This window comes from Brienomyrus brachyistius, unplaced genomic scaffold (genome assembly GCF_023856365.1).
Source record: "Brienomyrus brachyistius isolate T26 unplaced genomic scaffold, BBRACH_0.4 scaffold63, whole genome shotgun sequence".
Lineage (NCBI taxonomy): Eukaryota > Metazoa > Chordata > Actinopteri > Osteoglossiformes > Mormyridae > Brienomyrus > Brienomyrus brachyistius.
Window position 1 is genome coordinate 330,614 of NW_026042338.1, and position 72,089 is coordinate 402,702.

General features: G+C 42.3%; 2 protein-coding genes across 2 annotated transcripts; one reads left to right on the forward strand and one right to left on the reverse strand.

Annotated features, from left to right (window-relative positions):
• Positions 1 to 9,117: 9,117 nt before the first annotated feature.
• LOC125725233 (G-protein coupled receptor family C group 5 member B-like) lies at positions 9,118 to 10,784 on the reverse strand. Its single transcript, XM_049002001.1, has 2 exons — positions 9,478 to 10,784; positions 9,118 to 9,178 (listed from the first exon to the last, which is right to left on the reverse strand). Exon 1 carries the CDS (start codon positions 10,430 to 10,432, stop codon positions 9,521 to 9,523), a length of 912 nt encoding a protein of 303 aa, XP_048857958.1. The 5' UTR covers positions 10,433 to 10,784; the 3' UTR covers positions 9,118 to 9,178; positions 9,478 to 9,520.
• A 46,124-nt stretch (positions 10,785 to 56,908) lies between these two features.
• LOC125725256 (uncharacterized) lies at positions 56,909 to 59,174 on the forward strand. The gene is made up of 4 exons (XM_049002024.1): positions 56,909 to 57,023; positions 57,248 to 57,403; positions 57,780 to 57,872; positions 58,851 to 59,174. The coding sequence occupies exons 1-4, from the start codon at positions 56,922 to 56,924 to the stop codon at positions 59,172 to 59,174; spliced, it is 675 nt and encodes a 224-aa protein (XP_048857981.1). The 5' UTR covers positions 56,909 to 56,921.
• The last annotated feature ends 12,915 nt before the right edge of the window (positions 59,175 to 72,089 follow it).

Consider the following 72,089-nt stretch of genomic DNA (forward strand, 5'->3'; position numbering starts at 1 on the left):
CATAGGACTGATTGAAAATAAGCAGACACAGCTGGGTACAATCCGGGAAACACACGTGGGTAAGCAGGGGGCGTGGCACACAGGAGGAGCCGACGAGCAGGGCATGACAACCACAGCAGTCACATGGACTAATGTTTCAAAACATTTTGGAAACCTGGGCTGAGGAATGAGTTTAGAAATGCTGCTGTATGAATTATTAAACCATTTGACCGGTTGGATAAATGTTAAAATGTTTTCTCAAAATATAAAAAGAGATAATCTTCTGTTTTGCGTCTCATTACAAGCAATCTTGTTTTTTGTTTTTATGTCACTCTAGTATTTGATATCTAATTTTCAGTCTTCTGGCAATATAATCTGGTGAATGGGGAAAGACTTCCAGCAGGGGCTCCGGTTTCCTCCCACAGTCCAAAAGTGCGCAGGGTAGGTTAATTGGCAAATCTGAGTTGTGAGTGTTTGCGCCGTGCAGAGTGTTGACTCCTGCCCAGGGTTGGTTCCTGCCTACGCCTGTTGTTCCAAGGACAGGCTCCGGTCCCCCCCGCGACCTCAGTTTGGCTTGCTGTCTCCCCGCTTGGTTTTCTTTGGTTTACGTCTTCACTAGCCCCCTCGTTGCTTTGACTTGTGTGTAAGTTATGTATGTCTGATTGTATTGCTGCATAGGGAGTGACTGCTGTTTTGTTTTGCAAGTGTGTGTTGGACTCTGTTTATTTGGTTAGGGAGTGAGGTGGAGTGTTTGTCTTTTGGTTTCCTTTTCTTTTGCACTTAGGTGAGATTAGCTGTGGGTCGCACTTGATAGTTGGGGATTTTGTTTGTTATTTTGGCTGTGGTCACTCCCAAAGTCTTTTGCACCGGGTTATTTGTTCAGTGTCATTATACATGAAAAAAAATAAAAATACAAAAAATATCCCTTTGCCCACTGGTGTTCCCTTCTTGCCCTCACCCTGTTTGTCCCTTTATCCCATTCCCCTTTCCCGTGAATACTGTTACACTCCAACCCTAGACAGGATATCATAACAGCATCTAACCTATTGTTTTAAAAGAGATGAGGGATATTATTCGTCGACCTTTTACTTTGCTATTTCAGAAATCCGTATCTGCCGGTGTGGTACCTTCTGACTGGAAGTATACACTGTAATAAAAGGCAATTTTTTTTCACAGTTTTAAACCATTTTATATCAGCCATTTTGACTACGGTATAATTATTTTTTTCCTCTTATGTTAAATGACAGTAAAGGTTTATCAAAACTACATTGCATAAACATATTTTTACGCACAGTTTGTAAAATAAAAGAAACCCCTTCAGTGAAACTGGTCAATTTCTTTTCTGTATTTTTACAGAAATTAAACTTATGGTCATATGCAGGGGCAGCATGGTGATGCAGTGGTTAGCACTGTTGCCTCGCACCTCTGAGACCCGGGTTCGAGTCTCTGCCTGGGTCACATGTGTGTGGAGTTTGCATATTCTCCCCATGTCGTCGTGGGGTTTCCTCCGGGTACTCTGGTTTCCCCCCCACAGTCCAAAAACATGCTGAGGCTAATTGGAGTTGCTAAATTGCCCGTAGGTGTGCATGTGTGAGTGAATGGTGTGTGAGTGTGCCCTGCGATGGGCTGGCCCCCCATCCTGGGTTGTTCCCTGCCTCGTGCCCATTGCTTCCGGGATAGGCTCCGGACCCCCCGCGACCCAATAGGATAAGCGGTTTGGAAAATGGATAGATGGATGGATGGTCATATGCTTTATCTGTAAAATTTTAATGGTTTTATTGTACCAACATGTGTTTTAGTAAATCGAAGGCACAACAGCTGTTTTCAATAATTTTGCTTTCATTAACTTTAATTTTACATTCAGTGTACATAAAATGTACATTGTTTTACTGTCATAAACCAGATGACCACCATAATTGTACTGTGTTGTTGGATATATACGAAATGGTTTGCATAGATCTAAGGTTATAAACATTAAAAAAACTTAAAATTAGAAAATTTAGACCCTATATTATAGGGAATATGCGAGTCATCGAATTGATATTGTAACGAACCCAAACTACAGTAGCGTCAGAGGCTGTAAACGGAGAACAGATCACCACCAGACTGCAGCTACAATTACAAAGATAATTTTATTCAGTACAATTCATGCAGCGACCCATCGGGTCGGATCTGGATTCACAAAGAGTTCGGTCCCGCTTTCTCCCCGTAGCACACCACCCCTTTTTAAGCGTGTGTTATTAACCCACGCTACCGCACAGTAAATCCCGCACCACACAACATCCCCATTAGGGCACGGCTCACCAATAGCACTGCAATGCACAGTAATCCCCACACTTCGGGCACAGGCAAGTGTTACGGGACCAGGACCGCCTACTGTATATAGTCCTGTCCCGACCCTAAGCGGTTACACTGCGCATTTAAAACACACAGAACACTCACACAATAAAGACATAGTTAAAAAAGAACACCCCCCTCCCCCCGAGGATCAGGACTCTCCCCCGGGGAAGGAACAATCACACCGGTCCGTCACCTAGAACGTCCCACAGAAAGGGAATTTCCCTCCCCCCCCCAATCCGTCCCTATGAGGGTGCCGCTACTCCCGTCTATCAACCACCCCGTCTAAGCAGTGGTCATAGCCTCCTACCCCCACTGTCCTGACTGTCCTCGCCCTACCACACCGGGAACTGTCCCTACAGCCCACTCTCTGGCTTCACAGCCAGCAGCCCTAAACGGCATACGAGCGGCACCTCCCTCCCGGACCCCACCCGTACGGTGCCTACCAGACCAAATCTCCCTAACGCGCCTCCCACTCCCTCTCTTAACCCCAGATCCCTCACAACCCAGGTGTAGCCACTTAATTAACTATTACCTTCCACGCCCATCCCTCACCCCCCACACATCAAAATTACACTCCCCCACCCTTAGGGCAGACTCGTCCTTGAGTCACAACATTTCATAGTCCTTGGACCATGTTGGTGGCCTCCTCTGACGTCGCAGACGTGACTTCTGAACTGGAGCCCCTTCCCTCCGTTCTTGTTCCTTGGCCCCATGCATAGCAGCAGGCCCATCGCTGTGTGGCTCTGGAGGGACCTTACGGGCTCGGCTCCGCCAGGTTCAGGTAGGCTGGTCCCCTTCCCCCTGCTGCCCTGGTCCAATTGCACTTGCCTCTTCTGGCCGATTCGCTGCCATTGCCCACACTTCTAGTCCTGGCACCCCCCCTCCATCTCGCCACCCTTTTCTACTAAGGGCCGTGGTTGCGGATAGCCACCACCAGGGGGGGAATCTCTTAGCTCAGGCAGGGTACCAACAGGCATCACTTGGTGTCTGCCCTCCTGATTGGCAGCCTCTGTTACAGTAGAGAGAAATGGTTTAAGTCGATTAAAATGCACCACCACCTCACTTCCCCCTTCCACTGGTACCACTCGATACAATACCTCCGTTATCCTTTCCACCACCTTATATGGACGCTTAAACCTCCTCTGTAACTTTGGACATAACCCCCGTCTTCTAGCCTTCCTCCAAACCCATACCAGTTCCCCCTCTGAATAGTACTTGACTTGCGCTCTAAAGTCATACGCTTGCTTCTGCTTACCCGAAGCTCTTGCCTGATGACATTTCACTGCTCCCACCACTGTGGACAATATGTCCCCTAGTCTGGCCACATATTCCGTTACAAAGGAAAATCTTTCCCCCTCGTTGAGATTCAACATAACATCCACTGGCAACACTATCTCTTGCCCAAAAACAACCTTGTACGGTGTAACCCCAGTACTAGAGTGAATACTACTCCTGTAAGCCATCATCACACAAGGCAACAAAACATCCCAATTGGACTGATTTTCCTCCACAAAGAGAGACAACATTGCCAGCAATGTCCTGTTAAACCTCTCAATCATCCCATCTGACTGGGGGTGATAAGCTGATGTCTTAGTCTTTTGAATGTTCAACAATTGACACACCTCGTTGAATAGATTTGATTCAAAATTTCGGCCCTGATCTGTATGGATAGAGCGAGGGGCCCCAAAGCGACAGACCCACTGCTCCGCCAAGACCTGGGCCACAGTGGAAGCTTCCTGATTAGGAAGAGGGAATGCCTCAGTCCATTTTGAGAAATAATCCCCAATGACCACAATGTACATATTCATCCCTGGAGTTACCGGTAATGGCCCTAAAATGTCCAATGCTACCCGTTCATATGGCCTAGCAGTTACAACAGACTGCAGCGGGGCACCTCCCTGTTTCCCCACCACTTTCCGGGAACCACAATCCACACACTCCCGACACAAGTGCTTAACATCCCCAAACCATCCCAGCCAATAATAGCGATCTTTCACCTTTGCTTGCAACTTTTGTATTCCCAAATGACCCCTAGTGGTAGCATCATGCAACTGCCTCAAAATTTCTGGCACCAAAGACTTGTCGATAACAACCTGGACTTGGTTTGCTGCATCAGAATGCAAAGGTGGATATCGTACCAACCTAGAACCCTGCACCTGATCCCACACTGATGCATATTTCCACAACTCATTTGGAGGCTGACTACCTGCCCTCCCTCCCTTCCTTTATAGCAAAAATCTCCCGCAGCTCAGCATCTCCTTGCTGATCCTGCCCCAGCTCATCACACTCCTCCTGACATGCCACTGCCTCCTGACACACCTCTCTCACAGCACATATCACCTCTCCCCCTTTTTCCTGGGTAGCTGGCGGTGAGTCTGAGGTTACTGGCAGAAAAGCGGGCACTCTAGAGAGGGCATCCGCATTAGCGTGTCCCCGACCCGGCCGATGCACTCTCTTATATTGGAAGCTGGCCAGCTGCTCCACCCACCTAGCCAACTGCCCCTCTAAACCTTGGAAATTATGCAACCATCTTAAGGAGTTATGATCTGTCCCAAAGACGAACTCCTTCCCCAACAAGTAGTATTTAAAATGTTTTATGAAGGTAACCATACTTAACTCCTTCTTGGTTGTTGCATATTTCCTTTCTTGTTTAGTCAAAGCCCTACTAGCATATGCTATCACCTGTTCCCGTCCCCCTTCTACCTGGGACAATACTGCCCCAATACCTGCATCACTCGCATCTGTATCTAATATAAAGGTTTTATTAGGGTCGGGGTAAGACAGGACTGCTACAGACATCAAACTAAGTTTGAGCTGTTCAAATGCTGCCTGACAAGCTTCTGCCCATGTAAACCGTCTGCCTTTCTCGGTCAGCTGGAGCAGAGGACGAGCAAGTTCAGCAAAACCCCGAATAAACCTCCTACAATAAGAGGCAAGGCCCACAAAACTCCTCCCCTCTGTCTGATTTTTAGGCACCGGCCACTGGCGCACAGCTTCCACTTTAGCCGGATCAGCTTTCACACCCCTAGCCGATATTATATGACCCAAATACTGCACTTCTGTGGCAAACAAGTTACAGTTCGCCGGTTTAACCTTCAGATTAGCCTGACGCAATTTCGTTATAACCTCATCCACATGGTCCAGATGTTCTTGAAAGGTACGGCCAAATATTATTGTATCGTCTAAGTACACCAAACAAGTAGTCCACTGAAGACTCGCCAACTCTAAATCCATGAGATGCTGAAAAGTTCTCAGACTGTTACACAGGCCAAAACTCAGCACATTAAATTGGAAAAGGCCTGACGAGTGATAAACGCCGTCTTATGCTTATCTTTTGGATCCACCTCGACTTGCCAGTACCCACTGGCTAAATCCAATGTAGAAAACCAGCAAGCCTTGCTCAAACTACCCAACGCATCATCAATTCGGGGTAAGGGGTACGTGTCTTTACGGGTAACATCATTCAATTTGCGATAATCAACGCAAAACCGAAGGCCACCATCTCGCTTCCGTAGCAGAACCACCGGCGCTGCCCAAGGGCTATTCGAGGGCTGAATGATGTTATTCTCCAGCATCTGCTTTAAGTGACCAGATACTTCCTCCTGCAAATGGAGGGGGACACGGCGGGGAGGCAACTTTACCGGCTTCGCCTCACCAGTATCAATGTTATACAACATCAGGCGAGTTCTCCCCAAATCTCCCTCTCCGGCACTAAATACAGACAAATTCTTCTGCAACGCGGTATAAATACCAGTCATATCGGATGAGGCAAACCCCTTCTGGTGCAATCAAAATATGTTACAAGCCTATCGACTGTCCAGGGCACAACAGAATCCTCCTCATCCTCACCCAGGTCTACATTCTCTGCTTTCCGACTCACCTCAATACCCGTATGCAAGGTACCTACCCTCATCCCCCCATCATTATATTACACTGGCTAGATGCCGAATCCAAAGGCTCCAACATACCCTCAAAAGCAGCCCCACCTGTATTCTCCACCTTACCAGCAATGATTGCCTCACTTCGAGGGGGGGGGGGGGATTACAGTATCTTCTGGAACCATGACGACCCGAGGCTTGTCCACATCTGCTGGCACAAGGAGAGGTAATAATTGACCCATAACCCGACACTCCTTCCTACCAAAATCCAACACCACCCCATATTTACTTGGAAAGCTTTTCATCCCCTCTTGCATCTTAGACACCGTGGTACGAAGCGATTTTACCTCCTGCCTTAACTCCTCTACCACCCCCAACAACACCTCCATTTGTTCATCCCTTTCTAATTTATGCTCCACCACTCCCCTCACTTTAACGTCAGGTGGCAAAGAAGTCTGCTCCAAACTTCTCAGCAACTCCATTTCAGAAGCAAGGTCAATGACATCTTCCAGCGTATTAGGCTTGGCACTACACAGGCTAACCCGAAAATCACCGGTAGCAAAATGCGTAATAAACTGGTCTCTTGCCTACAGATCACAAATCCGACGATCAGCCGTGGGATAAGCCCTAGCGGCTAATCTCCGTAAGGCGTTACCAAATTCCCTTGCCGTCTCGCTATGCAGGCGGCGACGGGCGGTAAAACTAGCTCTATTCCAATCACTACTATCACCAGGTTCAAAACACCTTGCCATAGCCGCTTTTAACAACCCATAATTACTTTTAGCCTCACTCGGCATCCCACTATACATCTCTCTAGCACGGCCAGACAACAGCAAAGACATAAACTTAATTTTCAGAGACTCATCCCACCTGTTTACCTCAGGCGCCAGATAAAATTGTTCCGACCAGTCAGACCACTCACGCCCCACACCATTAAAAGTTTCCGGTATAAATATTGGGTGAGCAGGGGGGGCCACCGGGAGATTGAGAAAACACTCTCTACACGTATAACAGGACAATCAGCGCCCTCATAATTAGGAGATTGTACACTGTCCTCCGCCTCCGATATGTTAAAGCTAATTCTAGGTTTCTAAACGGAAAAACCACAAAGGAAAGAAATGATCCCACCAGTCAGACCTACAGTGTGAGGTGTAGAGCTGGGTGGCGTTCGATGCCATTGGCTTTAGATAAACTGAACTGTCAGCGCTGTCACTCTAGCTTCACCATCCCTTGTGGAACTGGAGTGCTGACATTTCAGGGACTCCCCATGCCTGCATTCCCACTTGCCTCTCCCTCCTACTTATGCTGCCATTGCCATATCTGCCGGAGCTTGCACTTTGCACTTCATATTGCACTCACCTAACTGTTAGCACTGCCTATAGTCTCCCCTATACTTTGACTAATTGCACATTTTATTTCCCCAACTCCTCCTGGGGTGTGCTGCCTGGAGACCTCAATCTATCAAGATTTTCAGCACACCCTGCTACATGTGACATGTACCCATGACGTCCTTGCATCCAGCTCGCGTTCTGCCTGTGCCATCTTCCATGTATGACCCGCTGCCTAATTACTTCTGGTTGCCTGGCGATTGGAAGGAGAGTCGGCACGGGCTTGTCATCACCTCCCTGCTCCCCGGTTGTGCCTCAAATCCTGTGATTTGGACAATGTGACTTGGCACTTAGCCATCTCTTCTATTCGACTCTCCCTGCCGGCCCCTGGAGGTTGGGCTCCCCCTTTGAGTCTGGTCCCTCCCAAGGTTTCTTCCTTCTAGAGAGTTTTTCCTTGCCACTGTCACCTATGTCTTACTCACTGGGGGCTTTGGGTGGGGATGCTGTAAAGCGCTTTGAGACAATGTATTGTTGGGATAACGCGTCATACAAAAATAAATTTGTTGTTTTTCTGTTTTAAAACCAAATGGGAAAACCGTAAAATCACCTTTTTTTGTTTCTTTTCTATGAGTAAAATCAGATCTAACAGATACCAGAGATGTAAGATACAGCCTAATGTGAACTTTATCTTAATTTTACAACATTAACAGTCCCAGTCATAAGCTTGGAAACACCCACCCTTAGAATGGTGTATTTTTGTAATATTTTCTACATTTTAGGATAAAATATGAAGCCTGATTTTTTGTTTTCTGCTTTTCGCTTTTTCCCCTTCTGACAGAAAAACCAAAAAACGCTGCTGTTTAGTTTTTCTGATTTCGTTTTGGACTGGAAAACCCAAGGACAAACGATACATGGACTTTTTGCATTTGTTTGGCTTTAATGTGTTTGATATAAACCTAGAGTTGAGAACCTACAGATGTGTGTGTTTGTATGAGTAATCCATCCATCCATCCATCCATCCATTTTCCAAACCGCTTATCCTACTGGGTTGCGGGGGGTCCGGAGCCTATCCCGGAAGCAATGGGCATGAGTCAAGGAACAACCCAGGATGTGGGACCAGCCCATCGCAGGGCACACTCACACACCATTCACTCACACATGCACACCAATGGGCAATTTACCAACTCCAATTAGCCTCAGCATGTTTTTGGGCTGTGGGGGGAAACCGGAGTACCCGGAGGAAACCCCACGACGACATGGGGAGAACATGCAAACTCCACACACATGTGACCCAGGCGGAGACTCGAACCTGGGTCCCAGAGGTGTGAGGCAACAGTGCTAACCACTGCAGGACCATGCTGCCTGTTGTATGAGTAATATAATGTAAAAATTTAATTCTATTTTATGTCCAGTACAAAAGGCAAGCATATCATACAGGTAAAACACCCACATTTAAAAAATGTTTTCATGAAAGTCTGTAACAGTAGAGTGAAGGAACTGACCAGTGGCTGGGCAACTGATATATGGTATGATGATGACCATTGAATGTTTCTCAACTTTTTAACCCTAAAAAAACACACCACTTCCAGAGATGATGATATATATATATTATTTATTTAAAATGTAATGTTTCCTGGGGGCTGGGGAGGACACCTGCAGGAGAGAGACAGATATTGATCATGTAAACATCCTTCAGCAGTGCAGTAGTCATACTTCACATTTTTTTTTGGGATTGTTGGGGGGGGGGGGGGGGCACATGCAGCCATGGTACCTAAGCTCTGCTCAAGTGAGATCTGAGTTACAGGGAAAGGTCAATAGGCCTTGTTTATATGCTGCTGTTCCACAGACTTCCAGTAGGGGCTCCATGTGAGGAAAGAGCGAGGGCTATGCTCTCTCTCAAGTACACACAGAGTCACAGAGTAGGTCAAAGAAGCGAAAACAAAGTACCATACCTGAGTTGTTGTCACTGAACACGAAGCCCTGGTTTGCTCCAAACTACAGGTGAGAAAGGCCCTCCTCTAAATTGGCCTCTCTCATGCGGGACGGGGGCCGTAAGGTGGCGTGGACCTCAGGAGCAGCGTGCAGCAGTATGAGCAGCCATGCCTGTGCCAGCAGCACCACTGCCTGTACCCGGTTGTCCCATGTTGGGGACAGGCCAAGCGCCGCGTTGCCATACAGGCAGAAGGTGATCCAGGCCACCCACAGCAGGACTGAGGCCAGGCAGGTGATGAGCAGCCACGTGGTCCTGCACCTCCACCGTGGCTGCTGCCTCCACAGACTGCAGGCCGCCCCCACCAGTGCTGCCAGGAGCAGGACCAGCACATAAGTGGTGGCCAGCGCAAAGTCCAGCGGCTGGTAATCACAGGCTGGCTGGCACGTGGACATCGTGGCTAGAAGGATCCACTCCGGATCCACCACGGCCAAGGCCACCGCCAGCCCCATCAGTTGACCTGTGCTGGGGCTATGAGCACCTTGTCCCAACCGGCGCAGTCGCAGACCCTGGAACACTAGGCAGCTATTGCAGATAGCAAGCAACACCCCCCTCAGGACACGCCGGGCGAAGCAGAGGCTCTCTTGGTGCTCAGCGATGTATCCCAGGCTGAGGCCACAGAGCCCAAATATGGCAGCGAGCAGCAGGAGTAGCGGCGCCACCCCGCTGCGCTCCTCAGCCTCTGTGATCTTCCGCAGGCGACACAGTACCACCAGGAGCAGGATCAGCGAGGCGAGGGCCGCCGCCGCTGCCGCCACCACCACCACCAAGCCCCACACCGCATCCAGCTCACACAAGGCCGTGTAGGGCCTTGTCAGGATGGAGCCGGATCCGCAAGGCGAAGCTTCGTCCCATGAAGAGCTGCCCCCCACCAGGGACAGGACGAGGAAGGTGAAGAGATTGATAGAGGGAGCCATCACTGGCAGGGAGAGAGAAAGGAATCATTTAATGGGTTGAAGAAGTATTAGTCCATTAAACGCAATGTAGCCTGCTGCTGTGCAGGACACATCACAGGCGACACGCTGAGCATGCTGACAACTGAGCAATGGACTTCTACAGTGTGAGACTACATGCACTTTCTTAAAAAGCAGTAATCAATGCCATGCCAACCAGCTGAACAACTTCACAAGCAAATCGGCACATTATATAGGCCACCATAGTTATAAAAATTAATTATTATTTAAAAATTCAGGGGTCTCAAACAAATTACTGTATCTGGCCGGCCGATATCAGAGAAAAATTAAAACCATGTAATGTCATTCCAGCGCAATTGACACCCGCCAGTCTGCACGTTTTGCGGTCGGTAGTTTAGCATCTCCCAGCGTTTTTTTTAGTTTAAGACCTTTGATCTAAGTGAAGTATACATTTTGAAGGGGAGGCCTTATCTTCACTGTCAATGTCTTTCAGCTTCACTTGCTCTTACAACACGTACGATGCACTCACGAATCGTTTGTGTTTGCTTCTCCCTTATCAAACAGATTATTTATAAGCGGTGCATCATGACGTAGTACTGCATTTTTTACGTAATGGAACGCTAACGTTCTAAATAGGGTGGGGGCATTAAGTGTCATCCTTTTTGTGTTTACTTTTGAAAAATTGAGATATAACCTTTAAAAAGCACGGATATAATGTAAGAAACTTTTTAAAAAATAAATACAAATAAAAACGAGCAAATGCATTCAATCTCATTTCTTGTAGCTAGTGCTGGAAACTTTGGTGGACACCAATAACGATATATTTTTGTCCAGTAATATTACCAATACCTAATGTTTGTCCAAACCCATGCAGCGCTCTAAGAAACATATCGTGGTGAAAGTACCACTCCTGACTATATATATACATTTATGAATGCATTTGACTGTGTGTGTGTGTGTGTGTGTGTGTGTGTGTGTGCGTGCAAACTGACAGACTGAGAAAATGAATTCAGAAGTTTTGTCTTGCTAAAAGTAAATTCTTTTTTAGAGAAAATTAGTCACAAACGAAAACAAAAGAAACTGATGGATTTTTCTCTCATTTCTTTTAAGAGAAGCAATAATAAAAGAAGACTTTTATTTTAATTTATATAAAGAATAACAATCTGCCATTCTTTGCGGTCCCTTTTGCCAAGTTTAATGCCCTTTCTTGTCAATGACCATCATGAGCCTGGTATCAGTTCACACACACACACACACACAAACACACACACTCACAAGCAGGCAGGACAACCTCCCAGATGCCACTCTGAGAAGTGTAATTGGATTGGATTGGATTGGAAAAGCCCTTTATTGCTGATGCAATATACCATGGCACCAGTCACAAGTACCGGTGAAGAGCAGGCCATCAACCGACCTTACATATACACAGACATCACAGTAGGGGGAAGACCGGCCGGGAGACAGGGGAAGTGAGAAGAATAGAAACAAGATAACATGGTGGGAGAGGAGGAGAATAAAAAAACACCCCCCAGATTGCACTCCAGTAGGGAGTACATTGTGGGAACCGAAAAAAACACCTCAGCAACATAAGCACATGGGCACTACACCTTACATAAAAATGACACGACTTGCAACGGGTAGGGGAAAGGGGGTGTGGAGGTGACCCAGCAGAGACAGACAGCCATCCGGTCCTGCTGCCATAGAGACGGCGCTGGTCACAGACCCGCCTGTTCACGCTGGGGGTATGAAGCGGCGAAGGCGTGGGATGGGGGGAGGGTAAGTCCTTGGGATTGGGGGAGAGGAATGCAAGAGAGTCTCACTGCCTTGTTCTTCTGGGGGAGTTGTTAGTTCCAGCAGCAGCCTTGGCCAAGGCCAGTGCTGATATGGGGGAGCCAAATACTTGATAGAATAAGGTTGTTTGGGTTTCCATGCGAGGAGCTGAAATTTCCAGCTCCTCTAATGTCCACGCTGATCTCCGCCATCCAATAATTTTTGCAAAGCTGTTAGCTTCTCCATGATGTTATCCAGTTTGCGATCCATTTGCACAGTCTGCACAGTCTGAGTGCTAACAGCTCTGCCCACTCCATCAATCATTCCGGCCAGCCTAGTGGGGCTTTGAGAGGCTGTCACCGTCTTCTTCAATCTTTGATAAACCAGGGCAATGCTTAAGCCAATCAGCATAATACCTGTAATCATGGTTCCGAATAAGTAGATGTCTTCAATGTCCTCCACGGAAAGAGCTGCCAGGCACACGACCCTCCACCGCTCCCATCCGTCCATCGTGTAGCCAGCTGCGTACGTTCCTGCAGGACAGTCAGGTTCCCCCGACCCTAGGCTTCTCGTCGAGAAGATGGTGTCAATTGCGTTGAGAGACCAGCTGATCAAATCCATAATTTTTCGTGGTTTGGAGAGCAGGGCTGAGAGAGTCTCTCAAGTATAAGACAGTAGACTAGACGAGACGAGAGGAGCGAAGCAGGGAAGATAAGGGGAGGGAGAGGGAGAGAAGTGCGACCGCCTCCGTTGAGAGCCAGAGAGAAAGTTTGTGTTTGTGATCGTGGTTAATGATGGGGATTAAATCAGGCGATGAAGACAGCCAGGTTACAATTTCATCACCTTCCAAGCTGGTTTTAAGGTGATGTCATGGTCTGTGCCTATTCTTGAAGTTTCAACTTGTGAGCCTTATGCATTGTATTAAGCTGATGTCTTTGTCAAAGTACGCATGAAAGAAAATAAGAGTATTTTACTGGGGAACGAGGATCATGACTACAGACTGTAGTGTGTCTGGCTGTAGTACCAACAGCAAGAAAATCCCAGATAGAAAACTTTAAACCCAAATCTAAGTTTGTTCTTAGGTCCTACAGGCTTGTTGGCTCAGGGTGTCGTGCTCTTAACATCATGGCTGAGCTCTGCATGTGATATGCATGTTCTGCTGCTTGTTTCCTTGTGCCTGTGTGTGTCTGTGTCTGTCAGTGAGTCCTATGATGCACTGACCTTCTTGGCAGAATATTCCCCTTCCTTACAGTATGTCCTATTGTGACTCCCCTATGATCCTGTACTGAATAGATTATAAAATGCATGGACATAATCAAATGCCACATCTTCCTTAACTATTCATTTAACATTTTTTAAATGATTTATTTTTCCACTTTTACGTTTAGTGGTCACTCCATAAGAGCTGTCCTTTAACGTGCTGCGCAGTGTCCCTGGATGCTTTGCAGTCCACTGCAAGGCTTGGTCTTGAGGAGTCAATTCATTATGAAATGACTCCCAGTCTGAGCTGTGAGCTAATGCACAATAACCAGAAGCCAGGTAGTGACTCTTGGTTGTTGTAGTTGTTCTCTTCTGACCAGGGAGGTGTTCCACTAAGCAGGATTTCTCAGTTAGCGGAGTTAACTTAAGCTAGAAGTCATGATTGTTCAATAGGAATGCTCCTTACCTTTTATTGGACAATTATGAGTGAGCCAGTGTCTTGTTTAATAAGAGAAAATCTGTATCCATCTTCTGAATTATTCTGAATTATTCTACTTCTAAACAAACAGTTATCCTCAGAGGCAGCATAACATCCTGGCAACTGCTCAATGCAGCATTGAAAAGCACTACAGAGAGTAATGAGCTCACAGATGTAATGAGCACAGAGCATCACCAGCACGCTGCTCTCAGCAGTTGAGGACATTAATTTTTCCCCACAGAATACTCTGCTTGTGTAGTGTTTGTACTTGGCCTGATACTGAAGGGGCATAAGTGATAATTAAGTGACATGATAATAAAGTGCATTGCTGGGTGTCTCTTTGCCAATCTCGCATGAAACAGTACTGTGATGCAAGACAGGGAGCTCGCACTCCCTCATTCAGAGAAGGGCACAGAGTGCGGCTGTGGAAACCAGCGCATGTGCAAAAAGGGCATTAGAAATTCTCTGCACCCATCGAGACCCATCCTGGCTGACGGGAAAGCATGGCATGCTGCCCATTTGGCCTCAGTACCCAGTGGACTTCCCAAATTTCCAGCCCTGCCAAAGACTGGTCCTGAAAGAACAGTTGAGCTTGGAATGGCCTAAGGAACTGGAAGCTGTGCAGCCAGGGCACACAAACCATCATCGGCTCAAAGACTATGGAACTTCACAGAATTAAACAAAGAAATGAAATGCATGTTCTGAGCGTGATTTTCTGGTTAGAAAGAGATACCTTAAAGGAAAAGAGAGATTCAGTGTAAAATATATAACAGTTGTTCATAGATCCTCTTACTGTGGTCCTCAGTGAATGGAACATTTCTAATTGTAATTGATTTTTGTTGGAAGCAAAACAGGCAGTTCATAGTGAAAAGGTTGTGCAGTTACAGGAAGGCACAAGCACAATGTGTTTTGTTGAACTTACATTATTGTTTTGTCTGGGGTGTAGTGACCTTAAAGGAAGAAATGTTACAGGTAAGGCGTGTGTCATGCCTGGCTCGTCCGCTCCTCGTGTGTGCCACGCCCCCTGATTACCCGCGTGTATTTCCCTGATCGTCTCCAGCTTTGTCTAGTTACTTTGATTAGTCCTGTGTATTTAAGTCCTGGTCTCCCCGGTTTCCCTTGTCCGTCATTGATGTTTGTAGGTGTGCTATGTTTTCCAGTCCTCGTTCGCCCATTAAATCCCTGGTTTTGCCCCGACTTCACCTGTCTGCCTGCTATTTCCACGCCTGCCCGCACGATCGCCGCTTCGCCCGACCGCGATCGTGACAGCGTGACTTTTATAGAATACAGTGCTGCTGCAGGAAGAAGAATACATAAGTAAAGGGGGGATGTTGCGTTCAGTTAGTAATTGTTCTGTTTTCCATATTACTGTATGTCACAAGAGGGTGCTGTAAGGCTGTTTGATTCGACTTCAATTCCTATTCCAAGAGTCAAGAATGGATAGTTGATCCCAGGCAGCAGTTTTCCAGATTATCAACTTCAAAAACTTAAATTTATGAGAGAAAAAAACTCTTTGTAAAATTAAGAAGTATATAATACTATGAATGACAAGGGGTCTTTATACTTTTCATTTAATTTTATTAAGTCAATCTTTTGCTGGCAAGTATACCTTCTAAATTATATACATAACAGTACAACTGCATTATTTGTGTTTTGTATACACACTTCATACAAAGCAAAAGGTTATGGCGGCTACTTCATTAATAGTGTTTCTTATTGATACTTTACAATTCCGTTCTATTGCCCAACTCCCAAAGGATCATACATTTTTATTAAAACATAGTAGTCTACGGAAATGTCAATACTAATCATACATTTCAGTGACATAACTAAATAGACATATGTTGACACACAGACACAGATAAAAACAATTAAACTCCCTCTATGTTAAAATGACATGTGACACACGTCCTCAATGTTAAAATCCATGAGTGTAAAAAATGACCATCGTTGCTAATGTTATATCTCAGGTCTCAGATTACTTCGTTAAGTGTTAATTAAACTGAAAAAAAATCACAGAAAAAGGCAAGCTTATTTGCTGACATTTAGTAACCGACAAGCTGATTAAGGAGGACTAAACCTGTACCTGGCTTTCCTGTCAGCTCCTTGGGGATGGCTAATCTTCAAATTTTATTACAAATACTACAACTTTATTTTGTGCCTTGCTTAAAGTAAAATATCTCCAGACTACTAAATACCGCGTTAATGGTGACATTTTTAAACTGATTCGCTTCTTTCGCCTCACTCTTCTCTATGTGACGGGTGGGCGTGGTTGATCTAGCCGGCTCCCGATTGGTGGGTATTCGGTAGCTCCTGTGTCATGTGACTGGTAGTAGCGTAGGCAGCACCGCCATAGATTTGAAACCCTGTGTGCCTCGTTGGGCGATACGCGATGTTGGCATGGTAATTGTGAAATAGAGGAAATAGAGGATTCATAGATATGACTTAGTGAACCGACTATTTTCGAAACTGCAACAACATGAGGAATGTTAAAACTAGAAAACAGGGAACCACATTTCACAGGTAAAAACATCTGCGGTACGGTCAAATAAGATACATAACATGTTTACTAGCCTGTGACACTGACGGGATACTAGCATTAGTTTTTGTTGAGAATACTATGAGCAGTACTACATAAATTTGGCGGGGGGGCAGTAGTGGTGGGCTTGTTTATTTATTCTACATAATTGTAAGATATAAATGCGTTAATTAGTAAAGAAGTTATGGCTAAAAGATCTTTCCATCTACACCCTGACATGTTGCTTGTTTATGTCTAATTACCGCTCCAAGATGGTGGCGCTGCTGACACGTTGTGGAAAAGCGAGGTGAGGCATCTAGGCTTTCAAATTCATGAGCACCACGATGTACTTCGTTTAAATGGGAGGTTGTTAGGTTGAAGAAACTGTTAGTAATCATTTGTTATCATTTCTGTATAATCAGCAATGAGTGTAAATATGTATATACATTATTTTGTTTTACTTTACCTTCATACTTTAGATTATATTAGTTTACACGTATCCTGAGCACGTGTTTAAGTAGTTGTCCACCTAAGTAAAACCAGAACTTCTTCTTACTCTCACAGTCTTTTCTTTGTTCTCACTCCAAGACCCCTGCCCCCCATTGACTATAAATAAAGGTGCCAAGGGGAACCACCCTTTGTAACACATTCCTTTGTAGCCTAGCATGCAGAGAGTGTGGTTACCCTTGTGCAAGTAAAACTCTAAGTGTGTTGTCTCGTAATTAATGGTGTGTACAGAGTTGGAGTGGAAAGCCTGTCGCTTTCTCCAACATATACTGTACTGTAGTTTGGTCCTGTGTGCAGAGTTGGAGTGGAAAGCCTGACGCTTTCTCCAACATATAATTTGGTCCTTCGAGCCGGATACGAGGACACCTGACGACATCGCCAGCACGCCGAGAGGAGCGACACTGAAGCCTGCCGGCAGCCACTCGGAGACGGGTGCAAGAAAGACCTGTGACGTGAATTCGTCATCAGGCCGGTGGTTAGAACTGCGCTCGACGTCTGGTGATGTCTGACGGACCTCGGTGGCGGAACACAGGCACACAGGACAGGTGAGACAACAAAGGTTATTCAGCGAAATAACCGGGTCAATTGACGTGGGTTAGGCTTAGCCGTAATTAAGCAGAAAAGGGGTTAGGCTTAGCCGTAATTAAGCAGAAAAGGGGTTAGGCTTAGCCGTAATTAAGCGAAATATGAACATGCATGTATTGTGTGAATGACTGGACTAAGACTGTTATAGAGGCTTAGAGTTGCTTCTGTCAGTCCATTTCTTATTTTGCCTGGTGGGAAAGAAGTACTGGTGATTGAAGGATCAAGGACGGGTTTCATCCCTGAAAACCGATACCGCTGCACGAACAGCGTGTAGTAGAAGGCCGTATTGGTGTCCTCCCATATATCTCGTACCAGTGAATTTCCACCCAGGACCTGTGTAGTGCGGAGACGGGAAAGAAAAAAAATGGGAAAGAATCAGAGTAAGAGGATTGAACTAGAGGGAGATGAGAAGTTTATGGAAGGATATAAACCAGGTTCAGGACAAATAAGTAATCAGAGGTGGAGAAAAAAACATGGGTTTGAAGGGAAACTCCACACTCCAGATATCTTAAAATTACAAGGAAATTTAAGACTAGAAATGTTACAAACCTTGAAGAAAGGAAAATTGGAGAAAAGGAAGAAAGAATATAAGTATTCAGATAATTGGTTGGAACAAAGTAAGTTAAGAGATATACGTAGAAAGCAGAAAAAGGATGATAGAAAGGATAAATTAACTGCAGCCGCTCTAGTCACTTTAGATGATGAGACGGTGGCCAAAATAAAACATAGAGAAAATAGACCACCAACACCACCACTATTGCCTGCCCCTATGCAACCCGTAGATAGAAGGGAAATAAAACAACCATCAGCTACGGGCACAATACCAAAGAAGCCATCAGCTCTTCCTTCTTCCCCCATTATAACTAGGAGTAGAGATCCTACGTTATACCCTGTGCGCGATCTAGCTACTGCTAAGGTTCGATGGCATCCGCGAAATGAAGGCATTGATATTGATAGTGAAGAGGAAGAAATAGAATTACAATGCCCCCTAGTGGAGGTGGCAAACCCTAATAGAGAGCCAGATGGAGGACCTGAAACAATGTTAGTCTATAGACCATGGACAGCTGAAGATAGAACGGCAGCATTAAAGGGAATACCTCCTGTTGATGAAGGGGTACCAGAATTTTGGACAGCAATATTGGAACTACAGAGCAGTTTCCACCTGAATGGTAGAGAAATGTTCCAATGTTTAAGACAGCTGTTCAATCATAAATGGGGAAGAGTAGCAGGAGACTTTACTGGTCATGGACCAGACAATCAACCACTTGCACATAATTCACAAGCTCTGCAACAGAGTATGCAGCAATTACATGGAAGGATAGAGACAGTGTTTATGAGATGAGCAGATTATGGCAGAATTGCACAATGCAAGCAAAAAGATGGAGAAGAGCCAGAGGATTTTATGGATAGGATGAGAGTGGTGTTTAGAGGGAATTCAGGAATTCCTTATAATGAGGAAAATGGAGGAGTTTATCAGCAACAGTTAAAACGTGCGTTCATCACAGGGCTAAAACCTGAACTGAAGAGATACATAGATAAACATTGGGTACATCAGAATACTGGTTCAGTACAGCAAGCCCTAGAATATGCCCAACACGCCCATACAGCACAAAAACAGAAATCAGACGCAGTGTTTGCTGCTAATGATACTGTTGCAATAATACATATGAATCCTCCGGGGAGGGGAGGGTTCAGAGGAAGGTCACGAGGCCGAGGAAGGGGGAGAGGTGCTTTTAGGAGCAATCAGCGAAATTTATTACAGCAAGATAACACTTGCTGGACATGCGGAAAACTTGGGCACTTAGCTAGGCAATGTAGAACCAAGTTTATAAACAACCCAAATTCCACAGAGAATCAATGACAATTAGCCTGTGAACTATCAAAAGAGCCAGATAAGCTGCAAAAACAGGATGAGACAGAAGAGATAGATTTGCAAGCAGTTTGCCAACTGCTAGCACTAAAACAACTTGAAGAACTGCCAAAACGAAGGCTTATTATAAATGGGAAAATATATGAATGCCTATGCGATACAGGAGCCTGTAGAACAGTGTTAACCACTAGCCCTCCAAGGGTCACCTTTTCTTCGTCCTCCATAAATATCCGAACTGCAGGAGGCCAAGCTGAAAGTCATCAATTGACAAATCCAGTTAGCATAAAAGATGAGGAAACAGAGTTAGAATGTCACGCCCAAGTGCTAATAAGCCCTTCATGTCCAGTCAATCTGTTAGGAAGGGATCTTATGATACAAATGGGTATTAGTGTGATTGCAACACCCACTGGCATGAAGGCTATAGTAGAAAAGCAAACTTTCGTGATACATGGCATGTCAGCTCCACAGTATTATTGGTCCCTAGATCTGGGGGGGACAGCACAGACACGTGAAATATTGAGAAAAACTAGAGAAAAGCAGTCCCCTAAACAAACCCAGTTCATGCCTGGTGATGCCTTACACGTCACTATGTGGTACAAAGGCACCCCAGGACCAGATTATGCCTATGACAAAACGTTTCATGCCCTTCAAGACACTTGTATCACCTTACAACATATATATGTTAACTCCACTACTGGCTTTTCTGCTGCTTCAGTCATCTTATCTAATAAACAACAGGCTGTGTTCAGAGGGGAAACACCACACGTATCTCTATCAAAACCACCTCAGATGCAGTGGAGGGACGTAGAGATGTTCTTACGAGATTCCATGCACAGTTACAATGACTACCAACCCGTACCTGGCTCCTTTTGGAGCTATGACAAAAAACACAATGTGTGGCGGTTTCCTTTGGGATGGAGAGTTCAAACCACTCTCACCACACACTTGCAGGACCCAACCAGACAAATTTTTCCAACCCTGGAGGAGGGATCATGTCCAGATCTAGATCGCCTCCCGGAAGGGTTGTGGTCGTCCTCCCCCACTGATGTAGGACTGGTAAAGGGGTTCCCACCTTACAAAGTAATTGTGAAATCAGAACACCGCCCGGTAGTTAGACAATACCCGTTAAAACCTGAAGCAGAGAAAGGTATAGCCCCTGTAGTGCAGGATATGTTGGCATCAGGAATATTGCGAGAGGCTCCTGAGGCCACTTGCAATACTCCTATATTCCCCGTCCAGAAGGGACATACAGGGAAATGGCGCATGGTGCAGGATTTAAGACCAGTAAATGAAATAGTACAACATGCTGCACCAGATGTGCCTAATCCACACCTTTTGTTAAATTCCTTGTCCCCTGACAAGAAGTATTTTTCAGTAGTGGATCTGAGTAATGCCTTTTTCTCAGTACCACTACATCCTGATTCACAACACTTATTTGGTTTCACTTATAAAGGACATAAATACACATACACTAGACTCCCTCAAGGGTTTTCAGAAAGTCCACATGTATATACAATGGCATTACGCTATTCAATGAGTTCCTGTAAAATATCATCCCATAGTCAAGTGCTATTGTATGTAGATGATATATTAATTGCTTCAGATACAAAACAGCATTGCAAAGAAGCCACACTGTTAGTGTTACAGCATTTGTATGATACAGGACATAAAGCATCAAAACAAAAATTACAGTATTGCAGAGAGGAAGTTATATATCTTGGACATAAACTCTCCCAACAAGGTCGATCATTATTAGAAACTAGAAAACAGGCAATACAAGAGGCACCAAAGCCAAAGACTAAACAGCAAATGATGTCCTTCTTAGGACTTTGCAATTATTGCAGGGAATGGTTACCTGATTATGCTGCACTCGTTCAACCTTTACAAACCCTGATTTATGGGAAGGACATGGCACTGAAAGATAAAATTCAGTGGACAAAAGAAGGAGAATTGGCATTCACAAACTTAAAAATGATGTTACAAACTAATGTGACACTTGCTCTGCCAGATTATCAACAACCATTTACCCTATGTGTTGATGCAAATCAAGGGTATATGAAGGCAGTATTAACACAGCCATTCGGCGCAAAAGAGAGGCCATTAGCGTTCTATTCTAAACGATTAGATGCAGTGGCAGCTGGTTTTCCGCAGTGTTTGCAGGCATGTGCAGCTGCTGCAGAAGCAGTGAAATTATCAGCAGAATTAGTGTTGTGTCACCCACTCACTTTGAAGGTGCCACATTCAGTTTCCTTAGTTTTACTGCAGACGCCACTGCCATTCCTCACACATGTTAGACATCTGACCCTAGTCTCACTCCTGCTTTCACAGTCAAACATCACGATACAGCGATGTGGTCCTCTCAACCCTAGCACCCTTCTTCCGACAGCGGAATATGGAGAGCCACATTCGTGCAAAGCAGTTGTGGAAGAACAAACCAAACCAAGAGCAGATATTTTACAGACCCCAATACCAGATTCAACGGTTGTTTTTGTAGATGGATCAGCATCAAAAAATGACATGGGGAAGAACAAGGTCGGATATGCTGTAGTTACATCTACTGAAGTGTTGGAGGCCAATGCACTCCCCCCTGCTTGTTCAGCACAAGCGGCTGAACTCTATGCTGTAATTAGGGCATGTGAGCTCTTCAAAAACAAGCCACTTACAATATACACTGATAGTCAATATGTGTTTGGAGCTGTTCATCACCATGCAAGAGTGTGGAAAAATAGAGGATTCAAGACATCGCATGGAACATCTTTAACTCATACGAACCTATTACTCAGGTTGTTAGATGTTGTGCAATTACCAAATTGCCTTGCGATATGCAAATGTAAGGCACACCAAACTGATGCTTCCGCAATAGCTAAAGGAAACAGTTTTGCGGACATGACGGCAAAAAGTGCTGCACAAAAACAACCTGCCTTAAATGTTACAGATGTCTTGTTGATAGATAGTGATGTACTATGTGATGCACAGACTCATGCACCTAAAACAGAAATACAGAGCTGGATTAAGAGAGGAGCAATACAACAAGGGAAAACTTATTATATGAATGACAAGCCCATCCTACCAAAAAATTTATACAAGACAGCTGCCTTAGTGAGCCATGGAAACACCCATGTCTCAACAGGAGGGATGGTACATATTATTCAACAATACTTTTATACTATAAATTTTTCTGATTATGCAAAACAATTTTGTCGAGCGTGCTTAATTTGCTGTAAACACAATGCACAAGGCAACATAAGGCCAAAACGTGGCCAGTTTCCCGCAGCTGAGTATCCATTTCAAATTGTACATATGGATTTCATTGAATTATCTTGGTCACAAGGGAAGAAGTACTGTCTAGTCATTATAGACACCTTTTCTAAGTGGGTAGAAATATACCCTGTAAAACACTGTGATGCAATGACCGTTGCAAAATGTTTGGTAGGCCATTATTTCCCTACCTATGGCATACCTCATATTATAAGATCGGACAATGGGACTCATTTTGTGAATCAAACCATGTCCCTTTGCTCACAAGCACTCGGGTTTACGATCAAAAATCATTGTGCTTATCACCCCCAGAGCGCAGGCTTGGTGGAAAGGACCAACGGCACCATTAAAAGAAGGCTCAGAAAGACAGTGGAAGAGACAAAAAGACCGTGGCCAGAATGTTTGTCTCTAGTAAAATTATGGATGAGAATAACTCCCACTCCTGCAGGATTGACACCATTTGAAATAGTGTATGGTAGACCGTTTCCCTTAGCAACCGAAATGAGTGATATAGGAAAAGCAGACAGAGAAAATACGTTAGCCGATTGGATGCGTAAACTACTAACATCACAACAAAAACATATCCCCAGTAGTCTGCCAGTAAATTCTGTTTCTGTTCAACAGGATAATCTGCAGCCAGGAGATTGGATCCTGGTCAAGGTCCTGTTGCGAAAGGATTGGAGCACGCCTCGGTGGGACGGACCCTATCAAGTCCTGCTCACAACACCAACAGCGGTGAAAATAGCAGAGCGACCTTCCTGGATACATAAGAGTCACTGTAAGCCCATCAAGCCCGTATCAGAGACCTCTGTACCTTCGGAGTAGCAGTGGAAGTCCGCTACAAAGGCGCAGCAATCAATAGGATACTGACGTCTCAACCCGGTGAAGAAAACAGCTGATCTGCACTCCATTTAGAATGACTCTGATTGGGTGGGGATGTGGTAAGGTAACTCTCGGTGTAATTCTCTTTATGGGAATTGTTGGTCTGCTTCTGCACTCACCAGAGCAGGTGTTTCGCCCACCTAGATGGACACATGACGGCTCCCACCTGAGACCTATCTCCACAAATGAGACCCATCCTTTCCTACAAAATTACTGGTATCGTTATGTTTATGATTCAGCAAAGAAAGACAATTTAACTAACTGTTATGTCTGTACACATATGTCCCTGGATCCCCATGCCAGTCCCTCATGGTTGGACTGGTTTCTCACTGGGTCCTGGTGGCAGTTACTGCTAAAGTTCTCTCTCCCCATTCTTGTTACATTATTATTTGTATGTTGTTGTTTCATTTGTATTATACCCTGCCTCCGTTCCATGATACAACATACTTTTAGTTCTGTTTTTCTGCTATACACTGCAGAAGAACGAATGGATTTACTAAACTTGTCTAGCCCTCTTAATAATGATGATGATGTGATCTGAATGACGGTTGTGCTGAAAGTGTTTTTGCAATTTGTACAATACTGATGCTTCTGATCATACTGTCATGATAAACAGGAGGGACTGTTAGGTTGAAGAAACTGTTAGTAATCATTTGTTATCATTTCTGTATAATCAGCAATGAGTGTAAATATGTATATACATTATTTTGTTTTACTTTACCTTCATACTTTAGATTATATTAGTTTACACGTATCCTGAGCACGTGTTTAAGTAGTTGTCCACCTGAGTAAAACCAGAACTTCTTCTTACTCTCACAGTCTTTTCTTTGTTCTCACTCCAAGACCCCTGCCCCCCATTGACTATAAATAAAGGTGCCAAGGGGAACCACCCTTTGTAACACATTCCTTTGTAGCCTAGCATGCAGAGAGTGTGGTTACCCTTGTGCAAGTAAAACTCTAAGTGTGTTGTCTCATAATTAATGGTGTGTACAGAGTTGGAGTGGAAAGCCTGTCGCTTTCTCCAACATATACTGTACTGTAGTTTGGTCCTGTGTGCAGAGTTGGAGTGGAAAGCCTGACGCTTTCTCCAACAGAGGTTCACCCCAAAACTATAAAAAGATATTTTAGAGGGGCCTTAATGTTATCTATTCATCAAAGTTGTGCTGGGAGTTGTTCAGGTTTGGAAATATCAGCCGTAGAAATGTCGGGCTTCTATCGAAGTACACTACTCGTATCTCTGCGCATTAGACACAAGCACGAGCTGCCTGGCGATATCTGCTGCGCAGTGATATTATTGGTGTGTGGAGTCGGGTAGAAGGAAATAGTTCGTATATTAAACTGCTCGCGACGAAGTCTGTGGATTTTCTTAACCTGTTCCTGATTTCTGGTAAGAGATATTGCTGTTGAATTTTTCAAATACGTTGTTCTGCCGCTTTAAGTAGTGAAAGCAAAATTGAATCTTATTATATTGCTTATTCATTAATAAGTAGCTATAACATGTATACTGCCCAATGTTTTGATTTAATAAATATTTAAAATTAATAAATATTTCAAAAACACTTCAACATTTAAAATAGTTCATGATTTTCAGGAGCGGTACAGTGGTTAGCACTGTTGCCTCACACCTCTGGGTTCCAGGTTTGAGTCTCCGCATGGGTCACATGTGTGCGGAGTTTGCATGTTATCCCCATGTCGTCGTGGGGTTTCCTCTGGGTACTTCGGTTTCCCCCCACATTCCAAAGACATGCTGAGGCTAATTGGACTTGCTAAATTGCCCGTAGGAGAGCATGTGTGAGTGAATGGTGTGTGAGTGTGCTCTGCGATAGGCTGGCCCCCCATCCTGGGTTGATTGATGGATGATTTTCTGGTCACACCGCCCCCTCAGAGCCCACCAATCAGTGACTGTCTCAGAGTGTGATGTAATACACAAAGTCCACACCACCCACTTTTCAATGAGCAGTAAAAATACACCAGCTTGTCTCAGCGGACAGCGGCTCTTATCAGATAAGGGGAAAAGGATGAGATATCAAAAGTAAAAATAAATATATCACATTTGGTTAACATCAAATGAACACAGCCCTGCAATAATATATTGGATTCTAGGATATCACCTATTAAAAGGGTGAATCTATTCTAGCAGACCATAAAAATCCAATTATGAACAGTGAAAATGGGCATAATAGGTCCCTACAAACGACAGGTTTCTGTCCATGGTGCTGAAAACCAGGATTGGCAGATTTCACATTACAGCGATTTCCCCACTATATCGCGGATTTTCCTCCGACGCCTCACAATTCTCTGCGTATCCCGTACATTGTTTGTGGTCCGATTGTTTTCGTTTTGTTCTAAGCCCTACGATGGAAGACGTTGACCATTCAGGAGAAGGTAAAACTTCTGGATGTGCTTCGGGAAGGAAAGCGTTATGCGGACGGCGTTCGCCATTATGGCTTGAATGAATCAACAGTACGCTACATGAAGAAGGATGAAAAGAATATGTAAGAGCCATATATGTTTTTATTTTTATATATTCCATTACATATATAGAGAGTATGTTGTGTGTGTGTGTATATATATATATTACATATTATTATATTTTTTTTAATTATTATTATTATTATTATTATTATTATGTCACTCCTATCCTTAGCCCGACAAACAGATATATGTGTTGTTTTAATGAATTTACATGTGTTTAAAGCATGTGGGAGGGGTATGTTAAGGCTTAAACTTAAAAAAAATGTATATGGTCTTTCTGTATCGTGGATTTTCACCTATCGCTGATGGGTCTGGAACGCATCTTCCGCGATAGGGGGAGGATCAAATTTACCTTTTTAACCTGATTTAACTTCAACCCTCTTATTTTGTTAACAGAGTGTGCGGGTGGAATACAAAGGATTACAGTGGGTAATACGTCATTTATATTGACCTTAATTATCACCCAAGTGACTCTGGACAATCAGCTCAATAATGCTTCCCAAACGTTTCTCTCTTTTTCACTAGTTACACTTCATTACACCGAAATCAAGGAAGAATCAAATGTACAAGCACATTATACAAAATATAAGATGCAAACACATAAAAAATATTTTGTAAAAACATTAAAAACAGATTAATATATATTGTGCAATTTGAAAATTTACATTTAGACCTCACTTAGAAAATGCAGGTGATGACCAGCCCAACCAGCAGTTCCGTCTGGTTGTACAGAATACCTACTCAATTAAATTTTGAGGTCATGACTAAACTAAATTTCAGCTCTGCCTTTAACATCAGCAGTTAGATGAAACTGATCATTCCAGAGGGAAATACAGTGAAGCCATGAAACATACTAGATGTAAATATATTAATTTTCACATACACTTGAGCTCAGTGAATTCAAGCGCGTCATTCACTATAAAAAAAAAAGAATCCACCAAGAAACGGTTTTAAGTTAATGGACTCTTCCTTCAATTTACAAATATTGTAAATTCAGTTTTCCACAGTTTCTTAAATGATAGTTTATTTTCATTTTTAATTCTTCATTCTGCCAATGCAGATTTGTTTGTTTAATAAATGGTGTTGTTCATAAAAGTACAACAAGTAATTTGAGAATATAGTGATTCACTACATTGATTATTTTTCATAACTCAATGACCCATAAACATACAGTTATCCATCTGAAGCTGGATTTAAACCAGCAAACTTTGGATTACAAGCCCAAATACTTGAGCTACTGAGCCACACTCTTACACTGACTCAGCTTAAGTTGCAGGGACACAGTGGACTTTCTGTTGGATGTCAGACAGAACGGCAAAGGACCCCTCACTAACAGGAACCTAAAACACACAAACACTTGGGAACACTTCAAATGCGTGATCTGACTCTGCAAGGGGAGAACATGTTCATGTGGAGTCTTGGCTTTTCACAATGTTTCATTCCTGCTTATAGCTAAGGTTTTTTTTAGCCGTTGTCACTCTAAGGTTGCCCATTAATGGTTTGGAATTGGGAATGTAAAGCTGTTTTGTTAGCATGTCTGCCTTACAATTCCTTTACTGTAAGTCAAGGCCTGCTGGAGCTCAATTCTGCTTCATGGCGCTTGTATTTACTCTTTATTTTTTATTACATTATGTGTGAGACTAACCCCTTTCTCTACCTCTCCATTCCTCCTGTCGAGCTCCATACAGAACTAGTGGAGAAAAGGGGTGCTTGGAGGGGAGACGGTATCTCTGGATGCCCACTTAAGAAATATCTGCGTTACCTTCCAATACACCTTCCAAACTTAAGTGGATTGAACATGGGTGCTGTTGAATTAATAAAAAAATGCACTGTATTAAAATTATTTTGTTTATATAACATAAAATTGAACTATAAACATGAAATTTAAATCTGTTTATATATTGACAAAATTCAGAATTTTGAACTTTCATTGAACAAAATTAAACCTAATATGGACAAATGGAAAGCATTGAAATTATCCTTATGGGGGGAAAGTTAATGTTACTAAAATGGTTGTGGTGCCTCAAGTTAATTATCTCTCTATGATGCTTCCATTTAATATTCTGGAAAGGATATTTGAACAGTACGAGAGTATAGTAAAAGATTTTTGTTGGGAAAGAATAAACCTAGGATTAAAATTACTTCGCCCAGAGACAAGGGAGGTCTAGGATTGCCAGATGTTAGATTATATAGCATGTCATTTGAAATAGCCGAACTCTACTATCACTGGAAGAATGTGAATTCTGATGTGGACTGGATAGCTATCGAGAGCGATTTGGCTTCACTATTTCAACCTCTGCACATTCTGTCACAATGGGGGGACAATATAAGAAACACAAACCCGATAATATCTTTTTCGAGGAATATATGGATCAAAATACATAAGAAGCTTAAAGTATCACATGACATGCAGCCATATTCCTCAATTTGGCACAATCCTGAAATACAAATAGGAAAAAGTATGGAAACAATGGCAATCCAAAGGGGTGAAAACTCTTTGGGATTTATTCGTAAATGGGATGTTTATGTCATAATCAGACGTAATGAGTAAGTATGATGTAGGAGGAGGAGGGAGTTTTTGGAAGTTTTTACAACTGAGGCATTGAGTCACAAGTGTTAAAATGCAGAAGATGAATGGTCAAGAATACTTTCTAGAGTGGGGAAATATTATAGGGAAGTAAAAGGTAAATTTATTCAGTATAAAATTATACACAGATAGTACTGGACACTAGTTAGACTAAATAGAACTGGAGTAATTAATACTGATCAGTGTTGGAATTTTAGAAGGCAGGTGGGGGTTTATTTACACATGCTGTGGCAGTGCTCTCAGGTATATCCATTTTGGGGTAGAGTTCTTGGTCTCCTGGACAAATGGCTAGGCTTTACTTTACCCCGCAAACCCGACTCTGTCTGCTAGGAGATAGAGTGGAATTGCCAAAGGTGAATAATAAACAGTTTAAGGCTGTGATGGTGGGACTCATAACTGCCATGAGGGTAATATTAAGGCATTTGAAATCCTCAACAATCCCCAATATAAAGGAATGGACCGATGAGATGATTAAGGCAGCTTCATATGAAAAAATGTTGGACAGACTAAATGGGAAACGAGGTATAATGAAAATGTGGGAATGTTTCTAGGGCCATGTTTTTGAAGGATAAATGGCTGGGAGGTTGAACTAGTGATTGGTCATATTGTTTTATAAATGTGAATGGCTGAAGTGTATTATATGAGAGTGCTGTAACTTTTTGGTTTGAAAAATAAGAAAAATTTGAATTACAAAATAAAATGCTCTTAGAAAGTAATTTCATGTAACCACTAGTCTTAAAATTAATTACATCCAACAGTACATTTTTTAGTGTAGGTAAGTAGATGGATCGATAAAATTAAATAATTATTACAAATCACAAATAACTATTACAGTCATGGCCAAAAATATTGGCACCCCTGCACTTGTGTCAAAAAACACACCCCTTCTCCTAGACAATTGTTGCAATTACAGATGCTTTGGCATTGTCATTAATTTCTCTTGTTGGCACTTGAAGAAAACAAAAAGAGGAAGAAGGAAAAACAGGAATGGGAGACATTCCACGCAAAAGGGCACCTGCCCTTCTCATATTGTCTCAAAAACCCAAAGCCAGTCAGAGTGGTCTGGGGGTGATTGTACACCCAAATAGGCCATTTGATCCATGTTGGTCTTAGTCTTTCTCATGATGGTGGGTAAATCTGGGGTGGCTCTTGTGGTTCTCATATGAGGTCTTTGGTGCACATTAAGTGAAGCAGATACAGGCCACCCATTGTGTACCTCTGTGCCATTTAAATGGGCTTGCAATCTGAAGAGGTGTGAGGTCACAGTGATTTAACACTGGTCCACTTTTTCTTATGGCCTTGAGCCAGGTCATGACAATATCTTGTGTAGCACTAATGACGTAATGGCATCTGCTCATGTTATCTCATAACTTGAAGCTGTTTGTGCAGCACAACCCACACGGCACCAACAAGACATTGAGAACAATCCCAGCAGCCCTCGGCTCTCTTACCCAATGCTGTTATAAGCGGACCAAACTTCTTTAAATTTCGCTTCCACAGTGGCTTTAGAAAAAAATAAGCAAATCACGCAATGCTATTGAAATTATTAAAATATAGAGATTAACAGTCAGATATGTTTTGTGATTTTAAATGAGGAAGTGATATACTTGATATAACATGAATGTATTTCTTATTTCTTTTTTTTTTGGGTTTTCTGTGGTGAGAAATGAAAGCTACAGGCATGTAAATATTGCTTCCTGTAGTAACTTGTAAAATGTTCCTCATTGTTAACAATCACATTACATGTGAAGGTGTCAGTCAGTGGAAACACATAGTGAGGCACGCTGGCCAGCCATTGTATTCATTCAGGACCAGCCCATCAAGTAAAGGTTTCAGCACCACGGACAGTGACCTGTGTTAAACTGACCTCAGGTTCCTACATTGGCTCTATGAAAGTTTCTGTAAATAATTAAATGCCACTGGCCCCCTACATGCGGAAATGTTTCCCCCTCCCCCAGACTTCTTCAGAGAGCTTTGGAGGACATTGTCTGCACGCTACCAGAGGCAACTAAGAATGTGCTTGAGTTGGGAGGAGGCAGTAGTCCCCATTTTTCCCTCCTGCTGTAGAGGGTCATCGGGAGGAGGTGGGTTTGCTGCTCTCTTTCGTGTCTCTTCAGCAGGTGGCTCTTAGAGATTTGTCTAAGAAAGGTCTGTACCAGGCTTGTGTTAAAGTGCTGCATTTTCGGGCACTGAGTGGACTGGCGGAATCTAGGTGGTCAGGTTTGTTGAGGCCTGGATCTTCCCCGCGGGGATGTTGGAGGTCCCTGTACAAGCCCCCCATTGAGAAGCACATGGTGGATCTTCAGTGGCAGATTGTGCACGGGCCAGTGGCCACAAACAGGTGATGCACATTGATCCCACAGGGTGGGAATTGGTTTTCTTAGCTAATCTGTTTCTTTAAAACAAAGAAATGGATTGTTTACTTGTGTCTTTTATTCTACATCATAGATAATGTGAACCTTCATATAAGTAAGAGGTAATATTTTGCTCAGTATCAGTTCAAGTTCAAATACTTCAGGTTTTTTATTTGACAAAACACATAAAATTGTCATGCAAAGTCATTGATTTATTTTTAAAACTATTGCACTGTGATACATTTAACATCATATTTTCAGTTCTGCCAAATCTCATATTGACATCTTAGTGGTTTTCTAACGGCTTGTGGTGTCACATGGTGGTCGAAAATGATATTACAGGCTTTTGTTGAAATTACCTTAAAATTCATCTGGAATGTATTGATTTATGCCATAATTAATGATGCAAATTAACACAGATGGGGCCATTTTGACCCCATTTTGATGTTTTGGAAGAGGTAGATGGTCCAGTTGGCTTAGAAGATGGTCCAGTCTGCTAAGAAACATAGCGCCAACAAGCCCATGGCCCCTTTTCATGTAAAACTTCTTACAGGAGGCTGTTTGTGCAGATTAGTGCCTTTGTTAGCCTCGGCTCCTGTAAATCATATAAGCACACCCACCACACCCCCAGGAGCATTCCGCGTGCCCCCACCGGCCAACCTGCTTCTCCCCCACAACCCACAGACCGTCTGTAGTTCTGAAATTTATCCACATGGCTGCTGACCAAGTCTAAGGTAAAATTTCATAAATGAAATTTTCAGTAAAATACAATTTTTTCCTCTAATCTGGGAGACAGTGCAGAATTATTGGAGTCGGTCCTAACTCTGTCTTGAATATGTACCCAGCAGGCACCTAGGACTCGTATCTCCCTCTGAGAATCTCTTCTAATGCGCTCAGCAGCAGAAATTCTCCATCCTAGATGAGCCTGCAAAGTTCTGTAGAAGTTAAATATACTTTAGTCAAATAAAGGATGAGACAATTTACTTAAAGCATGATACAGTTCATATTGCTCTTCAGGCTTCGTGATAAAATATTAAAATTATGGAGTACAAAGTTGTACATGCAAAGAAAACAATGCAGAGTGGCAGAGTGCCTGGCCCAGAGGGTCTAATGGAATTTATCTTAATGTCTTTATTCTATTTTACTTAAATTTTTATCATATTATTCATTGTATTGTTCTTTCGATTTTATTTCTATTTTATTATTGCTAATACACCGGATCTGAGTGCCTCATTTTGTTCCCTTCATGTAGAACACGTTTTGTAATGACAATAAAACATCCTTATCCTCATCTAAATCACACTGTCTAACTACTAACCTGTTTAAATAATATAATTGGATCTCAAAGGTTAATTTTCACTCAATTACCCCCTCAGCCCAACAGTACCACAAATACCCAACATGCACGTAAATTTTCTCCTAAGTTGTTTTCCCTGCCTGGAACAATACCACAGCAGTCACATGGACTAATGTTTCAAAACATTTTGGAAACCTTGCATTGAAACTTGAGGTCTTTAGAAGGGATCAGTCCTGGGTGGAAAAGTTGCCATCACAAAGGTTTTTGATTAAGGGATTCATGATGCCAGGTAGCCATCTTTCACAAGCTGGTGGGCTGTGCCACTGATGCCTTTGCTTGGGTTTTATATGTCTGTCCTGGTTTGTGTTCTTGCCTTCAGGTTCCCTGGTTTTGCTCTACATTCCTCGGTCCTCTGCTGTGGAGTCTACCTTCTGCTTCACCTCATTCTGGAGTCGCCCATCCAGTCAGCGGCCCATGTCCCCTGGTTCCCTGTTTCCAGAGGTTGGTCTGTTAGTCTCCGGGGCCAGGGGGCAGAAATCTGCCATGTTGGATGGGCGGCCCAGGTTGGGGTGCTCCATCATAGACTGGTACATGAAGGATTATAAATGGTTTTCAACCAGTATGTACCGAGTGTGCGTCGTGACGAAAAGAATGTCATGGGAACATTTAGGACTGACTGCAGTATTAGTTCAAAGCATGATTGTGTTTTTCTTAATTTTTATTGATTTATTTTTGAATTATTAATTTTTTAAAGTAACTTGATTCAGTTAAAAGGGGTTTGTCCATTTGCTTTAGCAGAAGTTTGTGTAAGTATGATGTTCACCTTCCCTTTTCATAGTCTAGTCTTTGCCAAGTTTTATGCTTATTTCCCCTGGTTAAGTTAATCTGACTTGTGTGTTTAGGAGGGTCATACAGGCTTTTTGTTTGTAATGGAAGCACAGGGTCTGTACTTGCAGCTTATTTGCCATGCTAATGGAAGCATTTTACCTTCCTCTCTAATCTCTTTTTTTCTTGGCTCTCACTGCAGTCTCCTCTATGCCAGGGTTTCTCAAGCCAGTCCTTGGACCCCACTGCAAAGATCCACAGTTTTGCTCTGTCCAAGCTCTCAGCACAGCAGTAAAAGGTGACTGTTTGGTTCATGCATGCAGGGATCTGGGACAGAGCAAAAACGTGGAGCTGTCTGGTGGGCTGAGGAATGAGTTTAGAAATGCTGCTGACCATTTGACCGGTTGGATAAATGTTAAAATGTTTTCTCAAAATATAAAAAGAGATAATCTTCTGTTTTGCGTCTCATTACAAGCAAACTTGTTTTTTGTTTTTATGTCACTCTAGTATTTGATATCTAATTTTCAGTCTTCTGGCAGTATAATCTGGTGAATGGGGAAAGACTTCCACCTGGGGCTCCGGTTTCCTCCCACAGTCCAAAAGTGTGCAGGGTAGGTTAATTGGCAAATCTGAGTTGTGAGTGTTTGCGCCCTGCAGAGTGTTGACTCCTGCCCAGGGTTGGTTCCTGCCTACGCCTGTTGTTCCAAGGACAGGCTCCGGTCCCCCCCGCGACCTCAGTTTGGCTTGCTGTCTCCCCGCTTGGTTTTCTTTGGTTTACGTCTTCACTAGCCCCCTCGTTGCTTTGACTTGTGTGTAAGTTATGTATGTGTGATTGTATTGCTGTGTAGGCAGTGACTGCTATTTTGTTTTTCAAGTGTGTGTTGGACTCTGTTTATTTGGTTAGGGAGTGAGGTGGAGTGTTTGTCTTTTGGTTTCCTTTTCTTTTGCACTTAGGTGAGATTAGCTGTGGGTTGCACTTGATAGTTGGGGATTTTGTTTGTTATTTTGGCTGTGGTCACTCCCAAAGTCTTTTGCACCGGGTTATTTGTTCAGTGTCAGTATTATACATGAAAAAAAAATGAAAATACAAAAAATATCCCTTTGTCCACTGGTGTTCCCTTGTTGCCCTCACCCCGTTTGTCCCTTTATCCCATTCCCCTTTCCCGTGAATACTGTTACACTCCAACCCTAGACAGGATATCAAAACAGCATCTTACCTATTGTTTTAAAAGAGATGAGGGATATTATTCATCGACCTTTATCTTTGCTATTTCAGAAATCCGTATCTGCCGGTGTGGTACCTTCTGACTGGAAGTATACACTGTAAAAAAAGGCAAATTCTGTCACAGTTTTTAACCATTTTATATCAGCCAATTTGACTGCAGTATAATTATTTGACATAATGTTAAATGACAGAAAGGTTTTATCAAAACTACATTGCATAAACATATTTTTACGCACAGTTTGTAAAATAACAGATAAACCCCTTCAGTGAAACTGGTCAATTTCTTTTCTGTATTTTTACAGAAATTAAACTTATGGTCATATGCTTTATCTGTAAAATTTTAATGGTTTTATTGTACCAACATGTGCCTTCGTTTTACTAAAATGCAACAGTTGTTTTCTATAATTTTGCTTTCATTAACTTTAATTTTACATTCAGTGTACATAAAATCTACATTGTTTTACTGTCATAAACCAGATATCCACCATAATTGTACTGTGTTGTTGCATATATTTGAAATGGTTTGCATAGAGCTAAGGTTATAAACATAAAAAATGACTTAAAATTAGAAAATATAGACCCTATATTATAGGGAATATGCGAGTCATCGAATTGATATCAAGTACAATTATTTTATTGTATAATTAGTTACAGAATGCCTAATTCGGAGAAGTAAGTAGATAAAGCAGTTGCCATAGCTCAGTTGACAGCGTCTATATCTGAACATGAACAATCAGGAGCGTTTATAGTGTACGCCTAGTGATTTATAAATTCACAAAAAGTTTAGTTTGTGTTGGACTGCACGCCGCCGGTCGAAACTCGCAAATTCTGTGCATGCGCAGAAGACAGTGGAAAGTTTTTTCTATATAAAGACATAAAAATTTGCAGTTTAGAACTGATGGGATAATCTGAAAAATAATACTAATACAAGCAACTACAGAAAAGTACCAAAGAACATCAAGGTATGTATATTTAGACTTTTCAAAACCTAGTGGTCTATGCTTTGCTTGACAGTGCTGCTGTCAGTTGATACCGTGTCCTAAAACTGCGTGTGCACAGATGACAAAGGAAGAGGCCATTGGAAATCGTAGAAGTTATCAATCTGATAATTCGACGAAGAATAAAAGTACAACTAAACTCATAGGTCAGATAGGGACCGGGGAAAATTGGTCAATGTAAGTGTTAAGTTATTCTTTATAACTACCGGCTGGTTGCATTGCTTTATTTTGCAGTCATATAGGTAATATGTGGCTGTGAATGAAAAAATTTGCCAACGTGTAATACTAGCGAATCATTTCTAATATTAACATGAACATCTAACACATTATTTAAATATTTCAATTTAAGAAAGTAAGACCTACCGTTATCCTGTTACGAAATATTTGTTTATAGCTGCAAATCATGCATTACGAAATTAAAAGCAACGTATGACTAAAATGAAAGACAATGTATGCCGCACAGTGTTGTGTATATTTTTGTTATATTTTCCTAAGTGTTTTGTCGAAATTAAATGATGAGAGACTTGAACTATATTTAAGAGGTCTGACATTTCTGAACACCAATACATATTATTTATATTTGTAGATTCAGCTGAGAACAGAGGAGATTAAAGCACAGACTCACTTACTTTTTAGAGATCATGGGAGATAGGGAAGGAACTGTTTGGCTCTTTTATTCAGTCTATTCTTAACCCAAGTGGACATCAACAAGTAGTGGAGGCTCTCCAGATATTAGGTGTTGAAGACCTTGAAGATATGAAGTATATACAATCAGGGACGGATTATGGGTTGTGTGGGCCCCTGGGCAAAACGTTCGCGAGCCCCCCCACCACCAGCACCACCACCACAACCACCACAACTATAGGGTCAGGGGCCCTGGTAGGCAGAGGATCAAAGAATGTAGGCCCTCTAAAATAGGCTACCGAAAATACATTGTTGATAAGCATTGCAAATTGTTTTGGGCTGGGGCCCCACGGGCCCCCTGCACCCCAAGGGCCCCTGGGCAGCGGCCCCGCTTGCCCGGTCCGTAATCCGTCCCTGCATACAATTAATGGATCTTCTTGGTGCCCTGAGGCCAGTTGAAGCAAGGAAGCTCATTGGTCGCATTACACCATGTAAGTACACCAATTTTTACCTGTCAGACTTTGCAGAGATGTTTGTACTTATTTCTAAACTGATTACCATGACTTGTTTTGTTAAATTCCAGGGAATTCAGATAGAGCAATGAAGAACACTGAAGGAGCACTCAGTGACACTGGACTGGACAGCACCAGAGGCGGTTTCAGGGGTCCACAAAGCCCCTTAAGTGACCAATGCTACTATGGTATGTTACATAAGTGTTTACTGCTGGTGTAGCATATTTGTTTTTAAATATTGGAATATTAACTGCATATTTCAGAGAGTAAAATCAACACTGTGAGTTTGAAGTGAAAACAGTTGGGCACACGAGTCCACTGTTATCTTGTGTTCGCCATAGAACAAAAGACAAAAATGTATTTATAAGTTTTATGTTTTTTTCCCCACAATAGATGTGTTATCTAGATTAACCCAGAAAGGAGCTCCAAGGTGGAGAAAAGACCAAAAAGTCGAGCAGTGAATCCGAATATTCTGTCTCTTATTTCAAGAATAGCTGACATTGAGTGGAGGAAGCAGCATAAGTTGCACTCAACATCACATGGTTCATCTCAGAACATTGGGGTTATGTATGTACTGTAAGGATGCACTGAGAATGTCATCCTAAACATTTATATGATGATTTACACTGTGTTTTGTCCCAGAGTAACTCTGCTGTCAAAACTCCTGTGTGTTCTCCTGTTTCAGGGGAAGCTTCAGATGACAAGACCCTATCCGGGGCTGCATCCAGGCAGATCCACACCACCTTCACAGTGCCCACCCTTTACAGCTGGAGAAATCATTTTATTTCAACCAGTTCCTGTGATTAACAACCTGTCAGAGGTCAAAGAAAGATTAGCTTTCAAAACAGGAAGATGAAGTATACAAATATAACATCCAAATTCAAAAGAGGATAGAAGTAACCCATCAAACTATAGGCAATTAGTTTATCTTGCATTACTAGAAAAGTAATGGAAGCTATAATCTGACCCAAAATGCTAGGCTACCCTTGGTGTGTATGTTGATCCTGCCATGTCCCACTCTCACAAGCGTGGGTAAGCAATTGAAAAGGCCAGTAGGATGTTGGGTTACATCTAGGTGTGTGGAGTTTAGGTCAAGGGAGGTGATTTTTAGATTATACATTTCCTTGGTAAGAGCCCACCTAGAATATTGTGTGCAGGTTTGGTCACCTTACCTTAAAAAGGACATTGCTGGCTTTGAAAGGGTTCAACGTAGGGCTACAAGAATGATTCCTGGTCTTAGAGGAATGTCTTATGAGGAGAAGTTAGCTGAGCTGAATCTATTCAGCCTTGAGCAAAGGAGACATGATCCAGGTATGTAAGATTCTAATAGGTTTATTTATTTTCCATTACTGCAATATGTCACAAATGATTATATAACAGAACAGATGAAATTCTACCTACATCTCACTTTCTCCCAGGGATTCACTATCCCAGTGAAATTCAATACAGTCAATATCTACTGCGATGATTGATATATTTTCTTTTTCATTGCATTTTTGATGGACACAGAGGACATAATTTGGCTGAGACAATATTTGCTTGAAATTTTTATTTTATAATAAATACAGTTTAAATACAGTCTTAAAAATCCATAATTGTCATGACAGCGAAAAAGACTGCAGGTCATTACAGAAGCCCAGGATGATGTTTTCGTCTATGGAGGTCTTTGGTGGCTGTCGCGACCAGTATCTCTGTCTAGGCCAGTGGTGGGTCTCATATCCAGGCAGGCAGAATGGGTCCTTATGCCTGTTGGACTCCCTGTGTTCCTGGGTAACAGGTTCCCTCCAAGATGACAGGTTAGACAGAACTGGGGCTTCTTCCTCCCTGTCATTTACGTTCTGTACCACATGTTGAGGCTGAGGCTGCACACTGAGATGAATTCGCATCCTCAAAACCAGTTTATTTTGCTGGCCTGTTGCACAGAAACATTTCTCTTTATTGTACATTGTAATATGATTACAGCAACTATTCTGCTGTTATTAAGTCAGTGAGAATCATTTTCATAGTGCCGACCAGTTTTTTAAACTCCAATTAACATCAGACTGTCTCCAACTCATGTTAAGAAAAGCTCTGAAATACACACATTTGAATACTGGCTGCTGATGATGTTCCACCCCAACATCCACATCTCCAGTGCTGGTGCCAGCCTGGACAGAGGGAGGTGTTGTGGGTGAAGACCCTTCATCTCCCCAATCAATCACCTCATCCCACTTATTCGAAGCTGCCCAGTACTTGTCATCCATCCAACAAAGGGAAGGGTGAGTGCACTTGATCTTCTGAACATTATAACTGATATTTTTTGTATCTTATCATTTCACATAATGTCAAACGTTTAAATACAGTTTTGGATGTTCTTAGAAATCCATATTGCTCCCCCTCACGAGAGAGTAAAAGACTGCAGGGCATTACAAAGGCCCAGGATGGTGTTTTCGTTTATAGACATCTTCATTGGCTGCCACAACCAGTATTTCTGTCCGGACCAGCGGTGGGTCTCATACTCAGGCACAGAGAATGGGTCCTTACACTCTGTGGGTCCCTTCTTCCCTGAGCAACTGGCTCCCTCCAAGCTGATGGTGTAGCTGTTGCCAGAAAATTGGTGGCTTATGCATATATTTAATATTTGTATTTCGTCCAGTAAATGTATTTTGTTTCATTTTGTTTCCAACATGTCATTATTTGCAATATTATTTGTAAAAGGTTTAATTTAGAGTGTTTCTGGTAACAGTGACTCCTACTGTTCAGCAGAAAGAGCCACATTTGTGTGATCAAATGACCAAGCATAATGAGCAACAGAAAGGAGGCGAGGTTAGCTAGCAGATTGCAAAAATAGCTAAGAAAAGAAAATAAAAAAGCATTGAAAGACAGAGATGTTATAATGCAGTAATGTCTCCTAATTCTGGTCAGAAGGAGCAATAGTATGATACTGCTTTGCCTTTTCTTGTTTTTATATGTATGTTTGTGATTTTGTGCTGCATTAAACGCAGTAGAAACATGCAGATCATTGACTTAAGACCCACAAATGATTAATGTATGGGTAATGGCGAAAGAATTTTCTAAAAATGGAGTTGTCATGGTAATATTCTTTTATTTCAGTTTTTCATAGTATTTGATTTGTCACAAGCTGATGGTGGTGCAGTGGTTAGCACTGTTGCCTCACACCTCTGGGACCCGGGTTCGAGTCTCCGCTTGGGTTGGGTTTGCATGTTCTCCTCATGTCATCGTGGGGTTTCCTCCGGGTACTCTGGTTTCCCCCCACAGTCCAACAACATGCTGAGGCTAATTGGACTTGCTAAATTGCCCATAGGAGTGTGTGAGTGTACCCTGTGATGGGCTGGCCCTCCTTCCAAAGTAGGCTCCAGACCCCCCGCGACCCAGTCAGATAAGCGGTTTGGAAAATGGATGGATGGATGAAATTTACAGCAATTCAATGTTTTATTACATTTTTTCTGGCCCCTGCTGCCTGAATTTCTCAGAATTTTTTTCAGAAATTCAGATTTTTTTTTTTAACTGTGTATTTCGCAGGATGTTCCTCAACAGATTGGTTCTGTGGACTGTGGGGGCGTGGTACACGGGAGGAGCGGACGAGCGCCCAAGACGATTGTAAGATAGACCACCTTGAATTGTTGGAGGTTTTGCAGTGAGTTGGAGGGATTTGACAAAAACATCCTTTTAGAAATGCGTGAGGAAGTAAGTTCTTTTCTTTTTGACAAGTAGTGTATCTGTCAGGTTTGCGATGCAACAGAGAAATTATTTTTTTTTTGTTTAATCATTGCATGCTATATAAATTATTATAAATAATAGCTTATTCTCCTTGTGATGTGTGTGTGCCTTAAAGTATTGAATAGAAGTAAAAGCACCTACAGTTTCCTCAGTAATGTATTTCATGAACTGATATTTTCCCAACAAAACCCATGTTTGCATTTAAGCCTCTGTCATGGTTTGTACATAATATTTGCAACAATTATGAAAATTTTGCAGAATATGTACTACAAGCCTCTCCAGTTGCAGCCACACCCATATCCAAACTCACATATAAGGTATATTTGTTTATGTGTGTTTCCAAGGTACCAGCATTCCTACAGAACCATGTTGCATAATATATCCACATATAGGGAATTTCAGCGTGAGCCCTGATGCATTATGCATACTGCTTTCAAATCTGTGATCAAAGCATTGACTGCAAAAAACATGGAGACCATAATGTTTCTAAAAGGTGAAAACTAAACATGTCAAGCGCCCCCTACTGGCTGGCTGCAGTACTATCATTAGCACCACCCATCCCAATGTGTTTCAGTGTTTCAGATTTTCCACATCACTTTCATATCTTACCATCTGTACAATAACAAAACATTTATTCTCAATGTATTATTAGTTATGTAATTAATGTCATCTAAAGATGAATGTCATTAATATTATTATTAGAATTAATTTGCATATTTTGAAAATCTATACTTTTCTTCAACACAACTTGCAGCTTCTATCCCAAGCACAATCCACATTTAAAAGCTTATTGACCCAATGATTCTGGTATCACTTACTTTTCAGTAATTTCAAGTAAACATTATCTGTGCTGTATTTGTATGATGAAACCAATCCTTGAGTCCAATATAAAATAACTGAAATAAACACACAGTCATTCAAACTTCAGCACTTTTTAATTTTGTTTTGTCTTTCAATAAAAGCTGCAACATCAAATCCGGCCAGTTCTGATCTGCTTGCCATTTTTGCCTAAAAGTAAATGCTGGTGTTATAAAAAACTATGTCATATAGCTATATTCCAGATTTATTACAGCCAAACACATCTCAGAGTTCAGAGAAACCTCTTCTTCTTACATTTAGGGAAGATGGTGGCGCAGGAGGTAGTGCTATCGTTTAGCAACCAGAGAGTTGCAGGTTTGAGCCCTGGTTTCTCGTGACCCCATCAAAGTGTCTTTGAGCAAGATACTGAACCCCAAATTGCTCCCGGCGTGCAGCTTGGAGCCTTGCATGGCAGCCTCCGCCACCGGTGTGTGGATGGGTGAATGTGAGGCATGAATTGTGAAGCGCTTTCAGTTCTCGTAAGAGTAGAAAAGCTCAGTATAAATGCCGTCCATTTACCATGTATGTTTTGGATTGCTGTGATGTTTTTGTGTGTAGTCAATCGCTCATGTGCCGCAGTAACATTTTCACAGGAATTTGGGAGGTTGAAGTGCTAATTCTATGGGGGTGTATTCAGTGGGAAAGGTGTGTATGTAGGGCATGTCCTCTCCCCCCCCCCTTCGTGGTGTTAGATATTCTGTTTCCCCCCCTGTGTGTTAAGTAGTGGGTTTGCTTTTGCGTGTTTAATAAAAGATTGTACTACACTGCTTGTCCTGGCGTATTGCCTGTGGTTTGAGGGGAGGTTAATCTGTGTGTGTGACCATGAGTGACGCGACATGTGTGCTACAGTATACATCCAGTATGTAACTGTATAAAGTAAAACTCACTGAGTAATATAAAATGCAAATGGATACTGTAATATGAAGCATTGCAGTAAGAGGACAATATTACAGTACAGGGCACATTGTTGGATTACATACCTGATGGCTCTATGAAATGTTTGAATGGTTGAGGACATGGTTGTTCTCCCATCATTCGGCCGACCAGCCTCAGCCATTGTAAGGCCATGATTGAGGACCTAATTATATATATACAGTACTGTGCAAAAGTCTTAGGCAGGCTAAGAAAATGATGTTTAGATTATCCTCGTGTTGGTGTAAAACTATGATATGATGCCTGTCAAAGTGTGTCAGCTTCGCCATTTCAGAACCAGTGCAGCCATGTATTTTTTGACTTGGCCACTAGCAGACCTCATACAGCTAGTCAATCTCTCACTGACTTTTTAAACCAATATATTTAATTATTTAAATAATGGTGAAATTTAACAAAATCATGGAACAGCTGAGCTGCCCCTGAGGAGAAGATTGGGAACTGAAGCGGTGTTCATCTAGCCATCCAGCTAGATATCAGTAACTTTTTAGAAAACAGAAGAAATTATTACTAGTTTTTTAATGTGTTACTCTTAATTTGCAGGCGTTGTAATGTTAAATTGTGTTTTTTGTTCTAAGCCAAAATACTCTTGAATTGGAACTGTTGGTATGGTTATTTCTCCAGGCCTATAGGGGGCGCAGGTTTGCACAGTTTGCTATGTTGAGCCAATTAGTTACTAGGAGAAGTGTGATAGGAAGTGTTGCTCATGGGTGAAGCAAGACATGGTGTGTTTCTTCCGATCCAAAGCCATCCACTCCGTTAAATCCCTTTGAGTGGCAATATGAGTAAGTTTATTAATTATATTTACTTTTAAGACAAGGTATATGACATTTTTTGAAGTGATTTGGAAATGTTTGATGTGTTTTATATGTCCACATAAGTTCAACCAAAGCTAATGTTTATGTGACATTGCTGGATTCTGTATCATTTCAGTTTCACACTTTTTTGCATTAAATCCTGTCCAAATACAACACGTGCCTGTTCCTTGGAGGAAGTGATGCAAGAGAGAGTTTAGCTGGCTGTGAATCTCAATATAGGACACTAGGTCACATTGGGTGCAACAGTACAATATATGTTGATTATGATTCTTTTTAGTTCCACAGTACATGCAGATACTAAAATCCAAGCATGCACTCTTAGGTTAATTGCTATCAGTTTATATAAAGATTTATAGAAATTTCAGTCAGAGACTAGCTTCTGATATAGAAAGAATGTTTACATTTTTTTGGCCGTGGAATAGTTTTTCAGTGCTGCATGTAGTTTCTCTTTATTGTTTGAATAGGGCACACTTACGCATCAACAAGTGCAGTGGCAGTTGTGATGTTCTCGCATATGAGAAAATACAAGGACAACTTTTATTAAAGAAAACGAAAGGCTTTACTCTCCATACTCCAGTCAATTGCATGCATAGGCCTACTGCCGCATCTCACTTTGCCAACTTCCGCTTCCGTGCGGCTCAGGAGGATCAGGCTGCAGAACACTGGAAAGGGGTCCACAGCTCAAGGGGACCACCAGAGGACAGATGGAGTGGAACCGGGAACCAAGGGATTTGCCAGTGACTGGCACTCACTGTTGTTTTCGACTACAATAAAAACAGCTGTACTGGCTAAATAATGAGCATACAAAAGGAAAAAAAGACATGGATAGGAATAAAAAAGTAATTAAAAATAGAAAAACAACTGAAGAGTCATTCACACTGAACACGCGTCTCTGCTCTCAGGACGATGATCCTGCCAACTGCGCCAGACTGTGACAGACCGAACTACAAAACTGTAGACTCAGTGGACAGCTGACTACGCCACCCTAGGAATTTCATCCAGCTTTCCATTGAGACTACAGTTTTGCAGTCTGTTCTGCAAAACAATGTATTAAAAAGTGCAGTGTTATACATGACACTGTAATTAGTTCAATTCAAGAGATGTACTATCAAGTTATAATAGTGTGATTATCATAATCACACAAATATATGAATTCCTCTGATACTGAATTAAACAACCCTTTATGCTGTCCCTTATGTGAATTAGTAAAAATCTCCATAGTCATATGCAATTCCAATTCCCCCTTTTATTTATTTTATGGGAGACAGACAGCAGTGTATTATTATATTATATATATTATAATTATATAATTATCCATCCATCCATCCATTTTCCAAACCGCTTATCCTATTGGGTCGCGGGGGATCCGGAGCCTATCCTGGAAGCAATGGGCACGAGGCTGGGAACAACCCAGGATGGGGGGCCAGCCCATCGCAGGGCACACTCACACACCATTCACTCACACATACACACCTATGGGCAATTTTGCAACTCCAATTAGCCTCAGCATGTTTTTGGACTGTGGGGGGAAACCGGAGTACCCGGAGGAAACCCCACGACGACATGGGGAGAACATGCAAACTCCACACACATGTGACCCAGGCGGAGATTCGTACCCAGGTACCAGAGGTGTGAGGCAACAGTGCTAACCACTGCACCACCATGCCGCCCCTTATATAATTATATTATATTATAATTATTATATATATCATTATATTAGGGTGCCCCTCGCAGAAGGTAAATTTAATCTTATTTAATTACATTTTCTATATAGCGTCAGATGACAGCAGACGTCATTTACTGTAAGGTTACCTTTACTATAGAAGATATAACAGCTCCCAAAGTTCTTCATCTGATACAGAAAACATACGCCTGACAGATGTTGAAGTTTATTCCGTCTTTATTCTTCTAGACACCGTGAAAAACTATAAAATAAAGATATTATTAAATTCCTGCATTACATTTAATCTTACAAGACATTCTAAAAGATCCATGATATTACCGCTAAACAGCGGCTCATACATCACCGCAATTCCACTTTTCAATACAAGACAACAAGTAAATACAATAAATATAAATTACCGTGTGCGCCTTCTGACTAAATGCTTAGGAGTTATTACAGATCCTGCCGTGATAAGCCGACAAACCACAAGTTGACTCCATGAATCTCCCAGCATGCATTTACTCCTACCCTATTCCGTCACATGACCATGTATTCAAGGGTTAACACGGATCAATTAAATAGTCAGCAGAGGGCACTGGCATACATTTCACAGTATACATTCTATATTAAATCAAACCAGCAAAAGGTGATTATAAAATAACCGTCTTAGCAACAGTTACAGAGTGGCGTAGTCACCCTTTCGCTCTATAGCGCCCCCTACCCCTACTATGATTATAATTATAATATTTGCCTCATGTGCAGTTACGCTGGTTAAATTACCTGGAAATGTTATTAACTGCACATTCTCCTAGAAACTAACAACGGTGCTCACTCAGGTATATTTATAATGGTCAGAAAGCTGATGTAAAGTCTGATATAGTGCTGAATGTGTTATTTTGTAGACAGTAATAGGTTTAATTAATTTTATATTCCATTACTGTAGAAAGCTATACTTGCTTACTTAAGGTATTTTGCGTTATTAATGTGTGATTTAAATGCAGGTAGTTTTATTACAGTCAGCTTTTATTCACAGTGAGTAGCTTGAGACAGTGACAGAGAGAGAGAGAGAGAGAGAGCAGACAGGCAGGTGAAGATGAAGGTGTATTAGGGAGGAGGGGGGAGGAGCTTGGACCTTCACCAAATCAGCCAAATGTAAATGTCACGTCTATCAAACAGGAGACCCTGCTTTCAGGAGAAATGGTTTAAAGATCACACTGGGCTCCATTACAGCCCCCCCCCCCCCCCCCCCCCGTCTTAAGGGGGGTTCTTTGTTTCTACTGTGCAAAATAATTTGTAACACAAATGTCTAAACCGGCATGAAAGACACATTCAGCTCTTGTGAAGACTGGCATGTGAAACTGGAAAAGGCACTGGGGAAATTCAGTGCACATAAAGACAGGCAGTGCCACAGATTAGCACTGATGACATGGATTCAGAAGATCAATCCTGTTAATATTCAACCTTCAGATGAGCTGGAAAGAGCAGCAGCAAGTGAGGAAAAATCTTCTGAAGTTAAGTACTTGGCACGGCAAGGCCTGGCTTTTCGAGGTGTTGGTAAGGAGAGTGGGAATTTCAAGCAGCTTCTAATGCAAACAGCAGAGGGCGATGCAGAGCTGACCATGTGGCTGAAAGGTCACTTTGATTTCACCAGTGCTGTTTAACTGTGACGCCTGTTCCTGGGTTGCCCTCAGTCCTTGTTATTGGTTATGATTCTCACTGTCCTGCATTGTGTCTTGTTAGCTGTGTATTTAAGTGCCTGTTCTGCTTCTGTTCTTTGATGCTTCATTATAGCTGTATGATGTATGTATGTATATAGTTCTCTAGTTGTGTTTATTCCATCATTTAGTTCATTCCTGGTCATTTGCTGTTTATTTTGGATCCATCCTGATCCTTTTGGTTTTGATGTGTGTGTTGTAATAAACCCTATTTTCCACCCGTGTCATGCACTGCCGCAACCAGAAGAGGGCAGAAGATATGGCACAAAAACAAAGGAAGAAGCCTAACTTTAAAAAGAACAAAAAACATCAAGACTCATCCAGCATGGGGTGGTGGGTTAACGAATAACACAAACAATCAAAGAATAAGCAAACAAAAGAGTGAAAAGATGCAGAGATGACTGAGAAGCAGGGGATGACTGGACAAGAGATGACAGGACCAGAAGACAGGAGGGATACAGGGAGAGCGGAGAAGACAGTATAACTGAAGAATGGGAGAAGAGGAGAGACCGCAGAGGAAGGAGAACATAGATGACTGGAGGGGAGGGAATATAGGAGCAACAGAGAGAAGGAGGAAGGGCTGCGGAGGAGAAGACAGGATAAGAGGGCAAAATGTGAGCAGAGAAGGACAAACACCCCCACTGCCCACCAAAGTGCACTTGTAAGTAAACCACAATTTTAGCCTTGGGCTCAATATCTGGACTTGTTTCTGTGTAGCAATGCATAGAATCCTTGACACTGGTTATGACTGTACTGTATTAGTCCTAAACCTGCCATTATAGTGTAAGAAGAAAAGATTTAAAAAAAATAAATAATTTTACAAAAAGGTAGAGCGATGTAGCCCCTGGAGAAGTCCCCCCCCCCCCCCCCAAAGCCCTGTTTGTTCCTTTCTAGCTACCAGATGAAACTCACAATGCACCCCAACGCCACCTAACTTCTCTTCCACATGATGCACCTTATTTACCCTTTGACTCCTGTCCATTATTGAGCGTTTTTCTATCCATTTGATTATCAGCTTATTACACTGTATGTACATTAGTCAGCCACATATACTGTATGGCTTTGTTTTCCGGACAGTCTGGGCTACTCAGATATGTCATAATTCGATGTGTAAATGCTGACAGTCTTGATATTATCCTTCTTATCAGGAAAAACTACTTGTGCATATAGATATTTCTCAATTTTTAGTCTCATCAAATATAAAAATTGGCAGGCAGTACAAATATAATCTTATAAATGCTGAGATTAGAGTATCTGCGATGCAGGAATGCAGAGGTTTCATTGGGGACCTTTCTATGGCTTAGTACTGTGAAGGAGTACATGGTTAGTGCCAGGCGCAAATGAATATCTTTCATTTTGCATACATTTGGAAACTTGTTGAAGTTGTCTGATAGTCAGTAATACATGGTTTAATTATTATGGTTGTTTATTTATTACCTTATAACATCTGAAAGAAACTGAAATAGGAAAGCTTATTTTAGTTTATGGTCCACTGGATAAACACAGACATTACAGACGGTTTTAGAGTCTAATGCTGAATGTTTTCGCTATCATTTTTCTGCCTGGATATGCTGTGATTGGTGCAGTGAAATTTGTGAATGTGTTTGTGGTCAGTATCATAGCCTCAGACAACAAACCAACGCTGTAGCGCGTCACTGTGTTTACATGTGAGAGGGGTTCCAGTTACATAATGGGCTCGTTCTAATTCAACTGTTTTGACGGAGCTCGACAAACCTAAAAAATAAATGCTGGTGTTATCAAAAACTATGTCATATAGCTATATTCCAGATTTATTACAGCCAAACACATCTCGGAGCTCCGAGGAACCTCCTTCTCCTTACATTTCTCTCCAACCCACTCTTCTCATCCCTCCATCCCTCAAATACTGTTACATTTGTCTTTATTCCACACTCACACCCTATCTTGATCATGCTCTGACTGCATGGCATCCATATACAGGGCAAACTATTTTACAGTCTTATCTAGTATAATAGGACATAAACATTGAATTTGATCGTTATCTTTTATTTTCATATTAGAAAACAACGCATGAACATGAAGGGATCGTTTGCATTTTCAACCAACCCCTTCGCAAACCCCCCAGCGGAATACTGGCCGCGGACCGGGGTGGGAATCCCCAAGCTGGAAGACTGTACTGCGTCATGTTAACATTAGCTAGCTAGTTATGGATACAGAGTGCACCGGACTAAAACTGTAAAGTACGCATGGTATGATATAGTAAAACACTTACTAACTGGTAATGCACGTTAGCATTACGTTAAATGACCACTTTACTTGTTACTTACCAGAATCGTCTCCTATATGTTCGCCGAATGACAGCAGGCAGAAGGCGGCGCGTTTTTCAGAAACACACCGGAGTTAAACTTACGCTGCGTTATTTACCGGCACTTCTAACACCAACATTTGCAGCCATTAACTCATAGGTGGTAGTAACACTGAAATTACTTTCTCTGCGTCAAAATAAGGTAACACTGTGATTTTGATACTTTATCATTTCCTTTAATTTAACCGTAGCTTCCTCCCATTCCTCCGTCTCTGCTTATTGACATTTAGGAGAGTGGCAGATATAAATTAACGATGCAAATTATCAAACACTTAAGAGACAGACACAACACTGAAGAGATGACAAAGACACAGTTTGAAAAGTAAATATATGTTTTATTGTAAATCTCTTATCTTAACTTAGCCTATCTTATACGTTAACAGCCTATCTTATCATATGTTAATCTATCTTATATTTTAACTTAGCCAATCTTATGATATTTTAACTTAGCCTGTCTTATCATATGTTAACTAATCTTATTATGTTTTAATTTACCATATCTTAATCTATTTCATCTAAGCCTCTTATCCGATCCTATCTTATATCTATAATAATCCTTAAACAACATCTCTATTATCCCTCCGTCCCCGGCCATAACCCACAAGTCCATCACCAGTAATGTCTCTGTCAGTCCTCCGTTTCCGGCCATAACCCATGAGTCCGTGCATTCGTTGCAGGAGTTGCTGCTCGGCGGAATGCTGACGCTGCCCCTGGCCTCTCTCTGCTCGCAGGGCGCAGGAGCCGTTGCTGTTAGGGGTGGGAATCTTTAGGTACTTCGCGATCCGATCCAATTACGATTCTGGGATCCACGATCCGATTCCAAAACGATTCTTCATATACATTTTTTTTGCAAATATGCTTAATTTAAAATTTAAATTATATGTTTTTTGTTCATAGTTAGAATCTCTGTTTGACAGTATTTCAATTTTTTAAATGACAAAGTGAAATAAAGACTTTTATTGATTTTATTTTAACAAAATTATATCAGGATGAACAATTACTAAGAACAATTGTAACAACAAATCAACAAATGTGTTGTTTTCAGTTTGTTTAGAACCTTTTAACAAAGGAAGGAATGTCTTTTATTTATTTTTGTTTAGAACCTTTAGAATTATCTTCAGCCGCGAGCTTAAACTCATCCGTGATGTAGTGAGCCGTAATGGTGACATACGAGTCTGTTGAAATTCATGTCCATGCATTGCATGTTATTGCAATCCTGTCCATATTACTTATTGATTCTAAAATTTGAGCTTTAGTCTCCCTGTAGAGTGCGGGTATTGCAGTGTCACTGAAATAACGTCGTGACTGCACACTATTTCTTGGCTCAAGCACCTGTAACATTGAGCGAAATCCTTCGTTCTTCATTACAGAGTAAAGCCAAATCTTTGGCAATGAAACCCGCCACTGACCGTGTAATTCGTTTTGCTTTTTCAGAATTGGATGGAAGCTTTGCTACTTGCTCAAGGGTCCTTTGAGTGAAACCGGTGCTGGGCGCGATCGGGACCGAAGTCCGTTCCTGCAGCTCTGAGTGGAACCGTGTTATATGCTTCTTCATATTAGTAGTGTTCCCGAAATACTTAAATTTGGCGCGACAGACTTTGCACACAGTATGGCTTTTATCAACGACCCCTTTCTCTTTGTCTTCACAAAATCCAAAATGTTGCCACACAGTCGATTTTAAATTTGATGGTGCAGGATGTAGTTTGTCCACTGTTCAAATGAAGAGCAGCATATGTAAGAGGCGAGCGTTGTAATGTTTATTTTTCCGGCGCGCAGTCGCAATTTGATAGAACACAGAATCGATTCTGAATCTTTGAGAATCGATTTTGAATCGTTAGAGAAAGAAAAAAGATGCATCGATGCATCGATTTTTTCTCTCACCCCTAGTGTGTATATATATATATATATATATATATATATATATATTACATATTATTATTTATTTTTATTATTATTATTATGTCACTCATATCCTTAGCCCGACATACAGATATATGTGTTGTTTTAATGAGTTTACATGTGTTTAAAGCATGTGGGAGGGGTATGTTAAGGCTTAAACCTAAAAAAAATGTATATGGTCTTTCTGTATCGTGGATTTTCACCTATCGCTGATGGGTCTGGAACGCATCTTCCGCGATAGGCGGAGGATCAAATTTTCCTTTTTAACCTGATTTGACTTCAACCCTCTTATTTTGTTAACAGAGTGTGCGGGGGAATACAAAGGATTACAGTGGGTAATAGGTGATTTATATTGACCTTAATTGTCACCCAAGTGACTCTGGACAATAAGTTCAATAATGCTTCCCAAAAGCTTCTCTCTTTTTCACTAGTTACACTTCATTACACCGAAATCAAGGAAGAATCAAATGTACAAGCCCATTATACAAAATATAACATGCAAACACATAAAAAATATTTTGTAAAAACATTAAAAACAGATTAATATATATTGTGCAATTTGAAACTTTACATTTAGACCTCACTTAGAAAATGCAGGTGATGACCAGCCCAACCAGCAGTTCCGTCTGGTTGTACAGAATACCTACTCAATTAAATTTTGAGGTCATGACTAAACTAAATTTCAGCTCTGCCTTTAACATCACCAGTTAGATGAAACTGATCATTGCAGTGGGAAATACAGTGAAGCCATGAAACATACTAGATGTAAATATATTAATTTTCACATACACTTGAGCTCAGTGAATTCAAGCGTGTCATACACTGTAAAAAAAAAATCCACCAAAAAATGGAAAATGTACTGGCAGAAAATTACCAGCACATTTTCCGTTACGTTAATGGACTCTTCCTTCAATTTACAAATATTGTAAATTCAGTTTTCCACAGTTTCTTAAATGATAGTTTATTTTCATTTTTAATTCTTCATTCTGCCAATGCAGATTTGTTTGTTTAATAAACGGTGTTGTTCATAAAAGTACAAGAAGTAATTTGAGAATATAGTGATTCACTACATTGATTATTTTTCATAACTCAATGGCCCATAAACATACAGTTATCCATCTGAAGCTGGATTTAAACCAGCAAACTTTGGATTACAAGCCCAAATACTTGAGCTACTGAGCCACACACTTACACTGACTCAGCTTAAGTTGCAGAGACACAGTGGACTTTCTGTTGGATGTCAGACAGAACGGCAAAGGACCCCTCACTAACAGGAACCTAAAACACACAAACACTTGGGAACACTTCAAATGCGTGATCTGACTCTGCAAGGGGAGAACATGTTCATGTGGAGTCTTGGCTTTTCACAACGTTTCATTCCTGCTTATAGCTAAGGTTTTTTTTAGCCGTCGTCACTCTAAGGTTGCCCATTAATGGTTTGGAATTGGGAATGTAAAGCTGTTTTGTTAGCATGTCTGCCTTACAATTCCTTTACTGTAAGTCGAGGCCTGCTGGAGCTCAATTCTGCTTCATGGCACTTGTATTTACTCTTTATTTTGTATTACATTATGTGTGAGACTAACCCCTTTCTCTACCTCTCCATTCCTCCTGTCGAGCTCCATACAGAACTAGTGGAGAAAAGGGGTGCTTGGAGGGGGGACGATATCTCTGGATGCCCACTTAAGAAATATCTGCGTTACCTTCCAATACACCTTCCAAACTTAAGTGGATTGAACATGGGTGCTGTTGAATTAATAAAAAAATGCACTGTATTAAAATTATTTTGTTTATATAACATAAAATTGAACTATAAACATGAAATTTAAATCTGTTTATATATTGACAAAATAATAATTCAGAATTTTGAACCCTCATTGAACAAAATTAAACCTAATAAGGACAAATGGAAAGCATTGAAATTATCCTCATGGGGGGAAAGTTAATGTTACTAAAATGGTTGTGGTGCCTCAAGTTAATTATCTCTCTATGATGCTTCCATTTAATATTCCGGAAAGGATATTTGAACAGTACGAGAGTATAGTAAAAGATTTTTGTAGGGAAAGAAAAAACCTATAGGATTAAAATTACTTCGCCCAGAGACAAGGGAGGTCTAGGATTGCCAGATGTTAGATTATATAGCATGTCATTTGAAATAGCCAAACTCTACTATCACTGGAAGAATGTGAATTCTGATGTGGACTGGGATAGCTATCGAGAGCAATTTGGCTTCACTATTTCAACCTCTGCACATTCTGTCACAATGGGGGGACAATATAAGAAACACAAACCCGATAATATCTTTTTTGAGGAATATATGGATCAAAATACATAAGAAGCTTAAAGTATCACATGACATGCAGCCATATTCCTCAATTTGGCACAATCCTGAAATACAAATAGGAAAAAGTATGGAAACAATGGCAAGAAGATGAATGGTCAAGAATACTTTCTAGAGTGGGGAAATATTATAGGGAAGTAAAAGGTACATTTATTCAGTATAAAATTATACACAGATAATACTGGACACTAGTTAGACTAAATAGAACTGGACTAATTAATACTGATTAGTGTTGGAATTTTAGAAGGCAGGTGGGGGCTTATTTACACATGCTGTGGCAGTGCTCTCAGGTATATCCATTTTGGGGTAGAGTTCTTGGTCTCCTGGACAAATGGCTAGGCTTTACTTTACCCCACAAACCCGACTCTGTCTGCTAGGAGATAGAGTGGAATTGCCAAAGGTGAATAATAAACAGTTTAAGGCTGTGATGGTGGGACTCATAACTGCCATGAGGGTAATATTAAGGCATTTTAAATCCTCAATAATCCGCAATATATAGGAATGGACCGATGAGATGATTAAGGCAGCTTCATATGAAAAAATGTTGGACAGACTAAATGGGAAACAAGATATGATGAAAATGTGGGAACGTTTCTAGGGCCATGTTTTTGAAGGATAAATGGCTGGGAGGTTGAACTAGTGATTGGTCATATTGTTTTATAAATGTGAATGGCTGAAGTGCTGTAACTTTTTGGTTTGAAAAATAAGAAAAATTTGAATTACAAAATAAAATGCTCTTAGAAAGTAATTTCATGTAACTACTAGTCTTAAAATTAATTACATCCAACAGTACATTTTTTAGTGTAGGTAAGTAGATGGATCGATAAAATTAAATAATTATTACAAATCACAAATAACTATTACAGTCAAGGCCAAAAATATTGGCACCCCTGCACTTGTGTCAAAAACACACCCCTTCTCCTAGAAAATTGTTGCAATTACAGATGCTTTGGCATTGTCATTAATTTCTCTTGTTGGCACTTGAAGAAAACAAAAAGAGGAAGAAGGAGACATTCCACGTAAAAGGGCACCTGCCCTTCTCATATTGTCTCAAAAACCCAAAGCCAGTCAGAGTGGTCTGGGGGTGGTTGTACACCCAAATAGGCCATTTGATCCATGTTGATCTTAGTCTTTCTCATGATGGTGGGTAAATCTGGGGTGGCTCTTGTGGTCCTCATATGAAGTCTTTGGTGCACATTAAGTGAAGCAGATACAGGCCACCCATTGTGTACCTCTGTGCCATTTAAATGGGCTTGCAATCTGAAGAGGTCTGAGGGCACAGTGATTTAACACTGGTCCACTTTTTCTTATGGCCTTGAGCCAGGTCATGACAATATCTTGTGTAGCACTAATGACGTAATGGCATCTGCTCATGTTATCTCATAACTTGAAGCTGTTAGTGCAGCACAACCCACACGGCACCAACAAGACATTGAGAACAATCCCAGCAGCCCTCGGCTCTCTTACCCAATGCTGTTATAAGGGGACCAAACTTCTTTAAATTTCGCTTCCACAGTGGCTTTTGAAAAAAATAAGCAAATCACGCAATGCTATTGAAATTATTAAAACATAGAGATTAACAGTCAGATATGTTTTATGATTTTAAATGAGGAAGTGATATATTGGATATAACATGAATGTATTTCTTATTTCTTTTTTTTTGGGTTTTCTGTGGTGAGAAATGAAAGCTACAGGCATGTAAATATTGCTTCCTGTAGTAACTTGTAAAATTTTCCTCATTGTTAACAGTCACATTACATGTGAAGGTGTCAGTCAGTGGAAACACATACTGAGATACGTTGGACAGCTGTCCTGTCTTAATGCCCTTCATCTTAATTTGACAGAAGATAACAATCATTCCAGAGAATAAAAGTCAGTATCTCTTATGGAAATTTCAAAGATTAGGCCTATTTGCCCTTTTTCATAAGCACCGATTCTAATGCTGTTACTACACCTGCATTGCAAACATACATGTAAGATTCTATATATATGAGTATCGTGAAGAGGTCAGTGAAACAAGAGTTAAACGCGTATTGGGTCTCTCTCACACAGCCGCTCTGACTTGAGAAGGTGTCAGTCAGTGGAATCAGACAGTGAGATACTTTGGTCAGTCGTCCTATTCGTTCAGCACCAGCCCATCAAGCAGAGGTTTCAGCACCATGGACAGTGACCTGTGTTAAACTGGCCTCAGGTTCCTACATTGGCTCTGTGGAATTTTCTGTAAATAATTAAATGCCTCCAACCCCCTACATGCGGAAATGTTTCCCCTCCCCCAGACCGTTTCATGTTGTATCCTCAGTATCTGTGTATTTGATACAATATGGCTGTATGAGATGTCAGTCAGTTTACTGCTGTATATATTAATCCTCAGTGGAACATTTGCTGCTCTATTGATGTGTCGCTGATGCTCCCTGTTTCCTAAGTCTAGTTTTCTCAGATGAAGCAGTTCACCCCTTAAGTTAGAAGACGTTTCCTGTTAATTGCTCTTGTTTGAACAGGGGTTCCCCGCATACAGAGGAGAAAAGCCCCCACTTACAAATCAGCATCCATTTTCTGCGAGTGACGTCCCTGCACAGGATCACCAGATGTTTTTCGTTAGCTCATCTCTTATCTTGCTGCCTCCCAAGGTCCCTGGTACAGAGCCCTCCAGTCCTGGTGGCAGCTTGGCTGCACAGGCTCCGGAACAAAAGCCCCGACCTGAGAAAAGGCTGAGATGCCATTACTGTACAAAGGTCTGCGAGACGACCAGGCTTTGTGCTACTTGTATATGTTATGTCAGCAAACCACACACATGTACATGTACAACACTAGTGCAGAGCATTTGCAATGTTTTTGATTGGTTATTGTTCAGTGTTCATTCATACACTCTAAAAAGAGAATTTGAGCTGTAGTTGAGGTAAAGCAATATTTTAAATGATTATTATTCAGTTTTCTGCTTTAGTCACGGTTATATGTGTTTTGGGTTTCCCTCAACTTGAAATTACAACCTGTTCTCTTAACTTGCTATTCTCATTTAAACCAAAGAGCTCTAATTAAGTTCCACTTATTGTGCGTCGTGCATCTGACGTCATGACGTCAAAGTCTTCCAGAATATTCCTGCTGCGCGGTTAAGACGCCATTATCTCGTTAAGGTGACTTCCAAAGAAAAGTAAGTATATAATACTGTTTTTAAAGTGTATTGTGTGGTGAAATAATGTATCCTGCTACATATTTATTGGTTTTCCTATGTTGGTGAGATTTTGTTGTTGAAGTAGTAAACTGAATCAGACCAGCTATCGTCAGGTTATGCGAACTCACGCGGTTTCGCGCTGTGGCCATATGATTCACCGCCATCATGATTCACCGCGAGTTTTTGGCGCTGTGAGTACGTTTCCATCTTTATGTGCGAAAAATTAAACGTTTGATTTTTTTGTCGGTCCTCGCGGAATATAACGTTTTTCTTAATAGCAGTAAAAGTTTAGTGAAACTTCTACTGCGCGCGCGTGTGCGTGCACGCGCTCTCGGCATGGGCAGCCATAACTTAAATTTGGAACGTTTTTGCTACCGCGATTTTGAGGACGGCTGTGCGTTAGTTACAATATTGAAAGGCAATTTTTGACATACTGTATTCTGTTCTCGGGAACGTGTACAAATACAGCAATGAACAGTGTCCTGTGGAAATGTACTTATATCAGCTGGTGGTCGGTGTTTATGCATATGAAAATGGTAAGCATTAACTAAGCATTACATCCAATTCCTCCGTTTTCCTACGATACAGAACTACTGTTGGAGAAGGGCAACTCAGAGTATGATGTACACCACAAAATGTTGACTCTGACCTCTCGAATAAAGACTGATATCTTGAACAGACTAGCAGAAGAAATCTACCAATACAAGGCTTACCCAGAGGATGTACATTTTAGTTCAGTAGCGGAGGCCTTAATCAAAAGGCACCCTTGTTTGAAAGAACCTGGATCATTCAATGGTTGCTACGGTTGGAAACAGCGACTCAAATACAAAATGGGAAATTATAGGACTCATCTGAAATTACAGGGTTGTCCAGAACTGTCAGTGAACTCCCTGAAAGCAAAAGCTCCTAAAGATGCTTTCCCTGCTAAAAAAGTGAAAAAGCCAAAACGAGCAGAAGCAAACTTTTATCCAGGCTTCCCTGTTGGTGAGACTGTGGAAAGTCTTGAGAAAGAGAGGCTCGAACTTCTGACAGAGATTAATAGAAAGAACAATGAGAGAGTAGTTGCAGTCAAAATGGCTTCTACATTTGCCTACCGACGACAGGAGGTAGTCAACCAAGAACCCGCCATAAAGGACTTCAAGGATAGATGGCCTGCATTGTTCTGTCCAAAAGAGGTAATGAGAAATTTAGTGACCTTAGTGATCTTGTTTTTTGGTGGTGGTTTTTTTTTAAAAATTTTTTTTTTACATTCACTTGGTCATAATTTGTATAAAATTGTTCTTACTAACAGTTATACACACATTTGTCATACTTTTGGGGGCATGTTACTGTACAGTGAGATTGTATGTAGACTAAGATAATCATTTGCACTTTTTTGGACTGCCCTTTTTTATTTCAGATTAATGCAGAGTTCCAGAGGCTCATGGCAGTCCCTCTTGAAGAAAAATTCATGGCCCAGTTAGACCTGCACTCAAGTCAGCTCATCAGAGTCGTCCGTTCTAAAGGAGGAACAACCCGGCAAAAGACTGCTCACATTATTGAAACTTTGGACCAGGTAAACATGCTTAACACTAAGGGCCCGTGATTGTTTCGTTTCCTAACTAAATGTGTTGTCAGGTATTTACTTTATAACACATACCTTTACATAAAACTAATACTAATGTTACTTACTGATATGGTAACAAGGCATGTTTTTTTGCACTTCAACTTGCAAATGATTCATAGAATTAGGTTATCACTAGCAAATGTTAATTCCTTCCCTTATTTGACCTAGGGTAAATATTGTCAATTTAAAAAAGAAAAACACAAATGTTTCATTTGAAAAAGTTTTCCTAAATATTAATGTTGTCCCTATATGTATTTTTTCCCTTCAGAGTGTCTATATAAACAAGTGTCAAAATAAGTGAAACTTATAAAGATTGTCATTTCAGACAGAGGACATTCATCTTCGGAGGGAATCGGTTCTGAAAGCACTCATCATCTTTCTGGGGGAAGATCCAGATGATCTGATCAAGGAATATTTTGTAAGTTTCAAGTAATTTGTATGTCTACACATCTTAATAAAAGGGACACACATAAATATTCTAGATTACTATCTAGAGTCTAGTCTAGTTTGTAATAGGGGTGTAAAGGATCACAAAAGTCATGGTCACAGATTTTAAGTTACAGATCAAATAATTTTTTGGAACAGCCCTACCCCCAATAAAATGTTAAAAGAAAATTGTCTGTGTGGAGCAGCTGAGGTCATACAGACACAGATAAGAGGCTGCAACAGAAATATCATAACTGTATTTTCACATCTGCTAATCTCACTCACTAGTCCTTTCAAGGGCTAATAAACTGCTCTATTATAATATTATATTAAATGATGTTGGATTCATATTACACTGCTCCACCTGCCACTACTGTCATCGTCAACTGCTTTGTGCGTTGTTCACATGAGCAGACAACTACTTTGCATCTTCACACAGCAGTTTTGTGTGAATATGTAGGGAATAAGTAGATCTGCTCTAAAAAAGCAACTGTAGCAGTAAAACTGTTTATAATATTGTTAAAATCAGGAAATCATCTGTAGTTCATGTGTCAAACCATCGAGGGTGATCAAAACAGATTGCACATCAGCTGCAGTCCCTTACAGCACTAGCTTGATCTATTTTAGATATAATAAAGTAAAAATGTTACCTAATGTTTAACACAGTGTTGCGTTCTGTAATGTTACTATTACATTGGGCCTGTTCAAAAATCTTGCCAAAATAAACTGTTCAGTAATCGTGGTCTATAGTATGTATATGGTCATGATGATGATTTTTTTTTCTTGCCGTAATCGAGCAGCCCTAATACTTAACAGTTCATAAACTGTGCTGTTAGATTTTTGTATTCTCTTTAAGGTGAAATCAGTGAGTTTTCACATTAACAATGGAATGATTAAATTATTGTTCCATAAAGCATGAATATTTACTTTGTAACCTGATGTATCTGATGTTTTGTGTACTGTACTGTAGGACTCGACTGCAGATAATGCACAGAAGGACCTGGAGCAGCTCACCATGGGAGTGTTTGTGATACGAAAGGAAGGGGAAGGACCACAGGAGCCAGCTGAAAAGATAGGCATCGTCATTGAGGGAGTGGAGGTCTTGAATGAACTTAATTCAGTTGCTTCTGCTTGTGCCCTGCTTCTGGGTTTGATATATGAACTCAATCTGGCTTATCCAAAATGTCTCCATTTCACTTTTGAAGTGCTTCAGAAAATTATCATGGAGCTTGACAAGCACAAGATGTCCCCCAAAGTTCAGAACCTCTTTTGCAGGCTTAAAAGCTCAGAGTGATGACATTCTGCAAATGCATTGCTCCTCTGGACCAAACTTTTTTTTTTCCCCCCCAATTCAAAATTTCTTTTGGGGAACTAAAGGAAGACAATGATATTAAAACAAGAGTATTTAAATGTAAAATGGAGTCTGTTGTTGGGCTGTTGGACGTTCTTTGTTTGTTGAGCTGGCCTCAAACCAACAACAACAACAACAAATTTATTTTTATATAGCGCATTATCACAACATTACATTGTGTCAAAGCGCTTTACAGTATCCTCACCCAAAGCCCCCAGTGAGTAAGCCATAGGCGACAGTGGCAAGGAAAAACTCCCTAGAAGGAAGAAACCTTGAGAGGGACCAGACTCAAAGGGGAAGCCCATCCTCCAGGGGCCGGCAGGGATAGTCAAATAGAGAGAGGAGAGCAAGGAAGATAAGCCAATGCCGAAGCCGAGTCTTCTTCCAATTGCCAGGCAACCAGAGGTAAGGCAGCGGGTCATACACGGAAGAACAGAACGGCGAGCTGGATGCAGGGACGTCACTGGTGGTGGTCGGGTGTGCTGGATATCTTGATAGATTGAGGTCTCCAGGCATCACCCCCAGGAGGAGTAGGGGAAATAAAATGTACAATTAGGCATAGTAGAGGAGGCTATTGGCAGTGCTAAAAGCTAGGTGAGTACAATATGAAGTGCAATCTGCAAGCTCCGGCAGATATGGCTATGGCAGCATCAGTAGGAGGGAGAGGCAAGTGGGAATGCCGGCATGGGGAGTCCCTGAAATGTCAGCACTCCAGTTCCACAAGAGATTGCAAAGCTAGAGTGACAGCACTGACAATCCAGTTCATCCAAAGCCAATGGCACCGATCCCCACCCAGCTCTACACCTCACACTACAGGTCTGACTGGGAGTGAAGAGTTAGCTAGGGCTAGAACTAGTGTCCCTATACGCTAAACTAAACAGGTGTGTTTTTAGTCTGGACTTGAATATTGAGAGTGAACCTGAAACCCGCACATCCGGTGGAAGACCATTCCACAGCAGAGGAGCTTTGTAGGAGAAAGCTCTGCAGCCTGCCGTAGCTCTTTCTACCCTAGGCACTAACAGATATCCCATGGCTTGAGAGCGAAGCAAGCGTGGAGGGTTGTATGTGGTCAGCAGTTCACTAAGGTATTCTGGTGCAAGGCCATTTAGTGCTTTATAAGTTAATAGCAGTATTTTATAGTCAATTCGAGACTTAACTGGCAGCCAATGAAGAGAGGATAAGACCGGTGTAATATGATCAAATTTTTTAGTGTTTGTTAGAACTCTGGCTGCAGCATTCTGTACCATCTGAAGTTTATGCAAGGATCCAGACGGGCAACCCGATAGGAGGGCATTACAGTAATCCAGTCTGGAACTTACGAAGGCATGTATTAGTTTTTCTGCATCATTAAGTGAGAGCATCTTACGAAGCTTGGCTATGTTCCGTAGATGATAAAATGCAGTTCTAGTAATACTTCTTATGTGAGCATCAAAGCATAGATCTGAATCGACAAGAACGCCAAGATTTCTAACTACCATGTTAGGTTGTGTAGGAAGGTTACCAACGTTGAGGTGGTGGAACTTATTTCTAGCAGCCTTGGGACCAATTACCAGAACTTCTGTTTTTTCTGTGTTTAACATAAGGAAATTTTTTGCCATCCAGCACTGGATATCTAATAGACAGTCTTCTAACCGAGATAGCAGTGATATATCATCAGGGTTAACAGATATGTACAACTGTGTATCATCTGCATAACAATGAAACCCAATACCATGATTTCTAATAATGTTACCAAGAGGTAGCATGTATAGGGTAAACAGTAGCGGGCCCAGGACTGATCCCTGTGGGACACCATATTCAACTTTAGTGGCCTTGGATGATTCATTGTTCACATGGGCATACTGATAGCGATCAGAGAAATATGAGCGGAACCAAGAGAGCGCTGTCCCTGTAATGCCAACTACACCTTCTAACCGGTCCAAGAGGATATTATGGTCCACAGTATCGAACGCTGCAGTTAAATCTAGCAATACCAACAGAGATACACAGCCACGGTCAGAAGCCACAAGTAGATCATTCATTACTTTGACTAGAGCAGTTTCTGTGCTATGGTTTGGTCTAAAGCCAGACTGATATAATTCATTGGCATTAGTTTTTTGTAGGAAAGAGGACAACTGACGAACTACAACCTTTTCCATGATCTTTGAAATGAAAGGAAGATTTGAGATAGGTCTATAGTTTCCTAAAACACTGGGTTCAAGATTTGGTTTCTTTAGGACGGGTCTGATAACAGCCATTTTAAAAGGTTTTGGAACATATCCAAGCCTAAGAGAAGAGTTTAACACATTTAACACGGTAGTGCCAATCTGTGGTGCAATTTCCTTGAAGAATTTTGTAGGAATTGGGTCTACAAGGCTAGTAGAGTATTTACAGGAGAAAATTAAGCTCAAAATTTCTGAGTGTGTAATAGGAATGAATGATTCAAAGGTCTCATTATTGGTAGGCATAAGACTAGCAGGAGGCAGGCAGCCGTAAGTAGGTAAAGGTGTGCACTGTATAGTCTGTCTAATTGTAGTTATCTTACCATTAAAAAATGTAAGAAAGTCATCACTCTTAAGAGCTTGTGGGATTTGCAAGTTTAATGAGGAATTCTGTGTTATCCTAGCCACGGATTCAAATAGGAATTTAGGATTGGTTTTGTTCATGTCTATTAATCTGGAGAGATACACAGACCGAGCAGTTACTAGTGCTTGTCTGTATTTAGAGAGGCTCTCTTTCCAGGCAGATTTGAAAACTTCCAGTTTAGTTGAGCGCCATTTTCGCTCTAGCTTGCGTGATGCCTGTTTGAGTTCACGTGTATTATCAGAGTACCAGGGGGCAGGTTTGTTATTGCTATGCTTTATACTCCTAAGTGGAGCCACAAGATCTAGAGTGCTGCGAAGGGATTTTTCCATGTTTGAAGTTGCCTGTTCAAGTTCATTTACACACGATGCTTCAGATGTAAGGCTAAAGGACTGTGGAAGTTGTTTCATAAATGTTGTTGTAGTTAGTGCCTTAATAGAACGTCTGATTCTATACTTTGGAGTGGTGGTCAACAGGAGGCTATACTGGATTTCAAATGTTAACAAGTAATGATCTGAGAGCAGAGGACTCTGTGGTATAATAGACACATGTTCTACCAGGATGCCATGACTAATGATCAAATCAAGGGTATGGTTACAGACATGAGTAGGCCCGACTACATTCTGACATACACCTACAGAGTCAAGAATAGCTGCAAACGCTGTTTTTAAAGGATCATTATCCTTCTCCATATGAATGTTAAAATCACCCACAATAACGGCTTTGTCAGTACTGACCACCAGGTTTATTAAAAAATCAGCAAATTCCTTAAGAAAATCACTGTACGGCCCAGGCGGTCTATACACAATAACCATGGTGATTTGGGGTGACGAACTAGAAAGAGATGAGCCAGCAAGGCTAAGAACAAGAGTTTCAAATGTGCTGAAACTCACACCACATTTCTCAGACACTCCTAAGTTGGACTGAAAAATTGCAGCAACACCACCACCTTTGCGATTTGGTCGCGGGTTATGCTTATAACTGTATTCCGCTGGAGTAGATTCATTTAGTGCCATGAATTCATCTGGTTTAAGCCAGGTCTCAGTAAGGCACAGGGCACCAAGACTAAAATCAGTAATTATTTCATTTATTAATAGTGCTTTAGGGGCCAGTGATCTTATATTCAGAAGTCCAAGTTTAAGTTTAAATATTGCATCACAACTGTTTTCTAGTAACGGATTCATTGTGATTTTAATTAAGTTATTATGGCACACTCCACGGTGGAATAGTCCTCCATGATTAAAGACGCGGGGAGCAGACACAGTCTCAATGAAATGAACCCTAGGCGACGACTCTAAGCGACTAGCAGGCGGTCGGTTATGCCGGTTTGCCTGCCGCCTGGACTTGGCTCTAGTTAGTCAGCGATTTGCCTGTAGACTACGAGCTATGCTTTTAGACAGGAGGTCGGCACCAGCCCGCAAGGGGTGAATACCGTCCCTCTTCAAAAGCCCAGGCCTACCCCAGAACATCCGCCAGTTGTCTATATAACCTACACCATTTATCGGGCACCATTCCGACAGCCAGCGATGTAGCGACGATAATCTGCTGTACATTTCATCACCATGTCTAGCAGGGATGGGGCCAGAGCACGTTACTGACAGACACTTCTTCTTCGCAATGTTGCACACCTCTTTAAAATTTGCCTTTGTGATCTCCGATTGCCTCAATCGGACATCATTAGTGCCGACGTGGATAACTATCTGAGAGTATTTACGTTTACTTTTAGCCAGCACTTTTAAATTTGCCGAGATGTCGGTCGCTCTGGCACCCGGGACACAATTTACAATGGTCGCTGGAGTCGCTACTCTCACGTTTCTTAGAATAGAATCACCAATTATTAGAGCACTTTCAACAGGCGTCTCAGTGGGAGTTTCACTGAGTGGGGAGAACCTGTTGGAAACGCGGATAGGCGAATGGTGCCGGTGTAAGTTTGGTTTGGATTTACGACTATGCCGCCGGGTCGTCACCCACTCGCCTTGCTGCGAAGGCTCTGCTGCTGGAGCGGGGGGAGACTGACTGGCTATCGCGGACATATCCGGAGCCGCTAATACTGAGTCAATAAAACTCTCATTCTCCTGAATGTTATGTAACGTCCGGATACGTCCCTCTAACACTACAATCTTCTCCGTCAGTCTAGCGACTAACTGACACTTCTCACATGTATAAATACCGCTAATGACTGGAGAAGAATAGCTAAACATATTGCACTCAGAACACGGAACAGTAGACATGGCGTTGTACTTACGTAAACTGAGGCTCTAAGGCTGGAAGCACCTTCTTAATTGAACGAAGATCGTGGGTCGGTACTTGCGTAGGTGATTAATCCGTCGGGGTCTGTTTAAGTCTCAGGTGCTATGATGCAATATTTAATAGGGTGTCCTAATTTTTTCATGTGACCGTATATTATATATATATATATATATATATATATATATATATATATATATATTGTAGGATCACACATGCACATATCACAAAGCTTAAATTCCAGGTGGCCTGAGACAAGGCCTACCCTGGTACGAGAAGGCACACATCGACCTAGGCCCCAAAGGGGGGTTTGTGACCCCACACACATAGATAACCAGGGAGGCCAGCACTCCAACTTTTATTGCTCAAAGTTTTAACGACCTACAGAGAACAGAGTGGACCCCAAGGACAGGGGTCCCTCGACTTGGCACACAACCCCCTCCCCAGACATCCTGCCTTACATACCACTCACCGAACAGACCAACACCCCAAAGAAAGTTTCTTTTAAGTTTGGCTTTTGTATATCTGTATATGTATTTACTCTTGACTACTAGTCTTAATATACAGATATGTACAGGTTATGTTCGAATGTGTCTTAACTTTTGGAGATTCTTTTTCTTTGTTTGACAAACCTTCTCCCCCCCCTTTTCTTTGCCACATTCCTCGGCAACCCTTATCTGATCTTTGTATTCTACCATGCCTATCTAAGGGTAAGATGTGCTTATGACATGAGAATATGTCATATAATGTCTGTATAAAGGGTAATATCTGTTGAGGTACAACCTAAACCACCTGTACCATATACTGGTGTGAGTAATAGAACATAACATAATAGCATAATATAAGTAATCATTAATTAATCATCACAGATGGTATTTGGTGTGAACCGCTAGGCTGGTACGGCATGTTTGGTATCAAACCGAAGGAAAATCACTCCAATTTCCAAATCTGGTCAGTGGTTACCACAAAAGTGGACGTATCAAAAGTTACACCAGCCTAATGAAAATCACCATTACCAGAGAAGTCAGTCTGGTCATAAATCCCAAAAAGACTGATACCGACCCCCTTCCGAAGCCCGCCAAATGGATGGTCAGCCATTGGTCTAGGACTCGAATTCCTGGTCACTCCTAATCACGAACCTTATGCTATAAAACCTGGCACCTCAGAACAAAGAGAGGAGAAAAATCGGGAGAAAATCAGCGGGGAAGAAGAAAAGAAAAAGAGAAGAAAACGGAGAAACAAGCAGCGTTCTTAAAGCCCGTCGGTGAAGACCCAAAGAACTGCAACTCAGCCCAAGCTTCACCAGAAGAAAGAACCGGAGGAACTCCACTCCAACAACCGCTGCAAACACCGCGCCTCCCTGAGAGCCATCACCCATCAGCTCATCAGCCACTGCAACCAACTGCAAAGACCTCCCTCTTTCCTGCATCCAAGTAAACCAACTTCCTTTCCTTTCTAACAACCTAAACTGTCCTATTCACCTGCTATATTCCTTTAGGTTTATATTCCTACAAACTGCTTGCTTTGCAGAACAGTTTTCCCTTTTCAGGTTAATCATTTTAAATCTGGTCACTGCATTTTCATGATTACATCGTTTGTGTCTTTTCCGTTATTTCATGTTTATTGTTTGTTAGGTATAATGTCTGTTTTATGTTAGTTGTAGGAATAAATGCATGTCTTTTTACACAACTTCAGCCTCCGTCATTGAGTGTTCACAATAGTCCCTGCCTCTGTGCGATCTGGCTACTACGCTCTGAAACCTCTAAACCCGCCTGAGATATCGCGAGACTCTCTCTCATCGGCCGTGAGGGGAGCTTCGCTACCGATCGTTTACATTACCTGGTGACGCAGCTCGCTGGACGAGCCTACTAACCCAGGTTATTAAGCGATACTGGTTATTAATGAATCCCATTTAAGTCTCACATTAACAGATATCGGGGATTCGCAATTGAGTTTGGAGGAGCCGACCATTCGGCATAACAATTGGTTACTAATCAGCATCAAATAATAATTAATTAAAAGTTAATTAATTTCAAAACATATTGGTGGAGATATTAAAATATACCTGAGCTAATAATTCCTACATAATTGGTGGAGAACGCGGGCACAAGGTTTAAACTTATTGTGAGCACACAATTTAAACTTTTTATGACTGAACGTGCAGTTGAATAAGCGCTACTGTGAACTGGTTGCAAAAAGTTGAGGATCAATCACACTCAGGGCAATCTGAAGGCATATAAGCGGGAACATACGGGCTTAATATAGTTATTTTTATTTCTGTTATTAGTAGTTATATTATTTTGCTTTATTTTTGGTTATTTTATTTTAGTTTATTTCGTTAAAACTGCAGTAAACCTTAACCCTATGTCTGACGAGATTCTCAGATATAGCGCGTTGTTTCCAGGATCGATTCGGACGAGTTTCTCCGTTTCCATATATCCTGGCAGAGATCTCTATTAGCGAACAGGAATTCTTGTTACGAGGTTCTAACCTGAATTCTGTTGCGCTTGGACTCCCTGAGATAAGACCGATAGCTTAGCTACCTATCAGGATCTTACTCATATGTGTGTGCCTGCTTTAGACAAAGCAAGTTTAACACCACTTTGCGCTGCGAGCCAAGTGTGTGTGTAATTTGGAAATTGGGAGTCTCCAGTTCTTGATACCCACCGTGGTTTCAGCATCATTTGCGACGTGATATAGTGCACTCACTATTTAGATCCGTCGCCGTAACGCGAGCGCTTCCTCGCTCCAGTAATAGTTTTAAGGGGTTAAACTGCGCAAGGCGCAGAAGGCCGCAAGCGGCATGTGCATGCATTAAACGTGTGTGACACTCATTGATCGTCGGCAACCGCCTAGCTATCTCTTTGGTTACGAGTGCAGTCTGCGAACGCCACTCTAACCACTTAGAGATCAGAGCCCTGAAGGCCTGCCTGACGCCGTTTTTTTTTTTTGGTCACCAGTGACCCTACCCCTTAGGCTCACTTGCCTGGGACCCCCCACAAAGGGAGCAACGCCCCATTGAGCCTCTAGTGGTCAGTCATAGAACTACCACTCCATTTCGAAATTGCGGTTCTAGTGGTCAGGCATAGAACTACCACTCAATTTCGAAATTGCGCCTCTAGTGGTCAGGCATAGAATTACCACTCAATTTTGAAATTGCGCTTCTAGTGGCAAGCCATAGCAGTGCCACTCCATTGAAATTGCACCTCTAGTGGTCAGCCATAGTAGGTTAACATCTGAGTTGGGCCTCTGGTGGTCATCTGCGGTAATACCAACACGCATAATTGGACACACAGGTTCTTGCCTGAAAGCCTTAATCAACTTTTTAATTAACTTGATTACAACACATTAACATCTAATTAGGTTATTGCTGCATAACTAATTGATGTTTTCAATTGAATAAGAATCACAACTCATTGGGTTTGATTTCTGTTTTATCTTTTTGATTTATTTTAGGTCTTATTTCACTTTAGGCTTTTATTCACTCCCTCTCCCCCAACAAGGGTACTTGCATAGAAGTTCAACCATTATTAACAACAGTCAACATACACAATCACATCGGAGAGTCGTTTGGGTCTGATCAGTTGAGCTCTTCCTGTGCTAGGTGCCTACCATTCGCTCTCTGTTGGTTGAGCTTGTCTGTGGCTCTGCTGTCACTGCTTGCGATCATACAGTTTGTCAGAACCGAAGGGGAGTTCTCAGCAATTGGACGCCCAAAAGCGTGCCAGCCCGGCTGCACCCACTGACTCATTAAGGGCAAGGCTGACAGGTACCTCAGGCGATCATTGCAACTTTTGAGCAGGACCTCGTCTAGGGTGAGTTCTGAGAACGGCCCTAGCTTGGACTCTCACTAGGGTGGGTGATACCTGAAGGCTATTTTGCCAGCCTTGGTCGAGTCAGGTCTCAGGTAGTGCAGCCGATAAGCTGAGCCCCACCTGGGTTGTCTCAGTTGTGCATACAGAACACCCCCTTCCAAGTTGACATTGCTGGGGATCGGGGGAGTGGGAGCCGGACTCAGGCCTGCTTGGCTGGGATTGAGCTTGTGGGACGTGCCCCGTTCAGGAGGGACACCTGACAGCGTTCAAACCTCTCCACCTGCATCACTAGCTTAACACCGCAACAATTCGGATAGGGACAAGTAAAGCAGAACCTGCTAGTGGTCCCCCTTCCGGTCAAAGCGGAGTTGTTCAACAGAGCCCAACCCAGGGGTAATCTGATCTGCAACAGCAAGCTAAGTTTGAATGCAGTCCCATTGCTTTTGAAGCTCTTGCTTCCCACTTTCTATTCCCAACTTCTCCTGTCATCTTCTGACACTGTCAGTAGTCACAGACCGACAATTTCCTGGATAAGGTTTTACCTTTTACCCCTGACTAGGGCATCTCTCAAGCCCTAGAGTAACTCACACTGTTCTAACCTGCAACAACTTCTCCCAGGGAGCAATTTTTGTTTGTTTATTTTGTCGTGGGTAACTATTCCCGTGGTTCACTACACCCTTCCAGTTACCCAGTGACAGGCCCCAGTTCTACTTTATTTTATTTTGTTGGTTTTATTTGTTCACCCAGATTTAGGTGTCAGGTCACCCACCTAGACAACCCCCAGTCTGAGTGTAACAGATTTCTGCGGCCACCCTGCAGTTGACCGAGTCACAATGATCCACATGGAAAGCCCCCTCAACCAGTGGAAAGATTTGGGTACCTGGCCTGATGTTGTGACTTCCGACTTCCTGCCCAGTCATGCCGATCTCATACGGTCCAAAGCAGCTGACCAAATTGAGGACGACATCGCTGAACTAATGGCCATGCCACCCACTCAGAAATGCGGGAGTAAAAGGCTAACCAAAGTACTCGGCTCCCTCACACACAAACTTCTAGCCAGGCTGAAGATAAATGAAAAGGAAACTTCCTGTCTCCAGCAAAGGGTGCAAGCACTCCAACAGCAGGAGAGAGACACCCAACAACTTCTGGCTGAGACACAGAGAGATGCGGCCCAAGCTCAACATCGCATTGAGAACTTCGAGCAAGAACTCCAACAAAGAAGGTCTCCATCCCATGAGGAAGAGGATACAGAAGAAGGCACGATTCCTCAAACAAGCAAAAAGCTTCAACAGGCTTTGGAAGAGCGCAGAGCTGAAGCTGACCAGCAAGAACAGCAAGCCAGAGCCACCAAAGAGAACCTCGAAGCCAGACTGGACCAGGCCGAAACACTGTTCGACAGAGCCCACACAGAGCTCAAGAACAAGGATGCTCGGATCCAGGCCCTGGAAAACCATTTGGCTGAGGCACAGAGATGCCTGCACAAGCTGAATCACCAGCTAATCAGCTCCCAAGAACAGCTCACCGATGCCAGAACGAAACATCGAGCTGACACAGAAGAGATTGACCGGATGAGACAAGAACTAATACAGGCATATGAGGTGAAGTCAGAATTTGGAGCCTCCTACGATTCAGTGATGGCACCGACTTCCTCTCCGACAGTGCTGTTTCCCCCAAGGCACTCAGACCGCATTCAAGGGACCTCTCATCGGGACAAGTTACCTCCTTGCCCATCACCGGACCTTGAGGAACCAAGCGCCTGGAAGGTCTCTCTCAAAGAAGGCACCCCAGATGAAACAGGTGTACTGAAGCGATACCAACACCGGGTTACCACAAAGGAGCTTGATAAAGTAGCTCGAAATATTGACATGTTTACGCCTAACCCCTTGGGGGGCCACGACATTCATACCTACCTCCAAGACATTGACTTCCACCTCCAAAGACTGGACAGTGTGACCAATGAGGACAGAGTCTACCTCATCAGGATCACATCCAGCCTGGAAGTCCGCAGCTTCCTGGATCGACAGCCCAGTCGAATCAAGGCCGACTCCAAGCTGCTACACGAAGCACTGATTCAAGAGTTTGCTGATCCTGAGTTGGAACAAGGTATCAGTGTTGCCTTGGATGTCAAACAGAGCAGACAAGAGACTCCCCAAGCCTACTACAATCGCCTTCGTCGGGCATATTTTGGGTCCAAAAATGAGGCAGACATGGAAGAAGATGCAACCTTCAAGGCTCTCTTCCTTCGGAATCTCCACCCAACCTTAAATCACTACCTTGGGCTCATGGCTTGTCCCCACACCATGACAAGTCAACAACTACGAGACCTTGCAATCAAGGCATACCACAAACAAAGAGCAGCAGCCGAGAAAGCAACTAAAGCGACGGCAGTGCTAAATCTTGGCATTACAGACTCCAACCCGGCATTGGAAGGTGGCCACCCTCATCCGCAACCACCAATCCATGACCGAGGTTGGACAGCAGCAAGCCACAGTGAGCGTTACCCTGGTCCGCCTCCACAGCAGTTGAAGACCCGGCCAGACCGGTGGGAGGCACAGCGCTCTCTTAACCAAGGGAAACCAAGACCCACAGAGCCTTGGAATAAGCGGGGAGATCGGCTAGGAAGCCAGTTCTCTAATCCAAGCTCTCCACTAAGTTCCCGACGGAATCAACCGCGGAACTGGAAAGACAGGAGGAAAAGTTATGAACCAGACTCGAAGCCTGGACAAACCACGGAGAAAGATGAGTGGGTTCTACTCCAGTTGCTGCGTGATTTCTTTGCTCAGCATCCCCTCAAGGGTCAAGAGGACTTTCGGAAGAAAGATCCAAAATGACTAGGACTGAAGCACAAAACATGCACGACCCCACAATCCTCACCAGGACCCAAACCAGACAATGCCCACAGACTCCCTTGGATATCAGCCCTAAGTAACACTCAACAGCCATCGGCCTTCCCTACCAGAGATATTGGAACAACTGAAGAAGTCCCACCTCAACTAGAAAAAGCTGCCGACTCAGGCTTGGTAAGAGCACCTGATGTTGCCGTCACCAACACAGAGCTCGATCAAGAGGATGAGCCCCCACCAGCACCTGACAACGCTGTCCTAGTTGTGTGCCGTGACTCAGAAGAGCACCACCCCTACTGTGGTGATGCCGCACCAATTCCTGGCCAGGCCCTTGTGCCACAGCTCCTGGGAGATCTGGTGGAAAGGGGGGTAGCCAAGAAATTCTACCTCTCCATCACCCTGGAAGATGTTCTCACCCTGGAGGCCCTCATCGACACTGCAGCAGACATCACCCTCATGTCAGCCAGTCTTTTCTGCCAGGTGCAGCACCTATCCGCCCAGAAGAACAAAACCCTCCAACCGAGGAAATGCTCTTTGGACGTGCAGGCGTATTCACCAGTGGGCACCAGGATGGATCACATGATACCCCTCAATTGGTCCATTGGTCCCATGAATGTAATGCACCCAGTATACATTTCCCAACTTGAGTCCATTCCTCTCCTCATTGGGAAAGATTTGCTGAACCGGTTCGAGCCGATGTTAGACTTCCAATGTCTGAAAATTTGGGCTCAAGTTATAGAACCACTGCCACTGTGGAAACCTGACGCAGCCACACAGGAATGTCAAACCCTGGCTGCATCCTCAGACCTCACTCCACACCATGGAGAGTACCCAGCTGGAGATCAGAATCGTGACACGAGAGACCCATGCCAGCACCATGACTCCTTCCTGTGTAGGCTGGACCCTACCTCAGGATCCTTCAGCCCCAAGATCAGGAAAGGCATATGGCTCCAAGGCATGGAAGTCACAGATGTGGTAATGACCATGGGGGTAGAAAAATATCCAGTGACAAAAGGGACTGTATGTGACATGGAGCTTGCTGGTGACCAACACCTGACAATCCATGCTATAACTGCCCAGCCTGACACAGTACAGTCACCCAGCTGCCACTACTATTCTCGGGAGGGACCAGCAGCACCCAGCATTTTGGACACGCCGACGCCAATGGAACCGTCGCAACACCACTACGTTGATGAGAATGTCTCTCAAGACATGATCACCATTTATGTAGATGGATGCGCATTCAAACAAAAGGGGACCCTGAAAGCTAGAGCAAGCATTCTGGGGCTCAACGACGACCTCGTCCCATCACAACAGCTCAAGCTCTGTCCTCACACATCGCAGTATGCGAAGCTGGCAACAATCTTAATCGCCCGGGAGGTGGCCTCCAA

Bases quoted from the DNA above. Each gene is read 5' to 3' on its own strand.
- LOC125725233 (XM_049002001.1), bottom strand. From the start codon at position 10,432: ATGGCTCCCTCTATCAATCTCTTCACCTTCCTCGTCCTGTCCCTGGTG.
- LOC125725256 (XM_049002024.1), top strand. From the start codon at position 56,922: ATGGCTTCTACATTTGCCTACCGACGACAGGAGGTAGTCAACCAAGAA. The intron at 57,024-57,247 runs GTAATGAGAAAT...TTTTTATTTCAG, and splicing joins CATTGTTCTGTCCAAAAGAG to ATTAATGCAGAGTTCCAGAG. The intron at 57,873-58,850 runs GTAAGTTTCAAG...ACTGTACTGTAG, and splicing joins ATCTGATCAAGGAATATTTT to GACTCGACTGCAGATAATGC.